The sequence below is a fragment of the Strongylocentrotus purpuratus genome, unplaced genomic scaffold (assembly GCF_000002235.5).
Source record: "Strongylocentrotus purpuratus isolate Spur 01 unplaced genomic scaffold, Spur_5.0 spur5_scaffold_14, whole genome shotgun sequence".
In the NCBI taxonomy this organism is placed as follows: Eukaryota; Metazoa; Echinodermata; class Echinoidea; order Camarodonta; family Strongylocentrotidae; genus Strongylocentrotus; species Strongylocentrotus purpuratus.
The window spans coordinates 16,526,844-16,597,970 of NW_022145599.1; the positions used below are offsets into that span (position 1 = coordinate 16,526,844).

General features: G+C 37.6%; 1 protein-coding gene and 2 long non-coding RNA genes across 3 annotated transcripts; 2 read left to right on the forward strand and 1 right to left on the reverse strand.

Annotated features, from left to right (window-relative positions):
- Window positions 1–3,615: 3,615 nt before the first annotated feature.
- On the forward strand, window positions 3,616–8,812 carry LOC115923507. The gene is made up of 2 exons (XR_004063922.1): window positions 3,616–4,135; window positions 8,089–8,812. It is a non-coding gene; the product is annotated as an uncharacterized LOC115923507 (long non-coding RNA).
- A 4,335-nt stretch (window positions 8,813–13,147) lies between these two features.
- LOC115923508 lies at window positions 13,148–20,752 on the reverse strand. Its single transcript, XR_004063923.1, has 5 exons — window positions 20,330–20,752; window positions 17,840–17,898; window positions 16,046–16,139; window positions 15,432–15,500; window positions 13,148–14,897 (listed from the first exon to the last, which is right to left on the reverse strand). It is a non-coding gene; the product is annotated as an uncharacterized LOC115923508 (long non-coding RNA).
- A 390-nt stretch (window positions 20,753–21,142) lies between these two features.
- Window positions 21,143–40,434, forward strand: LOC115923794 (nuclear pore complex protein Nup85-like; the record flags this gene model as incomplete). Its single annotated transcript, XM_030985116.1, has 16 exons — window positions 21,143–21,225; window positions 23,179–23,252; window positions 24,922–25,035; window positions 26,238–26,359; window positions 27,002–27,088; window positions 28,032–28,202; window positions 31,093–31,236; window positions 31,576–31,679; window positions 32,309–32,392; window positions 33,292–33,357; window positions 35,470–35,520; window positions 35,982–36,082; window positions 37,110–37,328; window positions 37,967–38,066; window positions 38,838–39,000; window positions 39,777–40,434. Coding segments are annotated over 16 exons (1,794 nt in total), but the record flags the coding sequence as incomplete, so codon positions are not given.
- Between the last annotated feature and the right edge of the window lie 30,693 nt (window positions 40,435–71,127).

Below are 71,127 nucleotides of genomic sequence, written 5' to 3' on the forward strand. Positions count from 1 at the left end.
ATTAAGCGAGCCCTCCCCCCCCCCCCCCATTCCCCATGGCTACGCCAATCACATTTCCCAACTCTTTCTCGACATAAAAAGTCAGACTGAAATTACTTTGTTTTCTCTTTATTTTATACATTACCTTCATAGGTGAGCTCCCCCCCCCCTCCCCCTTCACACCGTGGCTACGCCAATACATTTCCCTACTCTTTCTCAAATATGATACGTCCGACTAAACTTATAGTTTGTTTTCTCTTTATTTAATACAGAGCCTGAATTAAGCGAGCCCTCCCCTCCCCCCCTTCCCCCCATTTAATACAGAGCCTGAATTAAGCGAGCCCTTCCCCCCCCCCCCCATTCCAATTTAATACAGAGCCTGAATTAAGCGCCCTCCCCCCCCCCACCCATTCCCCATGGCTACGCCAATCACATTTCCCAACTCTTTCTCGACCATAAAAAGTCAGACTGAATTACTTTGTTTTCTCTTTATTTAATACATGACCTTCATAGGCGAGCTCCCCCCCCCCCCCCACCCATTACCCATGGCTACGCTAATCACATTTCCCCCTCTTTCTCGACCATAAAAAGTCAGACTGAAATTACTTTGTTTTCTCTTTATTTTATACATTACCTTCATAGGTGAGCTCCCCCCCCCCCCTCCCTCTTCACCGTGGCTACGCTAATCGCATTCCTACTCTTTATCATTCCAAATGGTCTAACAAATATATGTAGTGAGAAAGAATGCTTATATGAATAATGTCTGTTTCATGGGCAAAAATGTGAATTTGATGACCTTATTTGCATAAATTACCATAAATATGCAAATGAGTGAATTTTTCAAAAAAATTGAATTACCATAGTATTCTATACACTTCACTTGACATGTATGCAAATTTTCGTTTCACGCCGAGATCATAGGGGGGGGGGGCCTTAGAAGCCCCCCCCTCCCCGGGCTATGCAGTTTCAAAATAGCCCGGGCTAAATAGGGTTAAAGTGAAGAAAGAATGTGAATAAGGTTGCTCCGAATAATGAGGAGGAAATAATGTGCAGAACTAATGTGCTGAAATGGAGGGATTGTCATGACGGGATGACAGTCAGTAACAGATATGTAACTTGTAAGTTTGTAAGAGGGAAAATGCTGACTTAAATAAGTGATAATGATGAAATAGCAAAGAATTGAGGAGTATCATGGGTACCAATTCAATGGAAATTTGTACAAAATATGAGCCCCCCTCAGTACTAAAAGAGCCCCTGTGAGCCTTCTCATGGGGGCTCTTTTAGTACTGAGCCTGTATTAGGTGAGACCTAATTCAGGCTCTGTATTAAATGAGGAATGGGGGAGGGGTTTACCCCAACAAAGCTCTGTTTTAAATAAAGAGAAAACAAACCTTCAATTTAGTCGGAACTCTAATATTCAAGAAAGAGTAGGAAAATTTGATTGGCGTAGCCACGGGGGGAATTGGGGGGGGAGGGCTCGCTTAAAATAGGCTCTTTATTAAATAAAGAGAAAACAAAACTATAATTTAAGTCAGACATATCATAGTCGAGTAAGAGTAGGGAAATGTGACTGGTGTAACCACAGGTTGAGGGAGGGGGGGGGGGGGGGTGGGGCTCGCCTAATACATGTTCTGTATAAAAGAAAAGAGAACAAATCTTTAATTTCAGTTGGAATGGGGGAGGGGGGCTGAATACAGGCTCTGTATTAAATAAAGAGAAAACAAAACTCTGATTTCAGTCTGACCAGGGCTCAAATTAATTTTTTTTCCACGGGGGCTCTTCCAAAAAAAGAGCCCCCGTGAGCCTTCTCACGGGGGCTCTTTTAGTACTGACGGGGGCTTTTTTTTTTAATACAAATTTCCATTGAATTGGTGGTACCCATGATACTCCTAAATTCTTTGCTATTTCATCATTTTCGGTATTATTTCCCTCTTACAACTTTACAGTTACTGTATGCTCTAATGGTCAGATCTCCTACCTCTGTACGAAATTTCTGGTCCAAGCCATGCAGTCGCCTCCTCGCCAACTGGTTTCCTTTTACTAAATATAGCTTTCGGTTGATTTACTGGTCGAGGTTTATTATTTGCTGGTCTTTTGGAATCACCAGATTTGCAATCGTCCCTGTGAGCAATCTGACGGAGGCGATTATGAAGCTCACAGGGGCCAAGCGCCCGCTACCCCCGTGTATTTTGAGCCTTGAGTTTGACACAGTATGGAGCTTTTGCAATTTTTTCACTTCAAATAGTGCAATCTGATGCGTACCTTTGATGGAAATTTTGTAAATTTAAATTGAAGAAAGATCGACTGATATCATCTCCATTAAAATTAATAATAGGCATTTATATCGTGCCGTCTATCTAGACAATTCTATTCCGAGGCCACACAAAAAAAATATAAAGAATGAGAGAGTTTGGATGAGTGTCATAGTGCCAAATACAGGTATCGTTAAAAAAGATAAGATTTCAGCTTTGATTTAAAGGTCTCTAAGGAAGTTATGATTCTCAAATTAAATGGTAAAGTATTCCAAAGAGAAGGTGCTGCAGCCCATGCCCACCAGGATCTATGGAATGTGTATAGTAAAGCATATCTTAAATAGTTTTGGTTAATTCAAGATTATGATGATATTGTACTGAATTACACATGCTATTCCTTCTGTTTGGTGGATAGTGCAAAAAAAAACGGAATGTTCTGCTCAATGATAGTAAAAGCAGAAGCGTTTAATTCATATTTTGCGAATATTAGTCTGAATCTTGCAGACAATATACCCATGCCCCCTCCCCTCACTTTCAGAGTACCCAAAAAGTGTTCTTTCACCTCTGATAAGTGCCCCTTTTGTATTTGACATGTGTCCATTTCCATTCGCATTTAAAGTGCCCTTTTTAATCTCTAGTAAGTATCCCTTTTCAGGTACGAGAAGTTACTCCTTTTCACTTCAGATAAGTGCCCCCTTCACCTCTTATAATTGCCCCTATTCAAATCTGAGAGATACTGGTTTTACTTTTACAAATGCCCCTTCCCCTCCTGATAAGTGCTCTTTTCATCACTAATGAGTGTCCTTTTTCACCTCTAATAACTTCCCTCTTATTTTGACACATGCCCTTTTTCTTTTCTAAAATATTGCTCTTTATCCTTCAGTATAAGTGCCCCTTTTTTTATTCTCATCAGTGCCCCTTTTCACCTATGATAATTTCCTTTTTACAATATGTGCCCCTTTCCTTTCTGATAATGGAGACCAGTGTCGTAGATCATTACTTAATGTTGTTCAGGGGGGAGGGGGTGATCTATTCATTCATCCCCCCTCAAAAATAGGTATCAAGTAAGGATCTACGCCAATGATGGAGACCACCAGGCCATCCATACAAGTTATTCATAAAGGAAGGCAAGAATAGGGTTACATAACGGAGAGTCTTTTTTAATGTTGATTAGTATTTTCTCTGTCGATACAATACACATGGCGGGCCTAATCCATGTTATTGATACTGAAATACAACATCTTTTCACGCTTTCATCTGTGATAACAGAGACCGCTCTGCCATTGGCAAACGCAGCTGGGGGCTGTAACCCCCCCCCCCCCCCCGAGTATTATTGTTATTGTATTATTGTTTATTAAGACTACATGTAGGGGATATTAACTTCATATTATCATCTAGCCTTTACCCCTCTCTATTATACACTTACGTTGGTGAACTGAATTGTATTGAATTGAGTATCCATTGTCCATTTAAATTCTTTTTTACTGGTATTATTTACAAGTAATGGATTTACAAATAGATATAAACTTGATGGGATGTACTCTTGTAAGTGTTTGTATGTTTTGTTTTTGTTTGTCTGTTTATTTTGATATATTAATGTCAGCCAACACATGATTTTAGGTACTGTATTTGGATTTTGACAAAAGGCAATTTCCTAGAACAAATAAACTGATTTAAGGTCTATCTGCAGCCATGCCATACAAATAATATGGTAACATATTGTCGGTCATGTACCGTATCAGCATAATGACATTATTTTTGACTGTCTTATAATGAGCAATTTGTCTGTATTTTAAATCACAGTGCCTCAACGTTAGAGATCTTCTTCAAGGAATCGACCATGCCATGTACCCATTTTCAAGAGATCAGTTCTGAGTGGATAGAAGATGGATGACTCGGAGCATGTAAGAACTTTGGGCCTTTTGAAAATAATGTTTTTTCTCTCTCCAACTGAACCTAAGTAAATATGTCTTCCAATTTATTTTGATTGTAGACAAAGTGGTATGTTTGAATGATACTTTAGCACATTTTTTTATTGTTCCAGATTAACTGTAAATCATCCTTTACTTCCATAAACAATAATGTACATACATGTAGCTTTCCAAAATATCTCATAGAAATTATAATACTTGGAGGAGTTACAACTGTCCATGCGCTTTTGGGTATTGAAATCAGCCAGAAAATATGTGTCCAATTGGAATTACCGGTAGGCAGATATTTTCTCCTTGCTCTACCCTGCTCTACAGTATCTGGTGTAGAATAATGTCTAGAAAAACATGACACAACTTATGTCTTACAATGCCTCAATGTCACACCTTTGCGTATTTGGCTTGCGTATTGCTGGGTATTACCCGAACGCAGACAAAGGCAGTCATACCCAATAACGCGTAATAAAACATGCTCACTACGTACTCAATACGCAAACTACTATGTGCCTGCGTGCGCTGCGTCGCTACGCTTAGTTTTAAATTTCTAAACTATCGCAAAACGCGCAAGGTCAAATCGCATACGAGCGGATACGAGTGGCAACCAGTGAATGCGAGCGACAGCGTGTAGCTTAGCGCAGGTAAACGCAATCATACGCACCTCTTTTTTCGGAGCATGTGTAGCTGCGTTTCCTGCACGAATTACCTCGCTTTAACTCGTGTCTATATGCATGATTGCGCGTATTGTTGCGCTGTTGCTCGCACATCGCTCACAGCAGCAGCAAAACACAAAAATTGCCTTCACTATGCACGCTGCGAGTCTACCTTGTACAGTTTGCTTTAGCTGTTTGCTGTTATGTTGCTAGCACTTTCGACACGCTATAGCGCTATATGCTGATAGTCATACGGCAATAATATAGCGGGTGGGTGGAATCATACTGCAGTCAACAGTTGAAAAATATACAACTACTGAACACTGAAAAGATGCCGAAAGCCAAAGCGAAAGGGGGGGGGGGGGGTGACGACGAGGACGAAGCCAGTCAAGCTGCCTAGGTCCCATCGCCCCGCCGGCTCCGGAGTCACCATCGCTGGGTGAACACGAGACGAACATGGCGAAGAAGCCGCGGAAAGACCTAGTCAACTTCTCAAGTGACCAAGAGAAGGAGCTTGCCTATACCATGGTCCTGACGGTTGAAGGGGTTTGTCGGAGAGTGGTCAGTACTCAGCAGGCACTGAAATCGGTTGGTAGGAATGCCGAAAGCATTCTCCACCAATCTCCTTGCCTGGGACAGCCGGTAGTTGTAAATTCTCTCTTGTTTAGCCATAGCCCTCCTTGCGTACGGCTTCATTGGCCATGTTGTCATGGCGAAGGTCTCGTCTGCCACAAAGAAGTAGGGGATGTCTTCATCATCGTTGGACAGAGGCTCTGGCAGAGGCACTCCAAGGGTTTCAGATTTAAGACGTTGTTTTAGTTCACACGAGTTGAAGAGCTGTGCATCAGAGGTTTCGTTTCCGACATCTATCCACACAAATCTGTACTTGGCGTCGACCAGGGCCATGAGTACAATAGAGTAGAAACACTGGTAGTTGTAAATATTGACCCACTATCCTCAGGGCACTTGATTGCAACATGCTTGCCGTCCAAAGCACCAAGGTTTGGGGAGAATTCCAGCAGCCTTCGAAGCCCTGTGTGACTGCTTTTCATTCCTGTGGGCTGGTAGGTCACATCACCAGCTTATCACCGTATTCCTCAATGATGGCAGTGCATATCTCACGTACCATGAGTGAAATGGTATTATGGGCTACCCTAAAGCTATACATTAGTGTCTTGTAGCTGTCACCCTGGCCAGCTTCAGTGCGGGTAAGAGGGCTTTCCTGAAGAAGGTGTCCCACTTCTCCAGTCTTTCATGTAGTCTCTGCTCTAACTCTTTAAACATTTCAGGGTTAGCCTCAACACGTCCGTGAATGCCTCTTGGTCCTCGTCTTCCAGTTCCCTCATCAGTTGGTCGAATTGTCCCTGGTCCTTCCTCCAGTAGATCCAGGACCGCACCCAACAACTCCGAGGGATACTTTGTTGATGCAGCTCATTCAGCAGCTTCCCTTGCTCATAATCTTCATTCACCTCTCTTCTTCCAGCTGAACCAAAGCAGAGCTCTGCTGCAGGGCCATTATTGTCATCAGATTTATTTTCTTGTAGATGTAGAATCGTCAGAAGATAGATGTTTATGCCCAGTCCCTCAAAAGGACTAGTATTTTTACATATGCCGCAGCCCAAACGAGCTGGTACGCTGTAGCACGAGCCGACACGCATCAGTACGAACAACAGACGAGCTAAAGCAAGCGGACACGCAACAAGACCAACTGGTGCAAGCGGCTAACGAGCAGCAAAAAAGCAGCAAACGAGCTACATACGCAACATGGCGAGCAAACTGCGTATTGAATCGTACTGCTATGAGCTATAGCGTGGCCATAGGCAACCGTAGGCAGTCTTTGTACGAGCGGCATATGAGCTACCTACGAGCTAGATACGCAATAGTGTGACTGCTACCTTCAAATTTGCTGCGTATTGCTGGGCACGGCTGCGTATTGATATACGCCGCAGAGCGCAGCAATACGCAGCAACATACGCAGAGGTGTGACTGAGGCATTAGTTTGTCACAATGCCGAAATACATGTAAAAAATTAATATTACTGTGAGGTATTTTGGATACTAATACATAAAGCATCATTTGCCCAAGCAAATTTGGCAATTTTGCCAAGGTGCTGTTGGGTTAGAAGGTTTTGTTTGTCATTTTAAAGCCTAGTTTCATCAAGGGTAGGGATGATTTAGATCACCTTGATTCATTTATTTTGTCAAAATCAGTGATTTAAATCACTTCCATAGATGTGTGTTAAATTTGTTGTTGCTGAAATATCTTAAATGTGTATTTTTCCCTACTTTTGCAACTGTACCATTTATTTTTGTTGTAAATTAAAAATTTCTTGTTACTAGCTTTAACCTAGGCCCATCAAGTTTCCAAGCTCAATTGCCCAAGTGAGCTATTTAATCGCAAATTGTGTGATGTAAACTTTTTACATTTTCTTCTTCATCTTTAAAAATCCATGGCTGGTTTCTTACCAAAATTTTAGGCATCACGTGCTAGAAAGGGAGATCTTGAGTTGTTCAAATTGGGACAATTACCCCCAGGACAAATACCCCCCCCCCCCGGACATTCACCTCAGACAATCATCCTCCCAGGAAAGACTTTTGTTTGAGGCTGGGGGGGGGGGGGGGAGGGTCTATGGAAGGGACTTTTTTAATTCAACATACCTAAATCGTGTTTTAGTGCAATGTAGAAACATACCGGTAAAAATGGAAACTGGTTTCAATCTTTTTTAGAGCCCAAGCAAGCTAATTATGTATGTGGGACACAAACACTGAATTTAAAACACATTTCAAAATCTAGGGTGTACCCAAACTGTTAACCAGCACTGTTTCTGTGAATGGGTTGGCTGTATGTTACATGACAAGGTAGCGGAAAAAAAATCAGACAGCATAGGATTATTAGGCATTTCATGTACAACAATGTGCACAACCATGGGAACAAATGCGCATGGGAGGTGCTACACTCTATAGCTACTCTGAAAGGTTGCATGTTTTTAGGTGCGGATCAAGTAGGTAGCGTCCGCTTCTTTTCAGCAGTGAATACAAAAAAGGTGCAAGATAATGATATCAATAATGTGAACTTTTTAGGTGCGGATCAAGTAGGTAGCGTCCGCTTCTTTTCAGCAGTGAATACAAAAAAGGTGTAAGATAATGATATCAATAATGTGAACTTGTAGTCTTTATACATACCAATTTCATAAGGCAAGTCATCCGTACTAGTTTGGATTTTATTGAAATAACACAATTTGTTTATGACAATGTGAGTTTCATTATGGTTTCTTTACAGATCCTGCAAAATGTCCATTTTGTACACAGAGTACAGAGTACACAGAGCCGTTCTTACCAAACAGCATAAGGCCTGTCATCTGGTAGTTCTGTCTTCAAGCCGTCACTCTTCGTCTTATCAAGTGGTGTTAAACTTAGTGCTCAGCTTTACAGGCCAAACTTATCTGCAATCACAGATGTGTGCTTCCCTTGTTCCAAGTTATCGCAGTTGACCAGTATTTGAAAACTTCTTGGGTGGTATTCTGAGTATGATTTTATCTCTAAAATCTTTTTAGTATGCGTATAGTAACTTCCGGTAGTTCACGGAATCAAATCAAATCCGTTATTTTACCACTATCCATATTACTGTATAAGAAGTCACTAACATATGCCAATGCAGTATTAGTGGAATAACCCTTCCGGAAACATGAATTGGTAAGAGTAAGCAAGTCCGAATCCAACAAATAGTCATGTAAACTAGGTGTGCACAGTCTTTTCTAAACACCTTCATGATTGTTGGTAGAATCGTTATCAGATGATATTCACATCTGTATACTGTATAATTGTATTCCATTGTCTGTGTTCCCACATTTGTGAATGGGGGTAATCCTGGCCTGCTTCCATTCTTCAGGAATTACTCCTAATTAGAGAGATAGATTAAAAAGTTTGGTGATTGTTTTTTTGTTGATAGGTGCAGCCAATTTTAATAACCTATAATTAAAGGAAACCTCACCCCAAAGAATAAGTGAAGGTATTTTGAAAAATGAGATGTATTCCTGCCATTTGATGTAAATTGTTCCTTATGAAAATTTACAAGAGATATATAAATGAAGATATTCTTGGCATGATGTGATGCCTTTTAGGCTTTTAGCATGACATGAAAAACCTTGACCCCAGAAGAGCACCAACTTATTTATGCAATTTGCATTCTGGCAATTGTAGTACAAAGGATAATAGCAGGTAAAATGAAATGCTTCATCACCACACACGTCTGGGAAAGAAGCATCCATAAATTTGAATACATTTACTTGATAAACGACTTCACATAGTACGTCACGTTATCAAGAAAATCTAATAAATCTCTAAGTCAAAGTTATTTCTTGGGGTGAGGTTTTCTCTAATAAAGCCTGTTGCCTCATAAGTTTTTACAGATTGTCATTCTTTAAGCACAAAATATTATGTCACATCAACCAAAGAAAAGCCATTTTGAGCAATGTCAGCTTGATTTTCAAAAGAAAGGTGGATATTCTGTAGAGGATATTTGGAAGCAGTCTAACTCTTAATTTATGCAAAGAACTGATTGAAAGCATTGGCAAATATGAGCGGCTCAGTCTCAGAACAAGCATGTAGGGTACGTAGGTTTAAGCTAGTGGGTTAATTCACCATGTGTTGAGTTAGGGGTAAGAATCTTGAGAACTTTCCACAATTCAGAAGGGTTACTCTTCTTAGATAAGATTTGCCGATGACAATATGCCTTCTTTTAGGTAGTTTTCAGGCTGTTTTCATGATTTTGGCAGGTTTTAAAATGTCTCCAAGCTTGTGGATGGTTTGATTTATCAGCCTTTTTGCTAAGCTTATCTCTCTCATGAGACAAACTAACAAATTCATCGGTAACCCAGGGTGTCTTTAGCTGTTTGACTAGTTGGATATATTTGTCACAACACAATATTTGTAAGTGGTACTTAGGAAAACTAGTAATGGCTGGATTGTTGTTACTCAATGAATTCTTAAATGGGTATAATTGTATAGTTTGGATACACGTTTGCACTTTTTTAACAATATTTTGAAATTACAAATTAGAATTTTAGAATTTCTTATCACATAATGTTCCAATGGCATAGGATACAGGTACATTTTCTATGGTCTTCAGAATATAACATGTAGCTGTGTAGGAAATGATTATTTGTACTCTCAAGATATTGTTTTTGATGAGCATATAATTGAATAGCCATCAAAAGTCTAATTTTGATCCATCATTTGTGTTGAGATGGATTGGATTTCATAAGCACAAGCTAAAAAACATGCTGATCTTGTTGCCTACCAAATCACCTTATAATCAGCAGATAATAGAGCATCACCCAAATAAATGTAAATATGTTTACTCAAATTGGTAAAGTACATTTGGTACTTTGTAGTGCCTTATATCTTGTGGAAATGCCCTATATAATTAAATTCCAATTACATGTACATGTATTATTGTTAGTAGTAGTAGTGTAATTGTTATTGTTGTTATTATAATTATTGTTATAATTATTATTGTTATTAACAGAAAATGTTGCCAATAAATTTCAATCATGATATTAAATCTTTTTTTTTTAAATACAAATTGTTTCATGTTCAATTAAGACACATATATCTTTAGAGTATAAACAATTGCATGGTACACTGTTGTTGTAGGTTAAAAATGAAGAAAGCGCATTTGTATTATATATTTCAAAGAATGATGAGGTTTATATCTCACAATAATCAGAGAAAAGATTTTACATCAAATAATTTTTGTTTGTTCTCTATTTCCCTCTTTGTAATATCTGGTCAAAGACCAGCCATATATAGTGCTTGTCAAAAGTGTTGGTACCTATGTCACACATACTGACCTTGTGTAACATTTACAAAACATTGTTATGGGTTTAGATACCTCCTTTGTGAATTCGGGCCATAATGAGTATATTTGTTTACTGTTTACTATCCTCTCTTGGACTACAACTGGAGAATGACTTTGTTCTACATTTTGATATAATGTATGGATATTTCTTTTTTGTTTCACTCTCCCTCTATATTTCTACCAATTACTCTCTTTCTCTGTCTTCTCTCTCTTTCTTTTGCTTTCTCACTTTTTCTTTTTATCTCTAGCTGTCTATATAGTAATCACTCTCTTTCTCTTCTTTTATCTATATTTTCTCCCTTTTTGCCTTAACTTTTCTTTCTGTCCAAGTATATATCTCTTCTTTTTTTTTTTATCTCTTTCTCTCCTTTTCTCTCTACTCTCTTTGGTGCAATAGTCCATATGTTTATTTTGCTATACATTTGTTATGATATGCTTGTAAATTATGAATATGTAATAACCGATTGCATTTTGCTGTTTTCCCCAACTTGTATTGCATTGCATGGTGCATGTATATCCAACTTAATCCAGCTGCCTAGCGGCCATGTGTGTTTATTATTTAATACATGTACATACCATTTCAATCAATCAATCAGTCCCTTTAGGGATACGTTAAAACAAATATATGTACATGACATGTACATATTATCAATGTTTTTGTACTGTATTTGTATATGAAAGAAAATAATGGTAAAATAACATATTAACATTATAATTGTTTGATTATAATATATGATGATAGTAACATTGCATGCTTTGATATGTAGGGAAGATGTGGTGATTGTGGCCCTGGTTCATTTTCAATGACCCACTCATACGTTACCTAACGTTAGTTTTTATGCATGTAATAAACAAGCATAGCTTCTTTTTCTTTTATACATATCCTACTATTTTCTACAAAAATATTTATCAATTATCATGAAGGTCATAACTTGTGAATCATATATTGATTATATTATGAAGTTAGTACAGTTCAACCATTATTTCCTGAGATTTTCCTGAAACATCTTTGTTATCAAAAATATATTTTTGTCATGTTATTTATGTTTTTGCTATTTTTTTTTAATGGTAAATAAATTTATTTTGAAGGTGAATCTAGATCTGAATCTGTTTGCCCCTTTGTCCACGAGTTGGTAATTCTTTGTTACATCTGACTCAAGAATAAATTTGTTGGGCACATGCCCAGCTGAACTACTCATGGTATCAAATACTAAAAATAAGCCATTTAGCTCAAACTTTTGAGAAAAGGAGGGATCAAAATCTTCGGCAATACAAAATTTGTTAGCTGGAAAGTGTAATGTCAACTTTACCCTTTGAGGTAAAATGTTATTAATTTAAGTTATTAAGATAACATTGAATGAAAATAGACTGCCATTCATTGTATCTACTTTAATATGAAAGTAAGTAACTTAAAGAGCCAATGTTTTCGTCACTCGACACTACTTGCAAAAGCAGCACTCACAGCACATCATCTCATCCCCTAACAAACACCAACAAATATTAAATCCATATGCCACTCTTTTTCTCTATATTTTGATCTATGTACTCATTTTAATCTCATGCAATTCTCATTCATCTTCCTCATCATTTTCCTCTTTATTTAATTATTTCTTTATCTCCCATATTTGTTAAAGGTGTTCTCTCTTCTACTTTCCTTTCTCCACGAAGGGGGTGTGTTGCACACAGTGTAGTAGTAGTACATGTATTTTAATTTTTTGTCCTGGGCAGGTGAGATTTGAACAATAACAAGCTACGTGCCTCAGTTGGATCATGGCTTTGAGCTTTATTACATGCATTAATTACCCAGAATAATTATTCATAATGCAATGAAAGAAATTTGACAAATGCACAAAACTTGTTGTGACTCTCTTGGAAATAAATACACAAATACACTGTATGTTATAGATATATATATACATATACACACAAAGTTATTGCATAGTATTTGAACCTAATAAATAATTACACTGTTATTAAATACACAAATAACTATACAAAAGTCTCTTTTTTTGGCGGGGGGGGGTCCAAGTTATTTGTTTCTTCATCTTTTTTTAGGCAGTTTAGCCCACATACTCCTGAAAAAAACAAAGATATTGAACAAGATAATATAATGAAGTAAATGACACTTTACACTGTTAAAGTTAAATGCACTTTCATACATGACTCTCTGTTCTCCTACATATTCCTATAACAGCGCCATGTACCCCCCCCCCCCCCCACCCCCACCTTTCCCGGCTGCCATGGACTCAAGCATTCATGCTTATGATAGTTGGCCTCTGCGTTTATCTTGATTCTTTTACTTACCTCTATATATACTTTCAAGTTTTCAATCATATGCATTTTTATGTGTGTATTCCAGTTGTCACTCTTTATGTAAATCAATTATATTATATACTATTATTGTTATTTGAATGTTTTGTATTTGATTTATCAATAAATGCAGGAACATCTGCTAACAAATATGAATACCGTACATGTATTTGTATACTTATCTTGAAATGTTTTAAAGAAAAGTTGGCATATACACATGTACAAATCATAAGAACATGTTTACCTTTCCCAAGAAATTTAGCAATATAATCTAAATTTACTGAGTAAGTTACATCATGGGAAGTTGGGGTCAATAAAGTATTCCGACTCAACTTTAAATCTGTGAATGGTCAGAAGCAGCAATGTACAGTATATGATAAAACATGTAGACCACAATGAAAGCTCATCTTAACAAACTTGAATGTACATATAACAAGTTAATTAACCTGGTCGTATTAGTCTTTGTATACTATGATTATCTTTAACCTCATAAAATAATATGTCTCATATAAAAACATAGTTACCAATGTTCCAAGCTTCCTCTTACATTTTACATACATTTTGATCAGTGCTCTAAATTAGCTACATGTACATGTATTTAAGTAGAGATCATCTTGTAAGAAATGGTCTACCGGTATATACTATTGAAATAAATTTGTATAGATTTATTTACATGTGTATTGCTAAGCTGAAGTCCATCATCCATTAGTCAACCTTAATTATTACAAAATGGGAAATTCAAATACAGTTTATCTCAAATAAAAAAACATAACCAGAAAATTTAGAAATTGATCTCAAGGTACACTAACAAATGAATACATGTACAGTGTGTATATAAAATATGAATAAATATACGAGTTGGCTTGTCCTGGCATGTTCACGAACAAGTTCACCTGTGTTTTCCCTGGATATCATCCTTTAGCCCCAAGAATTGCACAATACCAATACCAATTATTTATATCAAAACAATGAGGATTTAGCTGAAGGCTTGCACCTCAATATTGCTACTATGTCAAAATTTTCAGTTTGAGATTCACATGGCTTTAGTGATCTCATCTTTCAAACATTCATACATTTTTCATCATTCTGATTTATTTCAAACGTTTGCCATTCTGTTTCTCTTAATTTCTGCTTACATACAAATGATTTTTTTACAACGGTTGTTTTGCCCTTTAAATTGGACTTGAAGTCCAATTTTGTTCTACATATAGTGAGTCAACTCAACAGCCATGAGCAGGAAATCAATGAGCATCATTGGGATCAAAAGAGCAATGTTTGAGGGGTATGCTCTTCATTATCCCTTTAACGAGGAAAGCAAAGTCTGGAAGGAGTTGAGATGGAGCTTGTTCAGTTTGGCAAGAAGAATCATTCACCTGGCAATAGGCATTTCTTTAAATAATTGTAGAGGTGTAGCACAAACAGAACACATGTTCCAAATATATCTTGCACGGTGACATCTCTTCATGCTTGTCAAGCATCCTTTATCAATCTACACTGCAGTATGCAAGCTCATCAACTCTAAGACCTCTAAAGTAGGTTTGTGGCCATGTGATCCTTGATTATAATTGGCATATTTTGACAGTGGTTAGTATCACTTTGTTTCTACCCCAACCAGACCAATATAGTGTCTATCTTGTGTTTGGCTCTTGGCTTGGCCTAGCAACCAACTCCAATGGATCATGGTTAAAAAAGTAGTTTCCTCTTACAGATGGTAGCAGTAAAGATCCTTTCCCAGATGTAAATAAAAAGCAGATACATGTATGAGTGTTAAGTGCCAATTTCAATGAAAACCCAGTGAACTCTTCCAGGCAGTTTGTGTCAGGTTACTGGAGAAATATGTAAAGGGCGTTTCCTCGTATGGCCTGCTCTGTTCACTTCTAACTCACTTCTGGTTGGGCTTTAATGGTCGGGCACAAGTACTGTGTTGCAAAGAGATTTAAAGTAAGACAATTTAGAAAGAAAATATATTAATAATAATCATGTTGTTTAAAAAAAATAATTGAAGATACAAATTCATATTACTCATATTATCTATGAATAAGTTGCATTATCAACACCAAGCTTTTTCTTATTCAAATGAGTTACTCACTGCATACAGACCAATAGGAGATCTTCAATCATGTAAACAAAACAAATCTTTATTGTTCTTCCTATTCTGACAAAAACATACATGTATGGTGAACATTCATTGCTCATGCTGCCCCAGTTTTACAGAATAATCTCTCTCTATTACTCTCTATTACTACAATAGACAAATCTCAGTCTGCTCTTAATACACATTTTATTTATTCCAAATGCTAATCAGATATAAGGAACCTCAATCTGTAACCTATTTTGAAGTATTTTCTCTTTAATTATTATCATGCACTATACAAGATAAATTATCATTACTATGGGTATTATTATTATCAGTAAAAGGTTCTAGTACAATATTCATATTCATTCTTAATAACCTTTTCTTTTTCTTTTCTGGCTCTTTGTCTTCTGGTGCAATGACAATGAATGTCTCATCTGCTGCTATACTATAAAGAAAAGAAAATTACAAGAAAAAGGAGAAATAATAAATCTAAATATGTTACAGTCTAATATACATCTGTAGACTTAGCAAAAACACAGAATTTGATAAGAAAATGTAAAATAGCATGATCAAAGATTTTATCTAAATAGTTTAAAGAAAGGCAATCGAGAATACATATAACATCGTGCTGGAGGCAGAACCTTTAGATAATTGATAATAGCATGGAAAGTGAACATATCCACAATAAAGTGTAATCACTAGAAATTGTACAAATCAACACAATTATGTCAACTTATTCAAATATCAATACATGTATTTAAAATAAATTTAAAATAAATAACTGGGGCCAAAATTTGGTTAGCATTAGGGATACTAGGCATGGTCCCCTAGTGTCTCCTGGCTATGCCTAGTTGCAGTTAAAGGGAAATCCAATCTCGACAGCAAACTACTCTAGAGGAGAGCAGAACAATTAGAGAAGTAGGCTGGTGAAGTTTGAATGAAATCGGACAAAACATGAGAAAGTTATGCATTTTTGAAAGTTATACTCACTATAGGTCTAGGCTTTCCATATTTGGCTGGATCTGTAATGTCTCTATGATGTAGGGGCGGACAACTTTTCCATTTGTTCCAACACACAAAATTACTAAAAATCAAATATAAATAATGAAATTTATGACTCAGGAGGGTCAATTCTCTTTAGAGGAACTATAACACTGCTATCTATAATATATTTTGAATCTTGCCCGAAGGGAGAAGGCACTTACAAGAAAAACAAAAAATGATGACTTTTTTGTACAGAACAAATGAGAGAGTTTATGTCATAATCCTTTCACCAAACTGCCAATGTGAAATTCTCATAGACTTAGTGATCTCATATCTCAAACATTCATAACTTTCTTATAACGGTACTGGCCCAATATATTTCACTCTATCGCCATTCTTATTCCCTTTTTTTTTCTGCTGTAATACAAATTAATGAACTTATTTCAAAGGTAGGAATGCCCTTTAAACTTGTTCATTTACAAGAGCTATAACAAATGAAATCATTATGACATGGTGCTTTAAAAGTCTGTACTTTAATACTATCTCTGACAGCTGAAGACAAAATTCTCTACGATGATTAAAATAAAGATACTGAAATTTACTGCATACATATTCTTGTATATGGCATATCACATTATATAACATCCCTATGCGCTTCCAAAGAGTTAGGAAATTATTACTGAACCCTAGCTTTAGCTTAAAGCGGTTATCAGGGCAGTGCATTTCAAGGAATAATCCTATCAGGTACCCATTTACCTCACCTGGGTTGAGTGTGGCAAATGTAGATTAATGTCTTGCCAAAGGACATTAGTGCCGCGGCGGGACTCGAACCGCGGACCTTGTGATCCACAGTCCCGTGACATATCACTCGACCACGGCACCTCTACGTGGTATAAACCTATACTTGAATTCCAATTCGAGACATTAATTTACAATTGCCACTCTCCACTCAGGTGTTAAATGGGTACCCGGTAGGATGCGAAAGTAGTTTGCTCAGCATTGTGAGCATCTGTGAAATGACACCTGGCTGGAAGCTCCCAAGGGAGTAGAGAATGAGCATACATTGTGTGCGGGCAAGCCTGAATCTGATGACCGGGGTAATAATATATCTGTAAAGCACATTGGTGATGCATACTGTACATACATTGTTGATGTATTAAGCACTATATAAAAGCGTAATATTATTTTTATTATTAATTTATTCCTACCTACTTTCTTATTATTCTTATAATGGTGATTACCGGTATCCCTTCTTAAGCCTTGTCCACTTATGCCGCAGTATACTGCCAATTTTGTTTAATGACATGAACCGTAATCTGCTTAAACTTTCTTTATCTTATAACACAGATCTCAGTAAATAAGCGTAGGACCTTTGTTACACGCAGTTGCCATTGATACACATTTAAAAAGTGCGGAGTTGTTTTGCTGCAGTTTACTGCATCATATTTGAATGAGCCTCAGTTGTTCATGCTTCACTGGTTCTACCTCACATTTTGTTCACTTATCATATCTCCTCCATCCAGTCTCTAATCATTTTTCTTTTCCATTTTATAATTATTGATTCCTTACTCTTATAATATTCTAATATTGAATGAGTAATTATGACTGTAATTTGCTATTAATGAATTTATATCAAGTATTTTAACAAATAAATTCTAATGAAATACAGCCCTGTGTCAAAAAATATCTTTAAAATTTCAATATTGAATTAATAAATATGTGTGGTTTAGACAATCAATTATACACACAAAAACAATTAAATTGAAAAAAAGTAAATAAAATCAACAACACTGTTCTTACCAGTTACCACCATCTCCATCATCCCCAAACAGAACTTCAATAGCTGTGCTACCTTCTATCTGAAAAATAAAAACAGAATTAAATATATCAAAATAGTGTATCTACATCTACTACAGATCAAAGCATTATATCTACATCCATAGAACAGTAAGTCAATATATACTACAGATCAATTCAATACATTCTTATCTACTATAAAAAAAATGTACTGTAAACTATGTATATATAACTACAAAATATTATAACTATACAGTGTATCAATATCTACTTCAGATCAAAACAGTATATGTGAAATCTATATAGAGCATCTACTCTGAATGAAAACAAAAGTATATCTACAATTCTACATGTATATCTCGTATTTAAAGATCAAAGATCAAAGTAGATGATAATAAATGCGTTGGCTCAGTCAGTAGAGCGTCCGCCTCACAACCAGGAGGTCGTGGGTTCGAACCCCGGCCGCATCATACCAAAAGACGTTAAAAGACGGGAGTTGCTGCTACCTTGTTTGGCGTTCAACAATAAGGGATAGAGTAACGTCGATCTGGCGCTGCTCAGTGGCTGCCGGGCTCACGATCAATTGGGCAAAAAGAATTTCCATTTTCGGTTTAACTTAATAAAATTTGGAGTGAACTTTAAAAGATTATTATTATTATTATTATTATTCAAAACCAGGGGCCATATTCTGAACCCTGTGTTATCTGTAATATTGTTTTATCTTTGAAGATAAGATAAAGTTGGTATTCTGAAAATTGTTGTAACTTTTGTTGTATCTTTACTCTGCTCTCATTTATTTGGCCACACCTGCGCTCAAACTTTTGTGCGGTTGTAATCATGTGTATTATTAATACAATCCCACTTAAAGCTTATCTGTACTAGTTTATAGGAGGGATTACACCACCCTGCACGGTCACTGGACAGGTGGTTATGGTTATCTCATCAACTCAGCTCTTAATTAACATAATTAAAAGAGAATCATGGGGATCAATGGTAACTGATTAGGCATTGTTTTCTCTATAGAGGGAGCAAGTAGCTACAAGTAGGACAGTGTGGCTTTAATCCTCATTTGCATATGCGTACGATAGATAATATGACAAAATAATTGGTATTCTGAAAATTGTTGTATCTTTTATCTTATCTTATCTTGCATAGTATTTACAACAATATTTACAATAGGTAGGGGGGGGGGGGGTTGTATCTTTCGTAGTGATAAAATGCCAATACTATTACTAATAGACGAGTTGGAAGAAGATTTTGTGTTGACCGGAGACATCACAGATGATCTGAGAACTTTCTAAGAAATTACATGAGGAAGCGCAATAGCTCAGTCGGTAGATCAGTGGTTCGAAACCAAGTCGATGCGCTTTGGTAAGGCATTAATCCTCACTACCAGGTAAAGCCATCAGCCGTCTGGTTGCTTACTTACAAGCATTTATGCTTTCTTAGCAGTCAGGTAAAATAACCAAACAACCAATTTTAAGTTTGGCTAGGATATGACGATTTATGTGTGATGTCTCTTAACCACTATAAGTGAAAGTGTGACTTGTCTTCATGATCCAAGTGTCACAGCGAATATAATGACGTGCATAATAAGCGCTCAATTAACTAATTACGCCCAAGATCTTTAGTATGACATAAGGTTCTCCTATTGGTTGACCTAGTCTACTTATCAATATCATGCTTAGACTAAATAAAATAGATCTTGATTGGTAGGGTCCATAAAAATGTGCATGTCAAAGATAAGATAGAGGCGGTCCTTCAAGAGATAACACAGGGATAAAATGATTTTTAGAATACCAACTTACAATAATATTACTTATTAATATTCAGCCGTGTTATCTCTGGAAGATACAACAAAAGATAACACAAAACTTACAATGTTGAGAATACCGCCCCTGGTAAAAGAGTTTAGATGAAATGCACATAGATCTAGATCTACAACACTAACATTCTGAATTAATATAAATTTAATGGCTGCTGAAAGCAAAGTGTGCAACTGTAGTGTTAGTGTGTTACTGTAGTGTTAGCTAATCTATTATCTAGTTAGTTGCTAACGGCGTAACGCCTACTTTTAGATCTGTTTTTTTTAACTAGACCTAGACTCTATACTTTATATTGTACAGTGGAAGTGGAAGTTAGGTAGTGTATGACCTCTTATCATGTATCCTTCCGTTATACCCTCCCTCTTAATTAGGTCCAAGTCTAACATTCATCATGATTATTTCACACACTGCACCGAGGCCGCGGCGGTGACGCGACAGTCATCGACGCTGCGATGTCCCCTTAGGCTTCGGCTTTACGTAGGCGCACTCCCCGCTAGCGCTGGATGCTGAAAATGAAAACTTTTCTTGGTTTGTCTTATGGCTCCAGTTTGAATTGCTTAATTCATCAGCATTTAAAACTCATTACATATATACTTTTCTCAATACGGAAGCAAAATAAGATTACCTAAATAATCAGAATGATTTAAAAAAAGGAAATTTATGCTACCTTTTCAGGACCGTCGACTCTGCCCAAGTTGATCGTTGACAGCGTAGTTTTCGATAAATTCGTAGCTTCAAATTGATCAAGAGATCAAGTACATCATTTTTTACTTTAAATGATTCAAAATCATAAAACACGAGAGGGAGTTAAATCTAAAATATTACTTTGATTTTTGAAAATTATTTGAGACACTTCCGAGTTGAAATAATCAAATAGAATGAAGAAATTAAAGAATACAAATAATAATGTTTGGCGTGCGTAATACTACGATGGCGCTCCACATCATATTTGGTTCACTTTCACACTTGTGAAAGTGAAACATCGGCAGAATCGGCGCTTGTCAAAGTGAACCAATAGGGACGCGTACAAAAGTGGTTCACTTTCACACATTTGTTGGTTCACTTTCACATGTTAAATCTCTCTCTCTCTCTCTATTTTCCACCCTCGCCATCTTTCCTTATTTTGGGCAGGTCCAAGCTATTTGGATTGTGACGTACAGGACATTTAGAGACTTTAAACAAGAAACAACAAGAAATAACAACAGTACGGGACGCTGTGGTCCCGTACGTCACGCAGCACATTAATTACATTTAAAATTAATTAAAAAATTGGTCAGAACTAAAACTTTCCACAAATGAACTAGCCCATAATAGCCACAGACTCATACCAAAAGATAGCCATATAAATAATTTCATCTGTTGTTATTTCTTGTTTAAAGTCTCTAAATGTCCCGTACGTCACAATCCAAATAGCTTGGACCTGCCCTTTTTGATACACTGCATGTATGTTCATGTACATGTATCATTCTCATATTGATAACATGCCCCTTTTCTTTGCACAGATGTTTTTGTTTCGCTACAAAAGCAATCTCCCGAGGACAAGGACGCATCAAGGAAACCTCAGTGAGTTTTCTTTTTTTTAATTTCTCCCTCTCTTTATTGATTTATTTCATTCACTTGATACTGATAATACTAATAATGGTGGCTTCTTACATGTATGTAGCGCACATGTCCATCACATCGTGACACTTCTGGTGCTGATGTCAATTATGCTGTTCTAGTTGCCCTGGCAACCTAGCTTTGCTAACACATTTAAGAAAATCACTCTATAACTGTGCTCTCATTTTGTTCAACTTTGATAATGAGGAGTGGCACTTTGCACTTGTCACTCATTGCTCATTTTTTATTTGATTAATATGACAATAAAGGGGGGGGGGGGAGAATCCAGCATTGAGATACTGATCAAAATCGTTATTCCCGTCACGTATCACCAACTGATGCCCTTGGTGGGGTTTAACGACATTGGTCAAACCAATATCAATCTATCGGATTGTTATTATTTCATACACTTGTATCTATTTCATTGTATGCGACAAGCAAGGTCGAGACATATATCATGATTGCAATTAATTTACCTTTTAATAGTTGATGAGGTTTTCACTGTTGTTGCAATTCCCTAGGTTGTATAGCATTTAATAGTTTGCAATAAAATTATCTTAAAGCTCATGTACAGTTTCTTTTGGTAGCTAGAAAATTTGAATAGCAGATTATACAAATATTGCCTGCTGTGAGGTTCAATATAATAAACTATATGAACCAACACATCCAAATTTTCCTGAGTTTTGTTTTATTTCACTGAGGCTGCAGGCTGAGGTTGAAATATAATGTCACAACTCCAAAGGGGAATTCTGAATTTGAAGGTGAAATTGCATGTATGGTTTACAAGAGTATGCATACAATATTTGTTATATAAAAGATAATGCAGATATACATGAAGTGCACAGTCATGCACTTACAACAAGTTGTTGAGTGTCAGGTGAAACCTTTTCAAACAATGGAATACATGTAGATACCCTTTTACAGGCCTTAAATTTCAATATTTTTAGGGCAAGGCCACTTTTCTGTAGGGCACATTTCTATATTACAGCACAAATAGGAAGAATTGGAAAGGGCTCAAAAAATCTCCAAGGCCAATGAGAGGGGCATTGAGGCCAATCAAAGGGGCATCCACGGCCATGGCCTTGGTGGCCTTGGATTAAATATGTACAGTGCGTATCGAAAATAGTGCACCCAACTTTGGTAGCTCCTAATTATTAGGCATAATGAATACGAGTATGAAATCTATTTCATGATGAAAAGTAACTCTTTTTCTGTCGCATAATACCCTATTCATAATACTTCTGCAATGGGTGATTGAGTACCACCATGGTCCTTAAAAAGTGTTGTCAAAATCGCCAAGTAAATAAATCATTTCTATCTCTCATTTGTTTAATACTTTACTTTACATCTTCGTTCATCTCAATCCTCCTTATTAGTTGTCCCTAAGACACGCAGATCCTGGGGGATAGAGCATTTTCTCATTCTGGTCCGTTCCTTTAGAATAAGCTGCCACTTAGTATTCGTAACTTAACAGCCCTCCAGTCCATGACTTCAAAGTTGCTCTAAAAACCATCTCTTTCTAAACAGTGCTATTTAATCATGTCAATGTAGCGTAATAATTTGTGTTGTTTTAGTTTACTTTATTTTAGTTAAGAAAGTTATATGTTTGTGATAGTAATATGTACAACGCCATGAGCGTCAGAGCCTGACGGATACCGGCGCTATATAAATATCCATATTATTATTATTATTATTATTTAGGAGGAACAAGAATTACTACGGCTTAGTATTGCTAGTTGTCATCGAAATTCAAAGAAGTCTGTCAAAAAAGAATTGAGTCCTTACCAAAACTGTACATGACCTTTAATTTCATGACCACTACTACCTGTACATGAGTGAAAATAGCTTGCTGGATATTAATATGTGTTTTTACTCATTAAAAAGTTGATTGTTTTCATAACCCTTGTCGCCATTTAGATTAATAAAGTGCAGTCGACATTATCGGGCCTTCATAGCTGAATGCGTGCAGGATCTCCGCAAGGCCTCATTAGGTATGAGCTAAATTTAATTCTACTTATGAAATGCAAGGTTCATTGTAACACCATGACATTTAGAAGTGTTGCCCGTTTTGATCGTGGAAAAGAAGATTGTGGGCAGGAAACGTCACGTACTGTCAGGTTTGGGACTGTCCCTTCAAACCACACACGCAAATCGTTTTTAAAAAAGTATAAAAAACAAGAAGGAAAGAAGAACAATATGAAGAAAAAGAAAGACACCCCCATGTAGACCACAAAATAAAGAAGGAAAAAATATATCAGTTGTACAGTATGCTGAGGATAGAATGTACTTACAAGACCCTTTTATCTTCTTAACTCTTATGTTATGTTGTTTTTAGATTCTTGTAACCATCTCGTTTTAAAACCAAACATGAAGCTGAATTTCAGTCAGATATTTACTAAATGGTATGCTCTATAGCATCACTATAATATTTTGAATGGGGGCTTACAGGGAAGAATTTTCCCGGTATGGCATCGCAATTTGCGACACATTTTCAGCCATTTGCTACACATCTTTTTTTATGATCTCCCTCATGAAATGAACAGTTCTATCACCATTTTAATATGCATATCCATATATTATGTTTAGGATATTCAAATATATATTGAAGGAACTTGTATTCAATGTATTGGACATTTCATATTAAGGCATGTCACCCCACAAGTCCTAACCACTATCATGACAAATTCATGGCAATGTAGCTCCGTAAATTACACTCTCTATTTATAATAGTGTTGACGGTAACCTCTTATTCATTTTCATTGTTATTTTATGTATTTTATGTTGTTATTGTGGTCTCTTTAGCTGATAGTTAAAGGTTTTGGCTATTCTTAAAAGTCTATGTTTCAAAAAAGAGGAACTGAAAGCGAAATTTAAAAAGAAGTATATGTCTAGCCATCGTTTTGAATTACTGTGAAAATGTTAATGTAATTGATATTCGTTGAAAAGAATAATAACTCAAACTTGGGTAACTATACTTCAGGAACGGTTAAAAATAGAGACCCTATAAGAATGTAGTGAATGATCGCAAAGGACGATTTTTACTCCGCTTGAGTAGCTCTCAGTGACATCATACCCCTCCCCACCCCTCCCCCCCCCCCCCTCCAGATAATGTCCCCCAATTTAATTTTGTTTTTAAATGCATTAAAGCCCTACTGCACTACTTGTAGCTACATGTACTTGCGCCCTCTATATAGCAAACAATGCCTAAGCGGTACCCATTGGTCCACCGTGATCCCCTTTTTTTAAATGTTGATTGAGAGCTGATTTGATAACCACCTGTCAGTGACCATGCAGGGAGGTCTAATCCCTCCTGGCAAAACTAGTGCAGATAGGCTTTAAAGGCACACTGTCCTTACTTGTAGCTACTTGCTCCCTCTATACAGAAAACTTCCTCAATCGGTGCCTGTTGGTCCCCCATGATCCTCTTTTTCTTATATTAAATGAGAGCTGAGTTAATGAGATAGCCACCTGTCACAGTGACCTCGCTGGCTCGCTGTGTGGTCTAATCCCTTCTGGCTGGAGTAGTAAAGCCTCCCTTTAAAGAAGCATAGATGCTGTTAAAGGTGATGTAATAAAAATCTTCATTCTTGAATGAGGTTTTTAAATGCATTAAAAACGATTCATCATGCTGGATTTTCCTCCCTTTCCTACTCTTCGCAGACCCAAATGTAGATCAAACAGAAGCAAGAGAGTACGGAGACCAATGTGAAATCTTCCAGACCATTGGCCTGATTTGGAGTCTGTGTGAAATCCTCTTTGTAGAGACATTGCCAGGTAAAGGGTTTTTTGAAGAGATCATTACGCTAGTTATATTCATGTACCGTATGACTATTGCTTACAATAATAATTGATACAATTCCTGTGAGATAGTATCATTTGTAGCCATTTATCATGCATTTTTGTTTTGCAAGTTCCAGTTGAAATTTCAATTGGACATTTGAAAGAAAGCTTGTAGGAGAACTATTATTACGAATACATTGAAGGATTTTATGTGGAAGAAGAACCTCCCCCCCCCCCCTCCCCTCTTCCTACATCTTGGTTTTATGAGGAATATCATTTGTAATACAGATTTTGAGGTTTTTTTTCCTCCTGTAAACTGAATGTTTGGGTGTTGTTTATACTGTATATAGCAGGGAAACCAATTTACACAGACCCCCAATATTTCAAATTGGAAATAGGGACCCAAATGTGCCCTATCGACCCCCATGAAAAAAACAAATTTAGTGTCAAGCTCTATGGGATAAAAGTCATAGCTAATGATACATGTACGTACATTTGATATTTTTGGTGTCCTCTGCTCGCATCCTATTTTCTCATGGATTTGCTCATTGTCATATTACAAATATTTTTTGCTGGATGGAAGTATGCCCATGCTGTTTGCTTTTTAAGTATTACTGTATACAGTATGCATAATGAGAGTGTTTGAGTTATCATAGAGCCATTTGTGAGGCATGGTGGCTCAGTGGTTAGAGCGCCCGCCTCATGAACGGGAGGTCGTGGGTTCGAACCCCGGCCGAGTCATACCAAAGACTTAGAACAATGGGACCTTCTGCCTTCTAGCTAGGCGCTCAGCATACTAGATTGGAGAAGGGTAGTAATAACATATTATGTTATGCAGGGCCCGCTGGAAGAGCAGTTTCATAACTGAAGTGGCTACCCTGGGTAAATAAAACGTTATTATTATTATTATTATTATTTTTATAATATGTGCAGTTGTCGTTGTATAGTGTTTCATTCACTTGACTCTCATGATCGAATCCCAGCCAAGCAATAATATAGTTTGGCAATCCACATTTGCCACTCTCCACCCAGGTGTAAATGGTACCGGATATGCCAGAGCGCTAGATATTTGGCTGCCAGCTACGACTGGGTTATTAATGTATGAGCACCAGCGGGAGCATCACCTATGTAAGAATCCACCATTATTAATTATTGATTATATCATCATTACCATGTCCCATTGTTGTTTTTTTCAGGTGGTATAGTTTTACAGCAGCTGTTAGACTGGGTCAAGCTACACTTCACAGAGGGCGATGTCAAGGCTAGAAACGTTCTCATGGCAGAGGAGATCGAGACCACAGAAGAATACTGGTCTGCTGTAAGTAGTGCCTTATCTTTATTTGTACTCTCTGTCTCTGTCTGTCTGTCTCTCTCTCTCTCTCTCTCTCTTTTGTTCTCTTTCTTGATCTCTCTTGCCCTTTGTGTTTTTTTAAATTTGCTATTTTTATGCTTTAAGAAATAGTCTATCTAGAGTTATATTTTTGATCTTTTCAGGAATAATCTAGAGTTATAATTTTCATGTTTCAAGGAATAATCTGGAGTTATAAAACCAGTATTGAGTTTATCTTTCTGTTTTCATTTTCATACACGTTTTCAATGTACTGTATGATATGAGGGTAGACTGTCTTTGAGTGAGGCTAAATCAAAAATCTTATCTCAGTTCTGATATTTTTTACAAGTTATATGTTGTTGCTTTTCAGCATTCATTGAAATGCATCCAACTGAACACATACTCAAACAATAGTTTAATGAAGTCACAGCCCTTTCTTTTGTGTGAATAGGGGACCAAATAATACTTGGACATTCTTTGTTTTCCTGCCATAATCAGCTAATCCCATTGCTGACTTTAGGTGAACATGCATTACTCGCAATCCAGAAATCTTCAATTTCCCATAGCATCAATGCATTACCTGATTCTTGAATTGTATACTAATCCTTTTCCAATGGTTTTCATTTGTAGATCTACATCTACATCTTACAAGGGAGACTCACAGAGGCCAGGCATATACTTTCATTGGATCCAAAGTTTCAACACGACACTCATGGGGTGAGGAAAAATATTGCATAATCCATGAAGAGCAAAAAAGGATTTAATCCTACATGAAATTATAGGAGTGATTTAGTCTTTGGCTCTTGGCATTTGAGATCATGTATGGCATTTTGTTGATTTTAGTTCTGAAGAATATGAGTTTGTTGGCTATGTTTGAATTACTAAAAGTATTTATGAGATGATATGAAACCCACATCCACTTACAGGTCATACATGTTTTGTAGATCCCTTGTAACAGAGTTTTGTGTGACAGGCTGAACAACCTATATCAATAACTTGCATGAAATGAATACTCTACATGAATTAATTTGAAGAAGACATTTCAATCTGATTAGGCCATTAAAAAAACAAAATCTTGTTTGGCATTTCCGTCCATTTCCTTTTTTTGAGGCTACCTGTTTTTGTTTTGTTTTTTTGTCAATGAAAAAACATTTCAAACATACTTCTAAAATGATCTTTTTCTAAATTAAAAAAAAACAAAACATAAATGCTGGCGGCCATCTTGAAAAATAGCCCGACTGGCTGGACGTCAAGGAAAACGTACCGAGTTGCCATTTTGAAGAAGATAAAAAAGTTGAAAACCAAATAACAGTCTGTGTGTTGATAAAATATATACCAAATACCCTGTCAATTTTTGAGAAGTAACTTTTTCAGAATTAGGAACGGTGTAAAAGAAGGAAATTATATTATACCTCTACATGATGAAATATGCTTCATGTTTATGCTGTATATTAGACGATTGCATGTTTTGTAACTATCTCTTAAAAATGCTCTGTGGTTGTGAATTTGAACTATCGTCATGATGATTTGGTTTTATTTTGATGCTCATATATGACCAAAATTTATTCCATATGCACAAATTAACCACTTCATTATATGGCATTAACAATAATCTCTCTCTCTCCACCACATTCCTTATAAATTTCCCCTTCTGCGTCAGGCTTATGGTAGAATCGATGAGCTGATGCGGCGTATGCCTGTGTTTGGAACCCTGAGCCGACAGTCCCTGGCTGAGTTTGACCTGAAGTGGCGCCATTGGCAGGACACCTGTAGACAGTGTCTTGAAGATCAGAGCTTCGTCTCGTATCCAAGGCTGGAGGTCATCTGTAAGGTAACGGAGAAAGACAATTTTTTTAGATTTCCCACCATTGGAGGCTTTTGGTATTAACACCATGTGGTAAGGCATGCTGAAAAGGCTGTTGATGTATTCCTTTTCGTTAAAGGTAAAGACCAGTTATGGTCATGCGATTGCATTGTGAAAGAAACATTGTGGAATTGATCAGAAAAGGTTGATCATGTAGCATCTAGCATCTGCAAGGTTCTGGAATCATTAAAATGATAAGAAATTTGGCCCATTCTTCGTAAAGTTACAAGCACTATACACAGAAAGATGTATATGGGACTACCCTATATCTCTCACAGACCATGAGAGAAACAAATTTACCAAATATATGAATTAGAAGGCGGTTTCCCGGCAAATTTTTTATCATCATGTATTAGTCAAAACATATTCTTTCACATGATTGGTAATGAGAGCTTCCATTTCATTTTTTGAAATTGGGGCGTTTCCAATACTGGCCTTTACCTTAAAGGCATCGTTTAAGAATGTTAATTCTAAGATGCATCGCCCTACGTGTTATCAGTGTCTGTGATATGGTGTAATATTGAAGCGCTTCAAAATGTTCATGAAGTGCCTCTAAAAAGTAAAAGTCTTTGAGTGCCTGGTTTTACCATAGTTAATAGACTGTAGTGTTAAACAAAAAAATAGTTTTTGGAATTTTGATTTCCAATCGTAAATATCTTGATAATCAGACGGGCGGATCAGCTTGTAAAAGTCATGGGGTTCCTGACTGACTTAAAGGTTTATGATTATCGTTGCAGCATGAGCTAAATGCTCATTTTGTTTCAGAATCTGAGATAATGTTACCAAGTAACTTAAAAGCAAGGCTGTGCACAACAGTGTAATGAGGTATTCGAGTACACTCCCAGGCTCACAAGCAAATACTCGAATATTCAGACGCCATGTTTTTTTATAATTTTTTTGAATTTTTTTGAATTTTTTTGAATTTTTTTTATTTTGAATTTTTTTTGTTGAATTTTTGGATTTTTGGATTTTTTGGATTTTTTGGATTTTTTTGCCACTACCATACCACTCGGCAGTTTCCCAGGCCCCTCGCCGAAAACGCATGCAATTTTACTTCGAGTTGCAGTTGAAGGCGCCGATTTAATAAGAATAATAACAGTAAACAATGCTGTTTTAAAAACCAAAGATGGCAGAATAATCCATTTTCCTCCAAGTCCAAACAGAAATCTGGACATTTGGTCCCAGTTTCTGAAAGGTGAGTTTGACAGTGCTTGAGTTGGGAAACATTTTACCGACGGTACCATGCCAGCAGCGGCCGCTCTCCCTGGCACGGGTAAGCGTGGGCCTGGACATTTTTATGCCTCCGTTACGAAGTAGCCGGAGGCATTATGTTTTCGGGTTGTCCGTCCGTCCGTACGTACGTCTGTACGTACGTACGTCCCGTTCTTGTGATCGCGTTATCTGAAGAACCGATCGATGGATTCCTGCCAAACTTTGGTCATGTATGTATCTTGCAGAGCCGATGAACTGATTAGATTTTGGGGTCACGAGGTCAAAGGTCAAAGGTCACAGGGCTCATTAGGTATGCAAAAACAGCTCGTGATCGCGTTATCTGAAGAACCGATTGATGGATTCCTGCCAAACTTTGGTCATGTATGTATCTTGCAGAGCCAATGAACTGATTAGATTTTGGGGTCATGAGGTTAAAGGTCAAAGGTCACAGGGCTCATTATGTATGCATAAACAGCTTGTGATCGCGTTATCTCAAGAACCGATTGATGGATTGCTGCCAAACTTAGGTCATGTATGTTACTTGCAGAGCCGATGAACTGATTAGATTTAGTGGTCATGAGGTCAAAGGTCAAAGGCCACAGCACACATTATGTATGCAATAACAGCTTGTGATCGCGTTATCTCAAGAACCGATTGATGGATTCCTGCCAAAATTAGGTCATGTATGTTACTTGCAGAGCCAATGAACTGAGTAGATTCTTGGTTCATAAGGTCAAAGGTCAAAGATCATGGGCTCATTATGTATGCAAAAATAGCTTGTGAACGCATTCTCATTAGAACTGACAGATGGATTACTATTTAACTCAGGACATCTTGCAGAGCCAATGAACTGAGTAGATTTTAGGGTCATGAGGTCAAAGATCAAAGGGTCATATATGTATATGAGAAATTGCTTGTAATCACGATATTCTGAGAACCTGTCAATGGATTACAATTGAACTTGAATTCGAAAAATTTCTTCTGTTTTGGTTTGTAAAATTGCTCTATGACGGAGGCATCATTTTCGACTGCGCGCAGTCGAATTCCATCTAGTTTTTTTTTTATTTATTTATTTTTTTTGCGGCCGAATATTCGGGTACGAGAAATCGTACCCGAGTAGTTGTCAACCGTGCGGGTACTCGAGCATTCGACTACCCGTCGCAGCCTTACTTAAAAGCTTCTGCATGGTGTTACGATAAGCCTCCAATATCGAATACACACTCACCATGGAAATGTACAGAGAATATCTAATATTTGATTTTGTATAGAAGCAACGGGTAGCCTTCTAATTGTGCCTATCAAATCCTTCAAATACAACATTTGTCTTTTTGTAAATCAAATTTCCATGAACTTCCAACATTTGCTGTTATGTTTCTTAAATGAACAAAAGTATGCCCAGGAAAGAACATTTGGAATGGCTACAAAATAACCTTAAAATATATGTGACAAAATGGCTAGCTACCCTGAAAGTATGAAATACCAAGGTGTTTTGAAAATCTGATGCACTTCTACAAGGAGAAATAATGGCAAAATTGTATAAAAATACAACTAGCAAAAAAACAAACATACTACCAACATACAGTTGAAAATGATAAATGTACAGAGCAAAGAGGCCTTGATTTAAACTCTTTTTGTTTCATGACAGATCCTTTGTGGTGACCAGTCTGTCTTGCTGCAAGAGGTTGGGGACTTGATCCAAGAACTTGGCGGCTGGTACCACCTGATGGTCACTCGACTCCTCTACACCAACCCAACGGTCAAGGCAATGGACCTTCACTACCATGCCAAGGTGAGACGAATTGGTCAAGGTCCAAAGTGCATTTATTGAAAATTTCATCTATTATTAGTAGTATATATGTATGTATGCAGTCCCCAGGATAGGATGTCACTCCTTAAGTCCTCTGGCTGCTGACCTTTACTTATGGCCATATCTGCCTTTGACAAAGATCACCTTTGTGTTAAGACCATCTCTCTATAAAGATTTTTGATATTTTTTTGTTTAAAGCAGTCTTTATACATAAAACCGATACCAATGGCACACAAGTAAACCACATATATATCTGTCTAATGCATGAAATGCTTTTATCAATTGACCTTTGACCTCCACTGTGTGACCTTTGACTTGCAGGCCAGCATGGATGCGTGTGGCGTCTCTGGTAGAATGACATCGTTGGACAGTATCTTGGACAAAGCCTTGGAGTTTGATATCTACCAGATGATCAAGATCAGCAGGTAAACAAAACATGTAGAATTTTTGTTTTATCCTTCTTCTGGCTTTCCATTTTTAGCTGTCTTTCTCTCTCTTAAGATATACCTTCCTCCCATTTCTTGGTCTCGCTTGTTCTATCACAAGGTCTCCTAGAACTTCCTAAATGCTAGGATACATGTAAATTTTTGAATAAAAGGTTCTTTGATCTATTTGTCAAAATGCATGCATCAGCATGTAACGATATGCCTTTATACTTCATTGATACTAAATCCTGAAACAGAAATTCTATAGATTTGTTTAAAAGTATAGTTTTTTTTCTTCATTTGTGTAAAAATGTGGCCGAAAAGGAACACGGTATCCATAGTACAATGGTTGTAGGACATGTGCTCCTGCAGCAAATGCCTTTGGTAAGACATTAATCTATATTTCCCACACACTCAATCCAGGTGTAGTATTAAAGTGGGTACCTTGTAGGATTCATTCCTTGAATTCACTGAGCTCTTTGCTTGCTGGAGCTAAAGCGGGGTATAGAGATCCAAAGTCCTTTTGAAGCCATAGAGACGTTATATCAAAATGTGATATGCGCTATACAAGAGCAGCATATTATTATTATTATTGTTATTATTATTATCTAACTCTAATTTTCTTGCAGTGCAACATTGAGTAATTGGTGGTTTGTAGCTCACCTTTCCGACCTCCTTCACCACTGTGGTCAACTGGACTCGCATCAACTCAAGTAAGATACACAAGTTTCACTATTATTTTTAGTTGTAGGTATGCATTGCTGTGTTTATTTGAAGTACAAAATCAAGTCAAACTATGTTTACCTCAAGAACAACCAGCGGAGCATGATTTTGAATTATTTGAATGAAATTGCATGTCACAATTAGGACTTAACAAAAACACACACACACATACAGAAATGACATCTCAAAGAGTTTTGATATTTCAGAGCAACACCTTCTTGTGATCAGTTCTAATTGTGTGCTCAAATTGATCTTTTATAAGTGAACTCCTAAGAACTTTAAAAGTGGCAAACTAGTCCTACTCCAGGATGCCTTTTGGGGGTGAAAAGTTCATATACGATAAATCCCATGAAAAGAGCGGATACTTGGGATTAGGAGAGGTGCAAACAAAGGAGCCCCTGTGTCTATTTAATAATAATCTGGATTAATATAGCGCTTAATACGAAATACCGTCTCCAAGCATTTTACAGATATTTTTACCCCGGTCATCGGATTCATTCATGTACAATGTGCACCTTCTCCACTCCCTGGGGAGTATTACTATCATATGGTCATCGTGAGGGCATTTGGCAATTACTATCATCAAGGCTTTGGTCATCCTACCAGGTCCCCATTTATCTCCTGTGAAAGGAGTGGCAAATGTAGATTAATGCCTTGCCAAAGGTCATATTTACTAGGGGATCTGACTTCTTTGGTTTGATTCATTAGAATTTTAAAAATTGCCACCTGTTCACTTCATTCTGTAGGTATAGCATAAAATGAAGTCTAACTTAATGGCTTACTGGAATTAATATACTTAAAGCTTCATTTATATTTAACTCATAAAAGTATATCACCCCCTATAAACTATATCCACATGGCCATTTTTTCTTCTTCTCCTCTTGTCTAGTTTTGGATCTGATCTGAGAGAGTTTCTCCTGCTTGAATATTCCTCTACACTGATGTCTCATACAAGGTAAGGATTTCCTTCATACCAGTTAATGATTGCCTTTTGAACGACCTTGGTTGCTATAAACACAGTGGTAGTAAAGGTCATACATATGAGGGGAAATGTATTTTGTTGGAACAATAAGAGCTCCAATACCATGGCAGATCTGTTTCCAAATTGAATGAATTAACAGAGAAACTACTAGTAACAAGCCAGTGTATTTATACATTGACCCTTTTTAAAGTAGGAATCACAGAAGAGCTGCGTTGAATAGGGACACGCAGAGCTCAATCATGCAAATTCTCTCTTTATCAAGGAAGATTTTCATATCATGGAAAAAATAAATATTATAAAATTATATGTCTCTGGAAAGCTCAGGATTCTGTCTTTCATGTCATGTCATTTTCATCAAAATCCATCAATTACTTACGACACAGTTGCTTGAGATTTACCCTCTAATTCGTACCGTGTCACTTCGTTTGTCCCCATTTTTATTTGATTGCATATTCGTATCGCTAGTTTTAGCTCAATGCGCTTGAACACCATTTGTTTTTGAGTTTTAAAAATCCACTGGTTGGAAAGAGGCTAAGAGCACATCTTAAGCTGTATTTTCATATAAAAATGATGGGGGTATGTTTTAAAAAGATCGTGAAAAATCAGGGTGAAAAGTTTGAAACAATTTTTCTATATCAGAAAAACATACTTTTAATTCAATTTTGATACGAGAAGAAAGAGAATTTACTGGAGAATACGATCATGTAAATATTAAGAATGACCGCGAGATGGTGCTCGAGCGCAAATCCGATGAATACAGCTGTACCCTGACACTATGAACATGACGGACAAAGAAAGCGGACAAAATATACAGTTTCTCAGGTAGATAAAGGAACATCCCTTCACTGCTAATATGTAAAAATGTGTAGAACAGGTGAATATGCATGTGGCACCTGTTCTACACATTTTTACACAATAGCAGTGAAGGGATGTTCCTTTGTCTACCTGGACTTCTTGAAGGGTTTAGAGCCATTTTCAAATGCCATTTAAAATTAATTTAAATGGATTTGATGGTTCAAACTTACAGAAATAAGTAATCTATATATACCCCAGATATGGCGAAATTCAGCCCCTCTTTATAGACACTCTTAAATCTAGCCATGTTTCAAAACTCATGAAAACTTGTTCCGGTGACGCAAAAATAGCCATTTGTCACACGGCTCAAAATGGGCTTCATATAATTATTTGAAATATTCCACACAAAAAAATATTTGTCATAAGAACCTGAAAAAAATAGGCATGTAGAAATCCGTACAGAGAACAGATTTCTTGAAAAGAAAGGTGATTCATCAATTAATTACAAAATTATATCACCTTGAAAATGGCTAATTGTCAGTTATAGCCTAATTACCCAAAATTTGACCATTTCGTCTCTTATGTAAGTGGCCGTATTTTCAAAAGTACTTATTCAAATTTGACAAATGAGGTATCAAAATTCTTTTTTTCATGTGCTCAAAAAGGAAATGGGCAAGGGAAGTGAAGTTTAGAAACTTTTAAAATTTCACTGTGATACCTATTTAAAGGGAGATGGTCATCAAGTCTCTATGTGCAGTAGACCATAATTCACTGACACCAGACTTGGTGGAAATACCATTTATGGGCGTACAAGTCTCACACACAGCAAACCAAAGTCTCATTAGGAAACACCCCTAGTCTCTTGGAGAGTCTTCGGTTAAGGGAAATGTATGGAAAATGCAGAGCATCACATAAGGCCTGTTGGTCATAAAACTGAAGGTTATCTTGGTGATTGACAAAACCTCTTATTGTGTAAACACCTGAATGGTGTCCAATTCCCCATGAGAGCCCACTGGTATGCGTCTTTAAGTTTGAATATTTTTTTAGTATGTAATATTTATATATTCAATTCAATTTATTTTTTCAACAATTCAATAAAAATGATAATCAAATCATTCCAAATAACCTATAAACATAGATGTGCAGAAATGGTATAAATAAATTCAACAACAATAAAATGTATAGTACAAAATTATAATACCGGTAAATTTCTATATTTCTTCTAAAACTCATTGAAATTAGTGTTACCAGGAGGGTTAATGTTGTCTTTCTCTTTTCATGTCACAACAGTTTCTGGCAAGTAGTAGCGGACTATCTAGATCACTGCCCTCAGTTTGGAAGGTAAGTTTAGCTGGATGATGCACATTTCATCTTAAAAACAAATTTCAGGCCCTAATACTTATCATTTTAATTAATTTATGATGTTCACTTATATCTGTGCAAATTTATTAAATGGTAACATCATCCATGTTGTTGAAAGGAATAATATCCAAATGTAATTTATAATTCACAATTCAGGGCCCCTTTTCACAAAACTTGTCATCAGTGACTAATGACAGTTTTTGTTATAATCTAGACCTTGCTTATTAAAGCTTTGTAATGAAAGACTTCTCTGTCTTAATTTTCCTGCAGACATTATATAGAGTTGTTTATTGAGCGGATCCCTCTGAACACTGAAAGAAAAGAAATTAAAAATGTATAATTCCTATATCTATCAAACTACAACAATACTGCTTTATAGTCTTTTATTTCCTCTATCGTAGCTTTGTAATAAATGACTTTCTCCTTAATTTTCATGGCAGACATTACCTGGAGTTATTTATTGAGCGGATCCCTCTGAAGACCGAGAGGAAAGCTCTCAAGGTTCTCAAAGCTTGTGAAGACAGAGACATGAAGGAACAAGGTAATTTCTATTCTTAAGTTTTCAAATATTCCACAGTCACTGTAGACAAATTATTTTCCCAAAAATTTAGATATATATTTAACAACTAAATTATTAATGTTAATCCATGTTATTCATGTAAATTTGCTTCTTCTTTTTTTTTATTTCACTGTACTCAAGATTAAAAGGCAGACTGGTTAAATTAGAGCCTTTGTAGAATAATGTAAGCTTTGATATCTTACATTATCAAGAAACCTTAATCGGGACAAATCCATTTTTCACATACTTAACAAAAATTCGAAAACTTGGTAAGGGTATACATAATTTAGCTGTCAACTGTATCTTGAGATGGATTTGAGTGGTGCAAAGGAGCTCATGCTGCAAAATTCATTTGTCTTCGCTATTTTCAAAGTCACTGCAAAGTCTTTCTTGCTGAAAGTGAAAAAATTGTACATCAGTCTACCTAAAACTTTTTTAATATACGTGACAGTAACAATGAAAGAGCATTCTTTTTTGTTGTTCTTCATGTGCTTTTGCAATATACAAGCTTAGAATGCTCTGCCTGGCATTCATTTAAAATCTTTATCAAGTGGTGTGGACAGAAAGTTGATTTATTGATGCCCTGCCACCCATTAAACTCACATTGGTCATTGGTCTTTAGTATAGTGTTAACAAACTGCCCCACCTCCACTTTGTTGAAGCTGGTTATCTACCGCTACCCACTGTAGCACTCCTTATCTTCTAAACATCATAATCATGTACTTATCTATACTCTCCATAGTGGGTGTGGCTCAATGCTTACCCAGCAGAAATAAATGGACCACTTAAAGCCCATATGTACTAGTGTACAGGAGGGATTAGACTACCCTGCAGGGTCACTGGGCATGTGGTTATCTAATAAAATCAGCTCTCAATTTAACATAAGAAAAAGAGGATCATGGGGAACCAATGGTCACCGATTATGCATTGTTTGTTACATAGAGGGCGCAAGTAGCTATAAGTAGTGCAGTGGGGCTTTAATGCAATGATGTCCTTTCTCAACCCACAGCCCAGAGCATCTGCAAGGTCCTCGGGATGCGCTGCTATCGTCAGGGGCGACTAGGCTCCGCCCTGACCTGGTGCCTGAGGTCACATGACCCGACCTTTGCGACCTACCTGGCTGATAAGTTCCTGACAGAGTACAGCCTGAAGGGAGGCTTCACTAACATTGATCTCCTGGATAACCTGGGCGCTGGGATGCTGCTCAGCGATAGACTCACATTCCTCGGTGAGTTCTGGGGGTGTTTCACAAAACTTGTCATCAGTGACAAATGACAGTTGTTGTTATAAGCTACTGAAATCCTTGCTTTTGATTGGTTATCAGCAAATTTGTCACTGATTTTTGTCATTTGTTATTGAAAAAAGGCTTTGTGAAATGGGTCCCATTTGTGATCTGCTTGGTACAAAACCTAAAAGTACATGGAAACATTCATTTTCCATCTCGCTTAGAGTTTGTGAAATTTCACTACTCACTACATGTTTTGAAAAGTGTAATATTTCATATTTCAATAGGAAATACCCATGTTCCCTTGTTGGTTTAACAATAATGTGTAAATATCATTGCAATCTGGGTAGGCCTTCTCAACAGAAGGGTGTTCAGTTTAGATGTTGACAGTCATTGACAATCAGATTTAATCGTCATCAATCATATTCATGAATATGCATCACTATTTTTAAAAAACCAATTAGGACGCTCTATCTTCTGTAATTTGTGATACACAACAAATGGCGGAGTCGTACAACTGCGACATGATGATGAAACTGCAATCTTCCATAAATTCAGAGATCTTAATATTTAATTTGTCTGATTCATTTAAAGCTTTCTCTTGTCTGTATTTGAAATTGTCTGTATTTATTTCTTTATAGGTAAGTATCGTGAATTCCATCGCCTGTATGAGCAGGGAGACTTCAGTGATGCCGGAGCTCTTCTCTTGTCGTTGCTTCGAGCTAGACTGGCCCCAAAACAGTGAGTATATCGTCCAAAGAAACTAGTCGTTTGTCTAAAATTATCATTTAAGGAAATTATAAATGCAGTCAAGCGATTGACGCAATAGAGGCCCGTAATCATGAATAACAACAAAAACAACAAGAGCAATAAAGAATAATTCATTTAGATAATAAGAGAAGTGCAGATGTCGGTTTAACGATTGCATTAAGACTTACAGTTAACAATTACTGAAGTATTCATACCCCTAGTGATTATTATTTTTTTTTTATGTAACTCAACAAATCAATTTTCACATACTAAAGAAATGACATAACTTGGGAATTAAGCTTTGAAGACAGATTTGGGCTCTCTTTATGACAAGTGGAAGGCTGTTCCAAATCTTTTGAGCACTGCAACTGATAGCGCAGTCCTCAAGAGTTCCTTTTGTTTTAGATTGTGGCACTTTGAGGATCACATTGTGTGGACCAAGTGAGGCAACAGCCCCTCACCTAATTCTTCCTGTGGGTTGCACGATCTAATTTCGTTTTTTTTATCAGAAAAATTTATATAATTCAGCTTAACAGCTTCAAGACAGATCTTCAATTTACAGTCAAACCTGGCTATAGCGACCGCCCAAGGGAAACACAAAAAGTGGTCTTTGTAGACAGGTTCCTTTAGTACATGTTTTAATGAGAAACCATTTTCAAGGGAAACAAAAAATGTGCTTGTTTTAGACCGGTGGTCACTAAAGCAGATTTGACTGTATTTATCATTACATATACCACTAAATAATTTGTCTTCTTCCTCAAGGTTTTGGTTAACCCTTCTCACCGATGCTCTACCACTGCTGGAGCTTGACGAGGTTGTCTTCAGCAGCAAACAGACCTACGAGCTGCTACGATGCCACGAGGAGCTGGAGAGATGGTTCAAATCAGAGGAGTACAAGACACGCATCCTACCAAAGAAGAGCAAGGTCGGTGGTTCAATACTCCTACCTCCGAATTGTACAGAGATGATGATTATAATGAATGTAATTTTATGCATGTAGCTATATTGGTTCAATCAATACAAAATGTATGCAAAAGTAGCTCGAGCTGTTTTGAGGAATACAAGACACGAATCCTACCAAAGAAGAGCAAGGTCAGTGGTTCAATACTCTCCTACTTTGAATTTTACAAAGATGATTATAATGAAAGTAGTTTTATATATGTAGCTTTATTAGTTCAATCAATATACAAAATGTGATGCAAAAGCATCTCGGGTATTTCTGTGTACTGTGATTGCTGCAAGGTTGTGGAACAAGCTACACACCACCCTAAAGACTGCTACATATCTGCGGATCAGTTCCAGAAACTTTTGAAGGTCAACTTACTTTGTTAAAGAGCATGGATTTATATTTTCTCAACCGGTGTTTTTGAAGTGTTATCATCATTGTTGAAGTGCCCTTATATACTATACTACGTTATAGAGCAAATTGTGAAGTGCTATGCAATCGCAAAAAAAAGGCGCGTGGAATTGTAACATGGAATTAATGTCCATAGTGATGATGAAACTACTTGTGTTTGTTAATTTGAAGGTGCTCTTTCATGATAATGACCTTGGCAATATATTTGCAAGTGAGCAACATGTACATTTTGGAAATGGCTCAGGGGCCTTGGAATCATTGATGAAAACACCCAGACATTATCTTAACTATCCCATATTGCAGCAATATTCTTCATGATTTTTGTTGTTGGTTTCTTTTTCCAGGGCCAGTTGGAATTGGAGAAGGAGAAACTAGAACTGCTTCAGCTCGGTCTATCCAGGAACATAGCGCAGGCTTTGCTTAAAGAGGGCTGTGGATCGCTCCAAGGATCATGATAGGGTGTGTCATGAAAAAAATAGTTGAACTGAACCTAGCTCTTGATACATGTATGTTTCAAAAAGGATGTTAGGTGACTCTAAAAAATCATGATGCATAGTGTAAAAAAACACTGAACGAACATTGTGTAGTCTTTGCTTCAAGAGGAAACTGATCGCTTGAAAGATGGTGATGCATGATGTCTCATAAAAAACCATGGAACTAAACGTAGCAAAGTCTTCGCTTGAAGAGAGATGTGGATTGCTACGGAGATCATGATATATGATGTCTCATAAAAACCATGGAGCTGAATGTAGCAAAGTATCTGCTTTAAGAAGGGTAGTGGGTTGTTACTTGCTCCAAAGATGATATATGGTGTCTCATGAAAAGTATGGAACTGAAGACAGCTCACGCTTTGCTTCAAAAGGTATACCAAGGATCGTGGTACTTGGTGTATCATGAAAATCGTTGAACTGCACGCAGCACAAACTCTGCTCCAAGAAAGATATGGGTCACTTCAAAAATTGGGATATAAGGTGTTTCATGAAAAGTGTTGAACCAAAAATCTTGCAAGGCACCTTATACCAGAAGAGAATGGTGCTCTGTTCATATGCCTGCCTCATGCATACCAAGAGACAAGAAGCTTACCATTGTCTAGTCAAGAGCATCGTTTGAGTCAAGAAACTTGAGTGCAGAACTATAGGGCATCAAGAATCACAATTTACATTTCTCATTAAAAATTTTGACTTTGAATGAAAAAGATGCTGAAGCAAGGAAAATGGCTTTTCACTATTGGTGATTTAATTTCTGTAATGTATTTTCAAGTCACATGTATTAAAGGTAATACAAAGTTTTGGGAAATTCAGAAAATTGGGTGGGTAGTAATTCTTTACAATTTTGATATTTTTGGATACCCCTATGGATGTATCATAAGCACTAGAAAATTTAGCCCCTAAAATACCCATGTTTTCGAGAAAAATTGAATATAAAAATTTACTGGTGCTCCCGGTAAATGTTGATAAATTTCAAATAGCTCCTACGGCCTTACAATGGTAGATGGGACCATCAAAATCTCACAATATACGGTTGTGATATATAATTTCCAAACGGGAATAGCTAATCGGTCAATTTTAATCAAGACATACTGTTTTATAGCTTTATTAATAGCTTGACCTTGAGATGGAGCTATACAACATAAAGAGTTTATTATTTACAATTTCATAACTTTAGACTCGATTTCAACCGCGACAACGATCACTGAATATTGAAGGATCGCATTTGCTTCCAATATGTTCATTTGAACCAAATCCATGACCCCATGCAAAAACTTTGTAATACCTTTAATATGTGTTATCCCGTTCATGATGCGAGCAAGCATAGAATATCAAATATCAGAACAAACAAATGTGATTTAAATGCATGTATTGTGTTAGAATGCGTACAATATCTGCAGAATGGGTGAACTTCTGAAATCGTCAAAGACCATACTACCATACATGTAGGATTAAGAAGTGCCTTGAAATATTTAATAAGATCTGGAATGAAAGCTTTGACTGAGGAGCAAATGTGTGTAACATTGCTGAAATTGTTACAGGACTACATTTTGTATGAAACAGGTATTTTTCTGTACATTTTGAATGTTATAGAGTACCGAAGCTGTGACGTCATAATAATCGATTTTTAGAATTTCTAATTTTTGTCTTCATATTCCGAAAGAGCATCAAAAATAGTGTCCATATGTCGAAAATCAATTGAATATTACAAGTATTGACTGAGATATGACCATCTGAATAAATATATTTCCTATAGGAACTCGGTGTTATTTGCTCTGGCTCCTAATGGTTAGGAGCCAGAGCAAATAAAAAACACTGAGTTCCTTTTTTTTTCTTCCCCATATGGGGGTTTGGTAGAAAATGTAGAGCGTCGCATAAGCCTATTGGTCATAGAACTGAAGGCTAATCCTGATTCCCGGTGATTGACAACACCTGTTATTAGATAAACACCCGAATGGTGTCAAATTCCCCATGAGAGCCCACTACTATGCGTCTGTAAACATAATATGGTTAGCGAAAGTTCAGTGTATGTCAAACTACAAGGAACAACATAGACCACAATCTATTCCCTTTTAAAACTCGACAGAAACTGAGCTCATACTTGGCATTTGGATCAAATTGGCAGTGGAATACAGGCGAAAGACTGCCTTTGAAATATACAGTTTCTCTGGTGACCCTTCAAAGTACCTGCACATGTATATCCTCTTGAGTGTGAAGTGGTGCTACCCAGGCACTTGTAGGTTCTTACCGTTGGTGGTGTGTGGTCATTAAAGAGGTACCGAGAGTACCAGCTCTTTTTCTGTCTTGTCACACCAAGAAAATTGAAATTGATATTGAAATATGTTGCTTACATTTTGACTTACTTACATGCAACTGGTTTTATGCAGTGACATACCTTTCCTAATTCAGAACCTGAATAGTGTTAATTAAATTAGTTAATTAAATTAGCTGTTAAATTATTGGTATATTTTGTCTGTCAAGAGCCAGAGGGGCATTGTTTCCACTAATGTTCTTTGGCAAAGACATTAATCTACATTTGCCACACTCAAGCCAGGTAAGGTAAATGGGTACCTGGTAGGATTATTCCTTGAAACAGAGATGCCAACTGTTCCGTTTTTGCCGTATTTGTTCCGTTTTTTCGCTATGAATACGGCAGTACGTTTTTTGTATGTTTTGTTATGTTTTTTTAATTTTTTTAATTTTTTTTAATTTTTTATTTTTTTATTTATTTTTTTTTAGTGACGTTTTTCTTAATTTCTGATCATGGGCTTTGTGTCGTAAGTGTATTATGCACCTACATCTTCAAACGATGCACACAGGATGGTGATACGGGCCCCAAACTGCGCACATTGCGAACAACCCACGTGTAATGTATGCACGTTGCGCTCCAATCCGGGTAGGTATACGTGGTACTGCCAGGTTTTTTAAGCTGCTCCATTGGGCGATATGTTTAGTTGAGAGATTTTTTCAAAAATACTGTTTTTTGCTCTTAAGAATACTTTTTTTTGTTGAAGAAGGTTGGCATCTCTGCTGAAATGCACTGTGCCCTGATAACGGCTCTTTGGAAGCGCATAGAGACGTTATATAATGTGATATGGGCTATACAAGAACTGAATATTATTATTATTATTATTATAATTTTATGTGATGATAGTAACACCCTCCTGGCTTATAGCAGGTGATATATTATTTATTTTCATTTAGTTTTGCCTTTGATCAATCTTCGACGTTACTCCTTTAAATACTTCTTTACAAAAAGGGTAGTACTCACTTTGCAAACATGTCATAGCTGATGTGTTCATGCTATGATTGTATACACAATTACACACTTTAATTAATATTGCATGTTGACTACTTTGCAATGTGAACAAAAATCAGCTCCAAATGCATGTACTGTCAATTGTCTGAATAAAGTAAAGAGTTTCAAGATATAACCGCTTGAAGTAAAATAATACAGTTTGTTGATTGTCAAAGTTTAGCCGCAAGTCTGAATTCACTAAGAGAAGATTTTCATGATGTAACCGCTTGAAGTAGAATAATAGCGATTCCATATTGTTGATTGCCAAAGTTTAGCCGCAAGTCTGAATTCATTATGCTTTTCATGAAGGGTGATGTGATTATGCCTAAAGGCCATAAGGCTTTCAAAATCTCATTATTTTTGTTCAAACCCTAGCTGCTTTGTGATGATAAAATGTCATTAGGAAGCTGATGACTGATAAAATAAGAATCTTATTTATCATTGTACTGCTGTAAGTTGAATTTCCTTCTGCAGATTACAATTGGTGTGTGAAAGTAGTATGTATAAACGTAGGACCATGCATCTCGGATTTGTGAAACTGGAAACATTGTGAAATAATACCTTTAAGGATCAGATTCCCATTGCTGCAGTACAGGTATGTGGCTCTGTCAAGTAATATGTGCAAAACACTGAATGTTTATAGAAAAGAACAATTTGAGGGGTCAGTGACACAAAGACGTAACTCCATTTTGAGTGGTTTATGTGCCACTGAGCACTTTGGCCTTATGGAGTTAAGTCTATGTTTCACTAGCCATTGACTTGGATGGAGATAAGTCTTTGTGTTTCCTGGAAAGCCCACATTTTTCTGAACATTTTGATATCAAATACTCATTTTGGCAAAATATGGAGTTACGTCTTTGTGTCAATGAACCCTCGAAATGTTAACCCATGAAACACCATGGGGGTGTTTCACAAAGATCCTAAGTTGGACTTAACAATTATGGAAAGCCGTTAGCATCTATGAAAATATTTTGTTAAAGTTATTTCAAAAGGCATAAAATGTTGATTCAAATCATTCATATTGTCTATTACCAAGGAGATTTCATGTTCTTTATGTAGAATTTATGAAAAGTCTAAAATACTTGAATTTTTGCTTGTGGAAATATTTAATTTTAAGGCTACAAATGGCTCTCCATAATTTTTAAGTCCAACTTAGAGTTAAGTTTGACTTTAAATCTTTGTGAAACACCCCCAGGCCTGAGACAACTTGGGTATAATCCCATTGGAAATGCATGTTAAATATAATCGAAATGGACTCCAATGGATTAACCATGTTGACTTTGATGTAGTAGACGTATGTATATTAAAGTCATTTATGTACAAATCTTGAACTGGCGTAATGTTTGTTACTTTGTCTTTGGCTGTAAGTGAGTTAATGATGTGTTCTTTGGAAGAATTGGTACAAATAATTGGGCATAATATGGGTAGAATTGAAAATCAATTTGTAGGTGACATCTGACACCCCATCCCAACCTTTTGGGTCTGTTTGGAGGGCTGTCTGTGGATGCTTAATCCATCAGCTATGGTCGGGTTGACAACCTTTCTGTAAACGAGTTAGATGATTTAAGTATTTTCATTCATTCATTCATTTTATTTCCAATTCTCGTAAAAAAGACGTTCAACAATACATTATACATTATAAGCAAATATATAAACAATACAAAGAATATGGAGGAACCAGCAGAGGCCATTGGCCTTTCAGAGGCTGGGCTCCAATGGCCGCAGATAATTATAAAGAGTAAAGAGAAAAGAAAGAGTGGGTAGTAGGGCTACATATCTTTGAGGGGTCAATCTTATGGATGAAATGGGTGACTATTTCCGGACAGGCTCCTGTCCCTAAATCATTGATTTAAAATCCTTGTGACATTAGGAAGGAACACACTCGTTCCCATCCATGTGTTATTACAAAAACATGTGCGTTTTACATAGATTAATCATTACCTGAAAGACACATGCTACTCGTGAAGCTCATTAAGCGATTCAAATGTAAATGACGAGTGTTTTGAAAGGATGTCCAAGGTTTCATCTCCATGATGACTGCCATCTATTTTAATCTATTTTATCGATGGGGCCTTTTAATGGCCATTTCGATCTCTGCTGAAATTGTGTTTTCTTTGTTCCGCCCCCTACCCCTATGTTTCTATCCTCCACCTCTCTCTCTCTCTCTCTCTCTCTCTTGATAATTTGCACCCTCTGTGTCTCTTTCCCTCTCTTTATACCATTCTCTCATCATCATTTCATACTCATCATCATCAATGCTCCTATAGGACAAGGGAGTGACACATCACAAACTGCAACAGTATTATCATCATCATTACTGTCACTATCACCATTGTCATCACGATCATCACTATTATTTATTGTCATCATCACCATCTCCATTATCAGCACGATCATCATAGTCATCATTATTACCACCACCACCACCATTATCATCATCACCACCACCACCACCACCAATAGGCTAAATGATCCTAAAGATCTAGACTTGCAATGTAACATCAATAATGAAATACAGTTTCAGACAGTCTTTTTGTAGTTTTACTAATGATAAACGAATTAAACTGATTCAACCTTAAAGCCGAAACTTAAGCCATTGGCACCACCATCATCACCATCATCATCCCCCTCATCACCATCACCATCATCAATATTTAGTCCTGATGATGCTATAAAGGTTAGATCTAGACTTGCAATGTAATATGAATAATGACAAACACTTTTAGACAGTCTTTTTGCAAGTGAGCTGATGATTAACGAAGGTGGTTCAACCATTAAATGAGGGTATTTAAAGCCGAAACTTAAGCCATGCATCATGAATCGGTAACTGAGGAAATAAAAAAGAAACAAAGGGGTCATCAGATGGGGAGGGGCGGGAGAGAGAGAGAGAGAGAGAGAGAGAGAGCGCGCGTGCGAAAGAAGGAGAGGGGATGAGAAAGAGTAATCAAAGTACATCGATCATTAAAGGAAACGTCATCTCAAAGAATTAGTGTAGCCGAGGTATTCTGAAAAATGAGATGGAATCATGCCCTATAAAGAACAGTACTCACCATTCCTCCCATCTCTCTGGTCTCACTGAGCGGCGAATGCATTTTTCCTTGTACCAAACATTATTTCTTAGCGAATTTATTTTTCTGCAACAGTTGCAATCATTTGCAAAACGGTCGCAAGCCTTTGCTGGCTTTGCAAATAGTTCGGTATCAAAGATGTTTCTTTTTGATTCGCCAACGCTAGCGACCACGTCATATGGTTCCTATATAAAAATCGACCCATTGAGTACCAGGAGTTAGCAAAAGGTCCCAAACATTCACAAATAGTGGCAAGGATTGGCAAATAGTTGCCAATCTTCGCAAAAACTGCCGCTAATATTTTCTTACAGTCGCTGTTAGTAGCCAATCGCCTTTCGCAAACAGTATCGCTAAACATCCAATCGCTAGAATTCGCTAAATGTCGCTTCCCTTCCCTTCCCTTCCCTTCCCTTCCCTTCCCTTCCCTTCCCTTCCCTTCCCTTCCCTTCCCTTCCCTTCCCTTCCCTTCCCTTCCCTTCCCTTCCCTTCCCTTCCCTTCCCTTCCCTTCCCTTCCCTTCCCTTCCCTCCCCTCCCCCTCCCCTCCCCTCCCCTCCCCTCCCCTCCCCTCCCCTCCCCTCCCCTCCCCTCCCCTCCCCTCCCCTCCCCTCCCCTCCCCTCCCCTCCCCTCCCCTCCCCTCCCCTCCCCCCCTCCCCCTCCCCCTCCACCTCTCCCTCCCCCTCCCGCTCCCTCCCCTTCCCCTCCCCCTCCCTTCCCGTCCCCTTCCTGTTGCTATATGACTCTCAAATTTCCTTCAGGACAAGCGTTGCATAATTTGTGAATACTTGGATTGCCCGTGGGAGTTTGTCAGTTCGAGTATCAATTTCAGACAAATCACTGTGGATAAAATGATCCACTCTTCAAGATGGTTTCCATGTATAAGTCCTCGTGCACGTACCAGTAAAATATAGGTCATCAATTTTAGGTGTCTTTTCTTGCATGACACCAATACCAGCATAATTTGTTTTCCCCTACTGTGTGCTTGAAATAGCTTGGGCGCGAACAATCGCGTTTTTTATGGGAAAGAGGAAGGGATAGGCCTGCCCCCCCCCCCCCACACACACACACACACACACACACACACGCACACACACACACGCACATACACAATTTACACCCACGAAAAGCTGTAATTGGTTTTTCGTTTAATATGAAAATTAATTCTACTTAAAATATATTTGCTGTCAATATCGAGTATGGACGATTTCCTCATTATTTTTTGGCCCGCTTGCATTGCGACCTCGCAAAACAAACGGGCCTATATTGTTAGCTAAAACGTTTAAAGCCCTGAGCCGCAACGTCGAGAAAAAACAAGACTGAGAAAATTATTGTACTCTGCAGGGTAGGGCAAATTAGGACACACCAATATCATTGTAATGCAAAACTTCACTGAAGGAAAAAAAATGGCATAATTACAGAAGATTTTCTGCGTAATCTCGAATGCTTATTGTTTCCATTCCATTTCAAAATACCAAGGGGCAACATTGTGCCGATACCAAGAGACCCATAGGGCGTATCCCATCGTCAAGGGCCCTTCTGTTCGTTACCCAGCCCCCACTGCGTAAATCTATTCATGCCATAGCAGTTTATAGGGGACACCCTGACAGGGCTTGCTGATCATTAACATATTTTGTTTAGGGGGCGGGGGTGCAGACCAGGCATCTTCACAGTTCACTTATACCTCACAGAGTATTAGTATGAGAACAATAGAACGCAATAACGTCGGCTACATACAAGAATGACTGTATGAGATATTTTTCATAGGGCATTCATGAACATGTATCACTACACTACTTGTGTAACAGTGACACGATCCAATGATGACATCCAGTATAAAATTACTTATAATTTTCTTGATGACTTGAATATCTTCTCTCCCGCTTTAATCCCAACGGCAACCCATTGTTTTTCTAGTTCGAGACATATTGTGGCACCACTATATTTTTACAGAGTCGTCGTGTTACACAATGCTTTACGCACTTGCGGATATTAAGTGGGGGGGGGGGGGGGGGGGTAAGTATTTTCGCCCCCCCCCCCCACCGTATTCTGTAACCAAAAATAGAATATAATTTTTTTTTAAAACCTGATTTGAATCACTTTAAAATTATATTTCATTCAAGAATGGAAAGTGAACAGGTATTAAATTTCCCAAACATTAGGCATGCCCCTATATTTATTAATGGAGGGTTTTATAATTGCGATACACGCATATCGTGGAAATATTGTGAGAGAATGGAAAAAGCATGTGTTTTTTGTTTTTGTACTATAGTGGTGAGAAGACATAAGCCCCTAAACACTGGCGTACTGATAGGGGGCTTGGGGAGGTTGCCCCCAAATAAAATTCAAACGTGGTTTATTTCAAATTCGATGATGCCAGTGATTAACAAATGTTGCTGAACTTTTGTGTGTGGATTTTTTCTTAATTTTGTTAATGCGTTTGTTGGGAAATTACGAATTCCCCAATTTACAGTCAGGCCAAAAAATGTGCTTATTTAGAAGCCTTCATGTCAGGGCCTGCAGAACGGCGGAACTCTTGGGCTCGAGCCCTCTCCCTCCGCTTCACTTTTTTTTGAAAAAGTATGTTTAAGTGAAAAAGAAAAAAAAAAAAGAAAAACAAAGAATGAGTGACCTGCCAGTGTCACAAATGAGGTCCATGTATTAAAATATGCTCATCTGACCGTAATGAAATATCTAAAACCCCAGAGCTTCCGGGGGCTCTGCCCACTGTATCGCACCAAGGGCCCTAAGGCGGGCCCCTGGATGCCCATCTGACCGTATTTAGATACTTTAAACCTCTGAGTGGACCACACAAATGGCCCTAATGAGGGCCCCTGTATGCTCATCATTCTGACCGTAATTAGATACCTAAAACCCCTGAGCTTCAAGGGGGCTCTGCCCCCTGGACCCCGCCAATTAGTGACCTGCGAGTGTCACAACTAAGGTATTTTAATATGCTTATCTGAACGTTATGTGATGCCTAAATACCAGTGAGCTTCCTTCCTTCCACTCCTTGACCCCCAGCCGGGACAAAACCCCTGGACCCCATTTACGCTCCACTCGCTTCGCTCTACCTGATTGTGAAACACTCCACTTTGAAAAACGTTCCGCGGGGCCTGCAAGTAACATGTAAGAGTGGTGGTGATGCAGATTTTACTTCTGACTCCAAACTTTTTTCTCATTACACCACTGCCCCTGGAAGGTGAGCCCCCTGGAATGCCCCCCCCCCCCCCGACCCCAATCCCAAACTGCTTCCGGCTCGCCAGTTCAGAATAGTATAAATTCAATCCAAAATTCAGCTGCCAGCATTCCTGTTCAATTCATCTTGACATTGGTATATTCAAGGGGCCAGATTCCTAAAGGTACGTAATTTGTTTCAAATTAGTAAATTATAGCTAATCATGGCCTACGTTACTTTTAATTATAGCTCTGCTCTTTTCTTCATCTGGTTGTTCATTTAGTTGTTAGTTTTAATTGCTCTACAAAACAAAGTTGCCACAAACTTTGGAAATAGGTGAGAGGAGAGATGATATGGTACTCGGTTGTATAATATTTTAAACAGAAACTTATTTTTCACATATAAAATGTACGCATAAAAATACAGGGTCAATGTCAAATGTTCTAACCTTTAGCAATCGTCTCATTTAATTAAAATATCGCTTCAGACCATGATTTACGTCACTAAACAAAAATATAGTGATCTGCCAGTGTCACAAATAAGGTTTCAAAATATGGTCATGTGACCGAAAGTAAATGCCTAGAACCCCTGAACTTCAAGTGGATCCGCCCCTGGACCCCCGCCGGAGCTTCGGCCTTGGGCCCCACGCCAATTTACGCTCGCTACGCTATATATATATATATATATATATATATATATGTATATACACCTAATCGTAAATAATTTAGCCCCCCCCCCTTCCCCACTTTGAAAAACGCAGGTCCTGATTACAACCAACTTAATATCAAGGTGGACGTACTTCCCCTTTAACCTTTTTTTCTGAATTTACTTATTTGCGAGCGAGCGAAGCGAGCGATCAAAATTTTTAAGATTCATGAGGTCGCAGTGCGAAAAACTACATCTTGTAAAGAGGGGGAAAACATGGGATTTTAAGCACAATCTAATTATGAAAGACTGAAAAGATATTTAATAAGAAACATAGTTAAATTGATCAAAAAACTGCTCTTAGTTGCTTTAAGTTATGAGCACATTTTATATTGAAAGGAAAAAGGGGCAATTATCAGAAGGAAAATGACACTGATTAAGAAGGATAAATGGCACTTGTCAAAATAACAGGGGCACTTATCAGAGATGAAAAGGGGCACTTATTACCAAGATAAGGGGGGGGGCATCTCTCAAATTTAAATAAAGGCACTCACTTGAGAGGAAAAGGGGCACTTATAATAATAAAAAGAAGCACTTGTCAAAATATAAGGGACACCTCTCAGATTTGGAAAAGAGGCAATTATAAGAAATAAAGGGTACTTATCAAAGGTGGTAAGGGGCACTTCTTGTACCTGAAAAGGGACACTCACCTGATATAAATAGGGGCACTTGTGGTGAGATGAGAAAGGGGCACTTATTACAATGGAAAATTGGCACTTGTCGTAGAAAAAGGAGCACCTGTCAGATTCTAATTGTGGTAATTATTAGAAATGTGAGTAGGGGCATTGTGAGACGAGGAGGTGGCTCTTATTTAATAAATGAGGCATGTTTTGTTTAATATGTAAATGTTTATCATTGTATTTTGTTTGTTACAGCGCTTAGAGACTTCGGTGGTAAATAGCATTTTATAAGCATCGTTTTGTTATTATTATTATTACGTATCAGAAAGAAAATGGGGCACTTATCAAAGATATAAAGGGGCACTTATTACAAAAGAAAAAAGGGCACTTGTTAAATTAAAATGGGCACCTCTCAGATTTGAATATGGCATTTATCAGAGGTAAAGGGGCACTTATCAGAGTTGGTAAGAGGCACTTATAAGACTGTGAAACGGGCACCTATTTAAACAAAAATTGAAAGATGGCACCTTTCCTATGTAAATAGGGGCACTTAAGGTTTTGTTTTGCCTCGCTATAAATTTGGGAATTTGTCATTTTCCATCAAACGCTTTAAAAGGGTATAATTCACATAAAGTGAGGGGAAAAAAAGAGAAAATTATGTAATGTCACCAACATTTGTACTGGTATTGAATTAGGAAGGAAAAAAAAAACGTTTTAATTTTATTTTGGGGCAACTGCCTCAAGCCCACCCCCCCCCCCCCCATCAGTACGCCAGTGGCTAGGTTTCATGTTCCTGGTCCATGATCTAGCCCAAACTCATTGGGGGTATTTTATTGCATTGTATTGTAATCAGGGGTGTCGATAGGTACCAAAATATTTTCGGCAATGGATCAAAGCAACCAAGAGGTAGAAGCGTGTAGCAGGTTGCACCCCCTCCCTCCCAAGTTATTAACTTTTTCAAGTCACCCACATGCAGTGGCGTACGCAGGATTTTTTCAAGGGGGGGGGGGTTTAAAATCGGGTCCAAAATTTCGCAACGACTCAGGGGGTAAGCGGACACTTTTTTTTTTTTTTTTGGTCTAAAAAAAATCGCAACGACTCAACCGACCGATAATCTTAAAGTTTGAGTGAAAACAGACCATAATTAATGATAAAAATTGGGGAAAACTGATATGATCGCTTCCTTATTTCTCCCAACTATATAATTTAGTTAAGTTTCAGGTGAATGTAAATCGTCACAAAGCAATGAATTGGTTATTATATACCATTCAAAACATTTAAGTGTTAAAAGATTTGTTAAAGCCTGTTTTATGTCTTATTTTCATTGAAAAACGGTTGGGAAAATTCAACAAAAGATTTGGAGAATTTACTGTTATAGTGTAGATTGAGAATTTTGTTCAGAAATGTTTGCATATTAGAGGGTTAGTACGTTAGAAGGAATATAATATGTAACATTTCATACAAAAATTACGCAGTTTTTTCATCAACCTTCAACAATGTTACTGAGTCATAATTTAGAAAACTGGTTGTTTTTAAATACGACCAGATTTACCCATACGATTTGCCGAAATTTGTAAAGTACTTGAGAGGTCATGAGCTCCCGTCTTCTGAACATTTAAATAACATTCGAAATAATGCATATCAATTGAAATTATACGAATGAAGTGCAAAACAAAACATAGTGCAATAAATGCATCATAATTATGAACGAAGATTCTATTCAAATACAAATGCAAATGAAAATTTACAAATAGGCCTACAATGTTTTCGATCACTTTCATTTCCTTGGACTTTTTACACGCGTATAGTCCTATAACAATTATATAATCAAGTCACCATTATTTTATCGCGGTTTTACTAACAAAACATAATTCCTGTTTGACAATTATTCAAACTTAGCTTTAATCTTCCATCTTTTATTGTACTTAATTTGTTATAAACATTTACATGTTATTCCACCTGCATGTACATTTTAAGCTCTATTTCTTTGTTATTTGTACTAAGCTATGAATCTTTATATCTTAAATGGTTTAGAAATCATCTCTATCAGTCTTTGTGGGCAACCTACTACGTCATTGTAATAAAGCTGTGAATATTAATTATCAAATTTCTTTTAAAAAATTCTAATGAAAATTTAATATAATAATAATAATGGTGGCTTTTTATATAGCGCACCTGTCCGTCAAGTTGTGACGCTCCTGGCGCTGCCCCATATATTTTTACCCTGGCTTTAGCAAGGCAGCCACTGCGGCGCTCTAGCATTTCATTTTATTTTGATTTCAAGGAATTAATTCCTGCCAGGTACCCATATATATTTACATCACCTGGGTTGAGTGTGGCAATGTAGATCAATGTCTTGCCAAAGGACATTAGTGCCGCAGCGGGACTCGAACCGCCGACCTTAAGATCGAAAGTCCGTCGATGTATCCACTCGACCACGACACTTCTACACCTTATCAATGAAGCTTGTAAATCGTATTTAAATATACACAATATTTGATTAGTTTTCAATATATTTTAATGTGCTATCAATGTAATTTTTATGCCATGTACTTTTTACTCTGTAAATTGAACAATGTAAGCCATCAGCTGCATGTTCGATGATTTTTATCTCAATAAACCACTGCAATACAACACAAAACAAAAACATTCGTTTGTACATAATTATAACCTATCAAAGCAATGCTACTTTGCATTCATGCTTCCTTCTCACCACGAGAGGGACATGTCATTCACTAAATTTACTTGGTCTAGTAATATTTCCCATGGCGGTTTATACTAACAAAGTGAACACGTATGAGACTATAGAAACGGTTTAATTAAACTTTGTTGCAATCACAGAGGTGTCAGTCATGTATAAATACTGTAAGCATGTGTGACCACAGGTTTTCCAGACACCCCCTAAACGAGGATTTCTTCTGAAGCCAAAATACACCCTAAATGAGGATTTCGCGTGTTTTATCCTCCGAATTCAAACCCTAAACGGGTATTTAAAAAAGTGTACTCTAAACAAATATTGTAAAATTGTAACCCCTTGAACATTTTAAAGCGCGATAGGGATTACCATTTAAAATGTGAACTAAATCAAATAATTTGTGCTTCTGATGTAAAATTCACAATGTAACAATTTACTTCAATAGAGAAGAATAACATCAACCTGTACACTCCCAAATAGATTTAATGCACAGCCAACTAAGTCTTGTCTTTTGAAAAAAAGAATTACATTTCAAATTTCAAAACTATTTCAAATAAAGTACATGTAGTGTTTACAAAAAGTACACAATGTACAATGAACAGTTACCATTCTACTATGCAAAACAAAATATAACAAAATAATACAAAATAATGAACTAAAGTTACTCTATGACCAGCTATAGGCGTGATAGGCGACCAATCTAAACCCTTTATACCCCCTTCACATACACGGATTTTTCTTACGAGTCCTTACGGATTGCGCAAATTCACGGATCTTCCACGGATCCTAACGATTTGGCCACTTTTACGATCGATTAAGAGTTGTTACGAGTTAATAACGAGCTATTTACGGTTTATTACGGATTATTACGAGTTATTACGATTTGTTATGGCAAATTTTCACGACTTGTTACGAGTTGTCACGGATAACTACGACAAACTAAACGGGTTAGTTACGACCAGGCGCGGATCCAGGATTTCTTAGAGGGGGGGGGGGGGGGGGGGGGGGGGGGGGGGGGGGGGGGGGGGGGGGGCCCAAATTTGAAATTATGCGAGCCAAATATTGGAACGTAATGGTGACCAGCAGTGACGTAATGGGGGGGGGGGGGTCCAGGAGGAGCGAGTTTTCCCTACCTCCTCCGCGAAGCGCGGAAGCTTCGACATTTCAATAAATTATTAAAGAAAGAAGGCGATTCGTTGTACCGGTCCAAAATAATCCTCGTCTGAATTATGTTCCCCCCCCCCCCTCCCGCGCGAAGCGCGGAAGCTTTTAAGTTCATTAAATCATTAGAGAAAGAAGACGATTCGTTGTGCCGTTATCGACTCTTAATCTTCGTCTAACTTCAGTTTCCCATTAAGTTTCATTAAATCATTAGAGAAAAAAGAAGATCGTTGTACCGTTCTCGAAAATAATCCTCGTCTGAATTTAGTTTCCCCCTTCTGCGCGAAGCGCGAAAACTTAACGTTTTATTAAATTATTAGAGAAAGAAGACGATTCGTTGTACCGCTCTCGAAAATAATCCTCGTCGGTCTGGATTTATTTTCCCGCGCGAAGCGCGGAAGCTTTTACGTTTCAATAAATCATTTGCGAAAGAAGACGATTCTTTGTACCGTTCTCGACTCTTAATCCTTGTCTGGGGGGGGGGGGGGAGCAAGGGCCTTTACCCCCTCCCCCCCTCCAATCCACAACTTTTTGGCGAGAAAATTGCTGATATCCCTTCTTTTCTTTTCTTCTTCCTCTTTTTTCCGTCATTTATCTCCTCTTTCCTTTTTCTTTCCCTTTCCTTCCTTCTCTTTTTTTTGATGGGGGGGGGGGGGGGGGGGGGGAGGCAACAGCCTGGAAGGCAAGTCCCCCCGATCTCCTTCTTACCTCTTTTATTTTCCTCTTCTTTTTTCCCTTCTCTCCTCTTTCTCTTCCCTTCTTTTCCTTCTCCCTCTCTCCTTTTTTTTTTTTTTGGCGGAGGGGGGGGGGGGGCGCCAAGGCCCGCTCGCTGCCCCCCCCCCCCCTGAATCCGCGCCTGGTTACGACCTGTTTAAGTGTTGTTAAGAACAGGCGCGTACGCAGGATTTTTTCAAGGGGGGGGGGTTTAACATTTATAAATCGGGCCGTAAATTTTGCAGCGACTCAGCCAGCCGCTGAATTAGCGGGGGCGGGGGAGGGGGGAGCGGAGGGGGGGGGGGTTGTAAGAGGACAAAATCTTTTTTGTTTTGTCTCGAAATTTGAAAATTTGACGTTTGCCTCCGCAAAAAAATCCAAAGGGGGGGGGGGCGGTTTAAAGGGTTATGGGGGGGTTTAGGGGGGTTATGGGGGGTTTATACACATAAAAATACCAAAGGGGGATTAACCCCCCCCCCCCCCCCAACCCCCCCCCCCCCCCTGTATACGCGCCTGGTTACGAGTTAGTTACGAGTTTTTACGAGTACTTATACGTTTTTTAACCAAATAATAACAACTGAAAATGAAGTGTTCGAGTTTGCAGCTTTTATACCTTTTCCCAAATCATAACAAATTGGTAAGTATACGTATCTATTCGTAAAGTACTCGTAATTATACGTATAGGGCTCGTAATAACCCGTAATGATCCGTAAAGCCATCGTAACAGGACCCGAATGAAATCGTTAACAACACGTAGGCACTCGTAATAATCCGTAAACAAATCGTAAAATAATTTCTTACGAGTCATTTACGGATTCTTGCGAGCAGTTTAGGGATCGTTGCGTGTTGTTGCGAGCAGTTTACGATACTTATGAATTGTTACGAGCTATGTACGAGCTATTTACAGAAAAATAAATCCGTGGACAATCGTAAGAAGATTTTTGACATGTCAAAACATTGCCTCTCCTTTCACGGACCCTTAAGAGTGTCTGTGAATTGTTGCGAGTTGTGACGAGATATTTGAGATACCATCAGCAAGTTTACGGATGCTTGCAAATGACTACGAGTTGGCGATCCGTAAGGACTCGTAAGGAAAATCCGTGTATGTGAAGGGGGTATCATACACATTTTCTTTGTCACGCATGCTTAATACAGTATTTATATTTGACTGAGACCCCATGCAGGGTTCAATGGTATGATATCGACCACAACGACTCCATTATTTAGGAACAGCCTAACAACGTAAGGAGTTTGTCGTTCATGTTCACGATATGGGACCCCGTTGGGTGCACATTATCAGCTTGCAATTGCGCATGCGTCATATCCCAAGCATCGATGAAACCAATCCTGCTATCCTGGAAGATAATCTTACGCATGCGCTCTTCATTGCCTCTAGCGTACCAATCACTGCAACACGCATGTTGGCCGAAAGTCGTGCATTGTCGTGTGTTGCCGCCCTTGAATAACACCACAGCGCGTTGTTCCTGTCTAGCAATCTTCCCATGGCCGCTACTATTCCTCGCACCCTTTTCTCGTAAAACAGAGGAGGAGTAGATTCAATATGTGCCCACACAGAAACTACGACGACAGGAGACCAGAGCTGGCAATCTTGCCGATTCTTGTAGCAATGTATTCCAAATCTTGTCATAAGTCCAAACTTTTTTGCCAACAGGGTATTTGTGAAAAGCAAATAATGTTGTTATATTGTTCTTCGAATCTTTACCCGAAAACGGGTCCTGTATAGCCAGTCCCCTTTTCTCCTAAGAAAGACATTGATAACTTCAGCGTTTTCAGATAATACTCGTGTAGCTGACGTATAGTAGAATCTCCAAGAAGAATAATTGTCTATTACTGAAACATTTCTTTATTTGAGCAACATCTCGGAATCGATGAACCCGACAGGTAGGTGAAAACCAATTACCCTGATCGTAATATCCCGCAATTTCTAGTTGCTTGCTGTTGTAGCCTAGTGAACACACGGGTAGATCATCAGTGGACATCAGGGCTTGTGTCGCGTTCCTCGGATCACTGTAACAGACTTACCGGACCAGTGAGCAGTGTTTTTGACCTGTAAATGTATGAGAGTGTTCGATAAAATTAGCCTTTGCATTAATTACTCACTAGTAAGTTCGAAATTATGCGATGATTAAATAAATTAAGCTTTATCCGACTGATTTGCACACGTACGTGGCATCAATTCGACTTCGGCGTTAGTATACCTAGGAAGGTGGGAGGACCTGAATCAATTAGCGCAAGCACAGTACAATGGCAACAAAAATAAGGGGGGGAAAGAAGGGGGAAAAAAAGAAGGAAAAAAAATGAAGGGAAAAAAAAAAGGAAAAAAAAAAAAGGGAAAAAAAAAATAAGGAAAAAAGGAAGGAGAAAAAAGGGTAAGATATCAAAGGAATTAAAATATGCTAATCTGACCGTAATTAAATGCCTAAAAACCCTTGATTCCGAGGCTCTGCCCCCTGGACCCACCTAAGGCCCTAAGGCGCACGGCTGGATGCTAATCTGACGGTAATTAATGCTTAAAACCCCTGAGCTTCTGTGGTCTCGGCAATCTGAACCTCACGCCAATAAGTGTCCATATGGAAACGTATCATCCGCTCAATCTGACTTCATAGAACAAATAAGCATCTTTCCATGAAAAAGTGAAGTTTTCTAAAATGTGCGTTTCTTTCCAGCATTGGGGCGCCCGGAAGTCACTCGGGTAACATTTCATAAAGTATAATGTAAAAAGACCATGCGCAAATTTTCTGTAATTTGTCGGAAAAAATACATTTATCCAGCACAATGTCGTCTCTCTTTGCGTTGGAGAAGAGCAAATAGGCGAGTTTCAATCACACTTTGACCGCTCTCGCAAGCTCTCATCGTTTCACTGTGGTCAAGCGACTTTTGGGCAAGCGGTTAATGAAAATACTAATCGTGAGCTTTCTTCTGTTATCAAACTTGTTTTTGATTGATTGTATAATTTTGTCGGAATAAAGGAAACAAAAAGGCTTGACCAATAACTTATCAGCGTCTGAATTCCCTGATTCAAGCGCACTAATGACGTCATCGTCGCCAAATCGGTGTCTTTTATCATAAAATGCTACACTTTCACAATGTTTATACTTCTTTTTTAATTATTAGTGAGATATAACATATTTTGTCTGATATCACTGAAGTTTTGGGTTTATTTAACGAGTAATTTTAAAATAAGAGCCATTTTACTGTTTTAATTTACTGGATCGTACCATTAAAGTCGTAGGGTAGAAAGATGCATTTTCCAACCGCGCCAAATTTAATTTACGTTCCGACATTTTGTTAAATGGGTCGTGTTGTTAAGAATCATTGCTTTCTGCTCCACGAAACGTCCACATGCGGAGCTGTTTATCAACTAAATTATTCAAATTTATGAATGCTTCCTCCCAGGTGTTTGTGTGTTTTATGCATTTCATTCACCTGTTATTATTCTTTGTACTCCAAGTGTTAGAATACAAAATGCATTTGGTTTTATAGTTTCATGCAATAAGTAAGTAAATAAAAGAGAATGTTCTGCACAATAAAAACAATGTGTCTCCCCAATGTACAATGTGTATGTGTCCCCTCATTTTGTAATAGTTATATCCAATCACATAATGGAACTACCTGCCCGATATAAAACCAGTGGCCGTGACCCCTGAGCACTCAACACCATGTGGGAGTCAGTTTGTGGTCAACTTCTTTTATGAGACGAGCAAACGTTTCCATATAATTATGTGCCAATTCGTGACATGCCAGTGTCACAAATAAGATATAAAATATGCTCATCTGACCGTAATTTAATGCCCAAAACCCCTGAGCTTCCGGGGGCTCCGCCTCCTGGACCCCACGCCTATTCGTGACCTGCCAGTGTCACAAATAAGGTTTCAAAATATGTTCATCTGACTGTAATTAAATGCCTAAAACCCCTGAGCTTTTGGGGGCTCCGCCCCCTCTACCCCACTAGGGCCCTAAGGCGGCCCCTGCATGCTTATCTGACGTTATAAAATGCCTAAAACCCCTGAGCTTCTTGGGGCCACGTGGCCACGTGGACCCCACGCCAATAAGTGACCTGCTAGTGTCACAAATAAGGTATCATTATGCTCATCTGCCCGTTATTAAATGTCTTAACCCCTGAGCTTCCGGAGCTCTGCCCCTGAACCAAACCAATGACCCTAAGGCGGCCCCTTGGATGCTCATCTGACTGTAATCTATTGCCCATAACCCGTGAGTTTCGGGGGCTAAGCCCCTGAACCCACAAAAAAGGTAACCCACAAATAAGGTATCAAAATATGCTCATCTGACGGTAATTAATGTATAAAACATCTGAGCTTCTGGGGGCTCCGCCCCTGGCCCCAAACCGATTTTGTTGTCCTGCCAGTGTCACAAATAAGGTATCAAAATATGCTCATCTGACCGTTATTAAATGCTATACCCGCTGAGCATATGCGGGCTCCACCCCTTGACGGCGCAGGGGCTTCGCCCCTAGACCCCACGCCAATTTACGCAACGCTCTACCTGATCGTAAATACCTACCCCCCCCACTCACACCTACTTAGAGAAAACGTTCAGCGGGGCCTGCATGTAAGAGGGGATGATGCGGATTGTTTTGTCTACCCCCCCCTTTCCCCGTCCCCAAACGTTTTTGCTCATTTCGCCACTGCCGGTGTCACCGTTACGTACCAATATTTGGCTCGCATAATTTCAAAATTTCCCCCCCCCCCCTAAGCAATCCTGGATCCGCGCTGTAGTCAGATGACAACTTCTTCTGTGGTAACAAAATTTCCATCACTGACACGTGATAATTAGTACCTTCCCAACAATTACATTTGCGAATAGTGGGTTCTTGCAATTAGCGCTCATGTACTGTGTCACCTTAGACTTGTAACCCTGGCTTAAGCAATGACTGCCATATTATATGGCGCTCTAGCATTCAAGGAAATCATTCCTGCCAGGTACCCATTAACCTCACCTGGGTCGAGTGTGGCAAATATAGATAAATTGCCTTGTGCCCCGCGCTCCTACGCGCTCTACATCCGGCAATGCAATAATTATTATATTAATTTGGTGTAGTTTCATTAATTAAATGTAGGCACACAGAATGCAATGCCCACCACGAAACTATTGATCTTATTATAAAGAAGTACCGACCTAATTTCGAAATTCCAGCTTTCTAGGAGTAAATTTGAATGCAATAATTACGGCTTGAAAAAACCTCTGGCGGATTTGAAAGAGTTCACAAAAACAGTTCATGCCTTACTCCATGAATGTGTGCTTCGAATTATACAAAGGTCCGGGGGTAAATCCTAAGTTCATAAGGTTCATATTTATTGCCCTTTTAACAATGGAAATTCGTCGTGTTACACGATATTGCGATACACATATATATATAACATAATATACACTCATACAAAAATTAATAAAATAATTGTTTGAGCTGACAGAAAACAAAAAACAAACAATTAACAGTAAAAACAAAGATGTAACCATGCATCGAAATTAATATACATGTATATCAAGTGAGGTGGAATGACGATAGGATTTTACAAGTATCGATAATGTATTGCATTATTATCACTGATAGTCTGATTATTATTATTTTTGTTAATGTTATTATTATTATTATTATTAACAATGGAAATTCGTCGTGTTACATGGTATTGCGACACATATATTACACAGTCGGACTTAACAATTATGGAAAGCCGTTGTTATCTTGACAATACTTTGTAAAAGTTATCTTAAAAGGCATAAAATGTTGATTCAAATCATTTTATTTCTGTTATCAAGGAGATTTCATGTTCTTGACGTGGAATTTATAAAAAGTCTAAAATACTCGAATTTTCGCTTTTGTATATATTTTATTTGGAGGCTACAAATGGCTCTCCATAATGTTTAAGTCTAACTAAGAGTTAAGTTCGACTTAGGATCTTTGTTAAACACCCCCGGGTCCTGGATGAATATTCCTAAAAACCTTGATGTGGATGTGGTAGTTGTAGGCTTATAAAAGAATGTAGGCACTGGCGTACCTATGGGGGGGGCAAGGGGGCAGAGTGCCCCCCCCCCCTGACGGGCTCCAGGGGAAAAAAAGAAAAAAGGGGAAAGGAAAGAAAAGAAAAAAGGAAAAGGGAAGAAAAAAGGAAAGAAAGAAAAAAGGGAAAAAAAGGAAAGAAAAAAGGAAGAAGAAGAGAAAAGGAAGAAAAAGGGAAAAGAAAAGGAAGGAATAAAAATGGGGATTTTTTTTTAAAAAAATACCATGGCCGTACGCACCAGGGGGGGGGGGGCAGTTGACCCCAGATATTTTGAAAAACGTACAGTTTTTTTCCTGAAAATGTAGTGTAGGCCTATACCAAATCCTTCAATTCTACTTTTGAAAATGCAAAAGTACCCTCATGACCAGTTCGGTCGCTCGAACTCGCTTCACTCCTTTACTTTTGAGATTCTTCGTAAACTTTTAACGCATCATTCTTTCCCCCCCCACCAGAAAAATATTCCGCATACGGCCCTGAAAAATTAAAACAAATAAAAATAGGAAAATATAAGTGATATAACAAATTCGAAACTCTTCGCTGGTGCGAACTGCTTGCTAGCCTATTTTGTATAAAATGTTTTCACTTGCTCGTCCCCTGAAAAAAGAAAAGGATTAGTATTGCCTAGAATACAATTGTGCCTGCCCCGACGGGCCCCGACCTGCGACCATGGCAACAATAACACACAATATATGTACCAAATGTTACTAAAAGAGACTAATTCATTTTTCTCGCTCGCTACACTCGCTCGCGAATAAAAGAATAGACATTGCTTTGGAAACAATTGTGCCCACCCTTGACCTGCAACAATATCATTAAAAATGGAAGAGTTTTTTCGCCCTCTCGCAAAAAAGGAATTGAATCGCGTTAAACGCGATAGCGTCCATCCTGACCTGCACCAATAAAAACAAGTTTATTTATTAATTTCTATTAAAAGATAATTTTTTTTTTGCTTGCTCGCTATGCTGCTCGCTCGCCAAAATGGAATTGACATCGCTAACGTGCCCGCCCCAAACCTGCAACAACCAGTTAATAATAATGTACCAAACGTTATTCAAAGAAGTTTTGGTGTGCTCGTGCTCGCCAAAACGGAATTAACATCTCCTTAGACATGATTGTGTAAGCCCTGCCGTGCAACAAAAAAATCTGAAATTTATGAACCAATTATCATTAAAAAAATATTGCTCGCTCGCTACGCTTGCTCGCCAAAATAGAAATAACACCGCTTTTAATAATCGCGTCCCTAACATGGAACAATGAACCCAAGTTATATACCATATTTTCCCTAAAAAAGAGAAGTGATTTTTTTTTTCGCTCGCTACGCTCGCTAGCTCGTGGAATTATGTGCCCACCACTAACCTGCTACAATATTAAAAAGAAAAATGTAGGGGGTTGCCTGCCCGCCAAAATGGGATGACATTGCTTAAACACGATTGTGCCCGCCCCCTACCTGCAAAAATGAAACAAATTTTATATAGCAATTCATTGAGAGAAAGATGTGTTTTCGCTCGCTAGCTAAAATGGGTATAAAATCACCCTAAACATAAAATTGTTCCCGCGCCCTGCATGGGACAAATTGAACAAGTTTAAGTGGCAATTATTAAAAAAAAGAAGTGATTTTTTCTTGCTCGCTACACTCGTTTGGCAAAAAATGAAATTAACGTCGCCACAAGTGAATGTTCCCACCCCCAACTTGCAACAATACCAGTTTATATACCAAACGTTACTTAAAGATTTTTTTTTTGCTCGCTCGCTCGCCAGAAGTGAAAATTAGCATCGCCTTTTTGTTTGTTTCGGCCGCTTGCCCCCCCCCCCCCCCCCCCTGACGGAGTACCCCAGGTACGCCACTGAATGTAGGTAGTGGACACTCGGGACGACTAGTGACAAAACAAACACGACTAAAGCTATATATGTATTTAGGACAAGTAGGACACCTATTCTTTTTATAATTTTAACAGTTTTTTTTGTTGTATATTTGTTTCGTAAACGAGTGGCTATTATCATTCCCAGTTGAAAGCCTTTTAAGGTTTTCAGTGTCGCGCATTTCTTTTATGTCAATGCAAACTACCGTAATTCAAACATGTTTGCTAAGGACAATTATAGAATGCTAAAATCACACCTCTCTTGTAAAGGACAAGGACCTTTTACAATTATAGAATGCTAAAATCACACCTCTCTTGTAAAGGACAAGGCCCTTTTACAGTCTTTCGCGAGCTTATTATTTATTACCTCAAACAAAGTTTTGTTGTTATATTATTTGTTTCGTAAACGTGTGGCTATTATCTTTCCCAGTTGAAAGCCTTAAAGGTTTGCAGAGTCGTGCATTTCTTTTATGTCAATGTAAACTACCGTAATTCAAACATGTTTGCCGTAATGACAAATATAGAATGCTAAAATCACACCTCTCTTGTAACTGACAAGGCCCTTTTACAGTCTTTCGCGAGCTTATTATTACCTCAATCAAAGTTGACTGTACAGCATAATAAACAGTAATATCTTGATGAGACAATTTATCATTTTCTCAATTTTCTATCAAGACTACAAACAACTTTTCAGAAGGCAATTATGACAAGCAAAAATCCATTTCCAAGGTACATGTACATGAACCAGCATCGGATCCGGCAGGTGCAACATAATTCGGAAAGAAGTTTGCGCATTTGCCAATTTCATTTGTAAAAAATATACAACATATTACCAAATGTTGCAATACAGAGGTGGATCAAGATTTTTTCCAAGGGAGGTCCAGCGGCAGAGCCCCAGGACGCTGTCGAGTTAAGCAATTCGACAATTTTATTTCTTTTGTATCTCTTTATATTTTCTCTTTTGTTCTTCTTTTCTTCTCTTCTCTTTCTTTCTCTCTTTTGTCCTTGCTCTCCGTCTCTCTTTCCCCGTTTTAGGCCGCAAAGGGAGGGAGACGGCCGATTTCACCCCTACCCGATACTCAACTACAATAGCAGCTGTTATCTCTACAGTTTGTTGAAATAGGCTTCCAAAAACTCACACAAATTATTCTTAATTGTTGAAAATAGTATTTTGACAATGAAATGGTTATCATGCACGTTTTTACAGTCTGTTAAATAAAGGGAATAGTTGAATTATCATAACTCATCTGTCAACATTTCAAGCATCATCGTTTTGGGCTGGCGTTCAATTAGGAGATCGCAGCTGTTAATTTCAGTTTCTCCTCGTAAAGCAATTGTCCAGGTATCAAAACACACTTATTAAAACATTATAGATCACATAAACTTTAATAAACTGTATTAAAAATTGTGTTGACAAATGCACCCAGTCACGAGACCCACATGTTTCATGAACTTGTCCAGTGTCCACGTAAGTTATGATCGAATACATTACATCATAATCAATGATAATAACTGCAAATTGTTTGTTGTATACGTCAAAGTACTAGTTGTCTATTGACGTACACAAAAAAGTGTGTCATTATTCTGTACTACAGTATGTTATAATGAACTATTTTTTCATAACAGCCAACTTTTTCATTAGAGCGAGCTCCACCCTGAGAAAAAAAACGTTATAAATGTGAATGGTTAAGGATAAAACTTTCTTTCAAATAGATTCCTTGCCTTCTTCGCCTTATGGCTGTGTCGGGATACACATTTGCCTTGTACAAAAAAACTTCAAAAATCTGTATTCTTTCTTATTAAGAAAATGTTCAATCATACATTCACCCTAAAAAAAAAAATTGTTTGCAAATATTTTTGTATAGAACCCCTGATGAAACTAATTTATTCCGTCATAAATAACTAATAAAATGAAAGTTTATGAAATTGTTGTAGAAGGCAACTTAGAAAAGAGCAACTTCAAAATCTGTATTCTTTCTTAAGAAAATGTTCAATCATACATTCATCCTAAAAAAAATTCTTTGCAAATATGTTTGTATAGAACCCTGATGAAACTAATTTATTCCGTCATAAATAACTAATACAATGAAAGTTAATGAAATTTGTTGTGGAGGGACTTAGAAAAGAGCTCGCATGATGCGTCATAAAGTTGCCAATTTGTGTTTCACTGATGACAACTTCAAAACTTCGCAACTTTCCTATTTTTAATCTAATTTAGCTCAAAATATGATGAACTTGTTTATCTGTTTTCAGCTTTTATTAAAACAAACTTGTTATCAGAATGGACTTCCCCGCTAATGAACAGGGGGGTAATTTGCCGGGGGCGATTGTCCTGGAACCATTCAAATCAATCGCGATTAATATCAATCGCAAGAAGGTCGTTAGTAATATTTAAAACGGGGACCTGGGCCCGTTGCACAAAATTACTTACCATTGATGATAACTTTGCCATCAATGGTAACCAGTGACGGATCCAGGGGGGTCCGGGGGCCCGAGTCCCCTCCCCTGGGACCAAAAACATGTTAAAAACACGTTAATTTGACCTTTTTTTGGAGATGGGCCCCCTCCCCTGGCGCTCAAGGGGGGGGGGGTGGGGTAAAGTTACACATCAGTGGTAAGTTTTATGCAACGGGCCTTGATCTGTTAAAAGTAAAACAGTCATTAAAAGGGTGCGTCAGATCGTTCCTGATGGCAAGTCCGCAAATGACTTTTTTTTATCACCGCTCCCTTGGTTATGGGAGGAGCGGTGTCTTATTAATCACCAGTCACGTGTATCTCGATCGTTCAATCCTCCTTTTGTTTTCTTGTGACAGATTGCTGTACTCACAAATCAATTTGAAAAGCAAAAAGCTTTGGACAAGAGACTTGCAGGTCTGGATAGGATTAAAATCGAATCGTCGACATTCAATTTTTTTAGTTTTCATGAGAAAGGACATCCTCTGAATAACCTTTGTACACAATAAATTAGTGTTTTCGTTCTATATAAGTAAGTCATCGATGACGGAGCCATATGTACAGTAACTATATATAGTTCCAACTTTTTATTGATAAGGTTCCTTAACATGTTCAAAATTGAGCTATAAATGAAATGGAATATCTTACACTTTAAATGCTTCCCTTTCCGTCGCATTCGTCACTTGTATAGCTTGTTGTTCACTTTTTTCCCCGTCAATCCTGTGTTTCTTCCAGTCACTACAACCGAAGCCAACTGGCTTCTCACAAAACCATGGGAACCAGTCGTTTCATCGGTAAAGTCACAAAATTCCTTCTCCTTCTGTCCAAAAAAGAAAGAAAGAATATAACCATGGATGTTGGATGGCCGGTGCACCCCCCCCCCCCCCACATCTCCTTAAAACGCTACAGAGGGATCGTGGACCTTATGGGGGTTAAATTACTAAAACACCGCCTCCTTTAGGTTATTCAGGAACCCCATGACTTGTACAGGCTGATCGCCTGTCTGATATCAAGATATTTATGATTGGAAATTGAAATCAATTTTGCGTTTTCTTAACGGTTTTTATAATACTAGAGTATTTTGGAAAAATGAGTATAGAGTAAATGATTCTTTTATGTTTTATAAATTTAAAATAAGATCAAGTAAAAGGCATTGAAGACACGATTGGCAGTTTCGGGGAAAATTAGGAAGAGCAATATTGGTTTACAAAAACAAATCCAAAAAGAAGTGATGCATGACTTTGCCTTCTGCAAAAAACTTGATTAAAAAAGTTTATTTCAGATATTTGCTTCAATAATACACAGGGCATACCCTGCATCATATTTTGTTTGTTTACAACTGATATTGAGATTTTACAGCACCAAATTCACCGACAAGTTTTAATGTGAAATACATATATAATATGTTACATTTTTTCTCAACAGTCTTCCCAAAATTCGATCAGTGGAGCGATGGGGGGGGGGGGGGCGGAGGGGGAGGGCCGGAGGACCAATTTTTGTAACATCTCAAATTGCTAAGTGGGCCCGAGTATAGCGCAATGTTGTTATTAAATCTGAAAACTTAATCAGGGAAAATTCATATTTTGTTGGCAAATTTGCTTGGGTTCGCTTGTTAATTACGCACCCCCCCCCCCCCTTTGAAATAGGCTTGGAACTTTTGCCTTTCAGTTGTTTATTTTTGTTCTGTCTACAGAAATTTAACTTCATGGCGTCTGTTAGTCTCGTGACACCAAGAGCTATAAAGGCCAAACACATCTTGAAACTCTTTAAATGCTGCAATGATTATTATAAACCTTAGGTCATTCAAAAAAACCATGACTTTACAAGCTGATCGCCTGTCTGATTATCAAGATATTTATGATTGGAAATTGGAATCAAATTTTGCGTTTTCTTAACGGTTTTCATAATACTAGGTCTATTTTCGAAAATGAGTATACAACTCTAAGTACCCCCCCCCCCCCCCCCGTGATAAAACACGTACGCTGATATCCACAGAAAAAAAAAAAATAACTGCGGCGAGCGCACTGCATAATATTATGGGGGATCGTGTCTTCCCTCTTACGTCACAGCCCTAATTAGACCGAAAACGCTCGCCTTCACATTCTCTCTTCGAGTCACTCGTGGAGGCTTGTTTTAATGATTGTCTTTAAATGTCAGTGGAGTTTTCAAGACATTAATTGAATCTCGTTTCTGAAGTGTTAAACTGGCATAATATTCTAGATTTGTTAGATTTCATTGATTGATGTTTTTTCTTCTCTACCCCTCCCGGTCTGGGAAAGACTAGTCTGTTTATTATTTTCTCGATCGACACGGAATGGATTATATGTTAATTGACATTACTAGAAAAAGTATATCTTACTCGAATGTCGCTTGCTTTATATTAGTACCGTCAGAATGTCCCCCCCCCCTCCAAAAAAAAAAAAAAAAAAAAAAAAAAAAAAAAAAAGAAACAGGACTTACCATAGGTATTCTTAGTTGAATATTGCAAAAACCTTCCTTTGGGTTTTGTTCTCGGACACGAATGCGCCATAGTACACTATTCTGGCTGGTTTTCAGTGCGTATACGATCCAAACATATGTAGCTTCACTTGAATAAATCAAAGAAACAGATATACTGATAACGCCTGTCCATTTAAGTGTAAAATAGGCATTATATGTCCATTCCCATTATCAACAATCTCACCGTCAGTTGACGAACTAGCGGAGTAAGTTGAATTTGTGGTGAAAATCTTTGCTCGAAAAAGTCACCGCCATATTGTTGGACTCGTTACGTCCATTTCGTGCGTATATATGCAACTCGAGTTCGTCGCATATGAAGTAAGTTTCCTTGGGATTTATCAGCTCGAATGTTGTGAGAGTGTTGTTGGTAATGTCCATGTGGTTTGTCCAGTTGATTGGATGAACTGAGGGATAAAGCGAAGCGAGGAAACTTGCGAGCTGTTCTGCTTGGACATAAAGAATGTTGGTGCTTGATCCGAGAATGACCGCATGAGAGGTACCGGAGCAGGCTGAACCTTAAACTGATTCGCCTATGAGTGATAAAGAGGAACAACCTAATTATAACAGGCCATGCAATGTACTAACCCGTTATATACATATGGATATTAAAGTTTCAATCACAACTTCATTCCTAGAAATAAATCCGCAAGCGGGCATTTTGAGAGCAGATGTCATCACGATTATAAGTAATACGTGATACCAAACAATAATTGAATGATATTTTGCTTTGCAAATTATGCAATTATTTTATAGTTTGGGGATCGCATTTTTGGATAATATCAGCAGTAAACCCCGGATCCGACATCGTATTTTAAGATCGCAATATCGACGGAATCCTTTCACAATAAATGTTTTAGTTGCACCAATATTTAGTCTAAAATGTTGCTGTCCATTTTTTAATAATTCAAATAATTATATTTGTGTAGAATATATGAGAAATCATGGATCAAATATCAGATTCCTAATATCCGAATCTCCATGAAATGTGGTCACCCTATTATTATACTTTTACTACTACTCCTACTACTACTACTACTACTACTACTACTATTTCTACTATTATCTACTAATATTTCTACTATCATCATTGTCATCATTCTAATGCAGCAATAAACACCCCTAACAACAAATAAAAGATAAAGATCAATTTTAAGGGACGATACTGTGTTGCGGACTCACCAGGAAATTATACCTCGAAGTAACGGGTGATCTCAAATACTGATAGTCGCCAACTTGATCTAGAATTGCCAAGGCAACTAACACTAAAGTTGAAGTTAATACACAGATGTTTCTTGACTTCCCCATGGCTGCAATAAAGAAGAACAACGGATATAATATCTTGACAATTATTCAGATCTAAATAGTTCACCTGTTTAACCTAAAAATGCATACCATTTAATAGTAGTTAAGTATATTAATAACCTTAATTTCAATTCATTTTTATTTTTTTATTTTTTACCAACAAAATACAATACATAATAACGAACACAATGTAAAATGTATACAAAACATAGATACATTTGTAATAAACAAATCTTAACAGTAATTAATATATTTGAGAAAGACAAAATTGTATTATAAATGTAACTGCATTCATATTTTGAGGAAATGGAGAGGTCCACTGAAAAGCAGAGCTTGTAATTGAGGACTCCTCAGATAATAATGAGTGTGAAAAGAGTATAGAATACATAAACAATAAAAGAAGAATAACGGCCAACAGAGACAACAGTTATTAAAACACGTAATGACTGGAAACAAGAAGACGTAACAACAATTACATGACGAAGAAAGAACAGAATAAGAAGAAAAATGGGGCTGCGTTTGGAGGGAAGGAGAGAGAGAGAAAAGGAAAATTGTAGAGATCGAGCACGAAATAGGGAGCGCACAAATCCTTAAGATAGCTGAATGAACAAAAAGAGCAAGAACATGATGCAAGTAGTATGGACTTTGAGAGATGGGCAGAAGAAAAGAGAAGGGAAAAAATGGGTTCTACCACAATAAATTTCTAAATATAATACAATTGTTATAAGGAAAATTTTAACTCTTTTTAAAAGCAATTAGTGAAGGGGAAGTTTTCAAATCGTTATGCAGAGTATTCCAAAATTAGGGCCTTCAAAAATAAACGTGTTCTGTGCAAAACATGTTCTCAAAAGAGGTAAGTGAAACTCATCGGATTGTCGAGTGGGGTATTTATGAACAGCATGTTTTTTTTAAGAACACATCATTAACACAGAAGGCAGTATACCACTATTGTAATTAAACATAAATTTACCGAGCTGAAATAAGTACTAATTCCTATTTTTTAAGATGATATTTAAAAAAAACAGAAGATTCAGTATGGGATTGTATAGGGGCATTACAGATGATACGAATAACTCTTTTGCAGCAATAGAACTCTTTTCAACAAGTATGATGTGTATTTCCCCAAACTAGAAGACCGTAATTAAAATACGGTAAGATCAATGAAGATACAGCATGAATAATGATGATTGTGGTAAGTTCAAATTTAGTCTTCTATTAATAACACCAATATTGCGCGAATGATTTTACACATTATCAATGTGTGGTTTCCAAGATAGTTTATCATCGACTGTTATACCCATTAGAGAATTTGCTAAGAGGAACATGTTTCAAGGGGTATTTTAAAAAATAATGTCAGAGGGTAATGAATCCAAGGAGTTACTAAATAGTATGTAGTTCTTTTTTGTTTAAATTGAGTGACAATTTATTTGATCGTATCCATTGCAATATATGTAATTACTCGGCATCGATTTTATCAACCAGGACGTTTGGATTTTTGTGTGAGAAAAATAAATTAGTATTATCTATCTGCAAATAAACTAAACGACAGGGAGTTACATGATTTACAAAATCATTTATATTAAGAATAAAGAGTAGCGGGCCTAGCAGAGTACCTTGTGG